The sequence below is a fragment of the Podarcis gaigeae genome, assembly GCF_964106915.1.
Source record: "Podarcis gaigeae genome assembly, chromosome: 5".
In the NCBI taxonomy this organism is placed as follows: Eukaryota; Metazoa; Chordata; class Lepidosauria; order Squamata; family Lacertidae; genus Podarcis; species Podarcis gaigeae.
The window spans coordinates 71223581-71278158 of record NC_139681.1 but is presented as its reverse complement, the minus strand read 5'-3'; the positions used below and the strand labels follow the sequence as shown (position 1 = coordinate 71278158).

At 44.7% G+C, this 54578-nt stretch overlaps 2 protein-coding genes across 5 annotated transcripts in view; both read left to right on the top strand.

The window, feature by feature from the left end:
- The first annotated feature begins 6467 nt into the window (after positions 1-6467).
- WDFY1 (WD repeat and FYVE domain containing 1) lies at positions 6468-32893 on the top strand. Of its 4 annotated transcripts, none has more exons than XM_083742134.1 (12): positions 6468-6731; positions 11277-11344; positions 12822-12895; positions 14580-14634; positions 16280-16430; positions 20125-20237; positions 22164-22290; positions 23055-23160; positions 25111-25212; positions 25652-25782; positions 27632-27740; positions 30079-32893. In XM_083742134.1, the coding sequence occupies exons 1-12, from the start codon at positions 6595-6597 to the stop codon at positions 30136-30138; spliced, it is 1233 nt and encodes a 410-aa protein (XP_083598260.1). In that variant the 5' UTR covers positions 6468-6594; the 3' UTR covers positions 30139-32893. The 4 variants fall into 4 exon arrangements, with proteins under 4 accessions (XP_083598260.1, XP_083598262.1, XP_083598261.1 ...); XM_083742136.1 differs by having other exon boundaries at positions 6490-6731; positions 11277-11348; XM_083742135.1 differs by having other exon boundaries at positions 6553-10227; positions 11198-11344.
- Positions 32894-44816: 11923 nt separating this feature from the next.
- AP1S3 (adaptor related protein complex 1 subunit sigma 3) overlaps positions 44817-54578 on the top strand; it is a 22677-nt gene continuing 12915 nt past the window's right edge. Inside the window, exon 1 of the mRNA XM_083742189.1 lies at positions 44817-44939. Coding sequence (XP_083598315.1) covers positions 44937-44939 — 3 coding nt within the window. The 5' untranslated portion in view covers positions 44817-44936. The remainder of the gene's footprint in view (positions 44940-54578) is intronic.

Sequence of the window (54578 nt, the reverse complement as noted above, 5' to 3'; positions counted from 1 at the left end):
GCTAGCAAGAACAAGCCAGAAACTGAAACCGCGGTTTGATCCTGGCTTGTTCTTGCTAATCATACTTTTAAACAAGGCACAGTTCCCAGAGGTCAGACACCATGGAGCTATGATTTTTATCTCAAATAAAAAAACCAAAAGTTTCCAATCTCACTGGGGGCTAAAGAGGAGGAAGGCAGGAGTTCAGAAGCCTGATGTTCTTTCATGTAGCAAGAAACCATTATTTCAGCTGAACTAGGCCTGTATGTAAACTCCTGTTTTATACTAGGCCTTAGCTAAAGTTTTTTTTAATATACAACCCCACCCTGAGAAGGTCATAAAATAGCGCCTGCTTTAAGCCTCTGCTCCCAAATACTAACCAAAATGGAAGAGCCTTTCAGAAATGGTTGTTTCCTGGAGGACCACAGCAGTTGAAATGAAGAGATGTCTCCTCATAGCCAACATGTGCTTGGTTATTCTAAGAGCAAATACGGTACATTGTTCCCCTGCTTTTTTCAGAAGGAATTGCAGAGGCGAACATAAATATGCCATCTAAATTTTCAAGAATTGCTTAACAATCTTCAGTTTGAACCTCCGTGACACCATAGGAGCGAAGGTTCCACTTTGTAGATATGAAACTGAGACTGAAAATGACTCGTCAAAAGTCATCTGATGCGTTCAGACAATATTTACATGGCCTATAGTCAAGTGAATATTAGAACCCATATTTCTCAGCCGAACGCTGGTGTTTTAATCACATCATTTTGTAATGTCTGGTTTTGCTTAAGACATTCATGCCTTTGTCTCTGAAACTACTAGGCCATGTGTGTTTGAGAGCTTGTTCAGCTTTTGGACAACTGAGTGGTCTAGTTTTAAAAAGAAAAATGTTCTAGCTTTGGTCAGGAAGATTAATGTAGCTGCTCCTTATTCCTATAAACTCAATTATTAAGCATACCGCTCAAGTAAGAAATGTGCAAGTGGGAAACCAATTAGTGCAAGAGGTTTTGTACACCGGTCTCCCCAAAGGAGGCACCTGCCTGATCCTGCTATTCCCCATCTTAGTATTTGGTTCGGCAGGAGTTTGCATGAGGGGTAATGTAATTTATGAGCACCAGGGCCGATTCAATTGTAGTCTCGTTTGGTGTATGTATTGTTAGTATGCAAGCTTATCTCTACTACGTAATATTTAAACCTACAAAATTGTGCTTTATTTTGAAAGTTTATTTGTTGTTGTTTTTTAGCCAGGCACAGTCTGTTGTAAGAATATTTTGAATAACTTGTTTTCAGAGATTGAATTGCAGAGGTTTGGGTTTTTTTATTAAAAAGGTTATAGCACCATCTTGTGGTCAGATCACCGATATAACATTGAATAAAACCTATCTATTTATATTAGTGTGTCTTGTTTATCTAGTTACAGATAGGTAGCCGTGTTGGTCTGCCATAGTCAAAACAAAAAAAATTCCTTCCAGTAGCACCTTAAAGACCAACTAAGTTAGTTCTTGGTATGAGCTTAGAAGGGTATAGAAGGGTCTGGAAACTTCTGTTTCAGTGTATCTGAAGAAGTGTGCATGCACACGAAAGCTCATACTAAGAACTAACTTAGTTGGTCTTTAAGGTGCTACTGGAAGGAATTTCTTTGTCTTGTTTATCTAGTTACATTACAGTGCTTCACTACAAGTAATTCTAGGAAAATCCAGAGTCTGGCAGGACCTTTTCTGGGGCCAACTAAAATGTCACAGGTATAGTAGCATTTTTAAAAAAATAGCAATAAGAGTAGGAGGCTCAGATGATCAGTGTTACTTTTTAAAAGCTGAGTTTTCTATCTAGAATTAGAAATCAAAACTGCCAAGCCGTGAAGAAAATTATAAAAAGAGGCAAAGGCTATGGTTTATTTCGAACCAAAACTCAAAATGCTACAATGATCTGCAAATGGAACAATGCATGCTACAAAACTCATGAAAATGCTATATAGTGGTACAGAACAACAACATCTAACTCCATACTGCAACCTGTTGTTATACAGTGGTACCTCGGGTTACATACACTTCAGGTTACATATGCTTCAGGTTACAGACTCCGCTAACCCAGAAATAGTGCTTCAGGTTAGGAACTTTGCTTCAGGATAAGAACAGAAATTGTGCGGTGGCGGCACGGCAGCAGCAGTAGGCCCCATTAGCTAAAGTGGTGCTTCAGGTTAAGAGCAGATTCAGGTTAAGAACAGACCTCTGGAACAAATTAAGTACTTAACTCGAGGTACCACTGTATATGGCTCATGAGTTCAGGACTTGGTCTCCTTTGGAACCCAGAAGGCTTACTGGCATTTGTAGTATATCTTTATAAATGTACAGCTTGAGAAGAGGTGGTGGAACAGCTTTAAACATTTCTAGGAGGGTTGTATGTGCACCTCAAGATGGCTCCAGAACCAATTTGACTCTCCGACACTCCTCAGTCTGGCTTTCTGAAACCAGCATTTCTTCACCCATAAGCTTGATGGCACACCCCCAGTCAAAGGAAAGGTGAAGGGGGCAGGGGAGAAAAGAAAAACATGCCCCATTTTATGAAATAGGCTTTCTTTTCCCAGAGCAGGATGTGGACATTTCCTTGTTATTCGGAAGAAAGTTGTCCCTAACGGTCCCTATAATAACCTGTCACCTTAGTTTTTCTAATAATAGAATGAGCATGGCTAGATCTCCTTGACTGGTTTGCAGTGGCAGTTCTCTTACCATGAGTATTGGCAGAGGCCCATCCCAAACCCCCAACACTATTTGGCAGGATGGGGAGCTGTGTTGTGTTGGTGCTCAAAAAGTTTATCTCTGGGAGCCTCTTTTTCAGAGTCATCAGGTATCGTCCTCACCTCCACAATCATGAGGGACAGGGACATGGTTCTTTTTTTTTTTTTAATTGTAAAAGAGGGACACCTGGTAATGTGATGCATGCCCCAAGTCCTAGGCTGTGGACACACCAGCAGTTTAAAACACAAGGTGGTTTCCATCTATGGCACATGATGTACAAACCAGAGAGGGGAGGAATGCATTTGCCGGAAGCACATTACCTGATTTGCTTCCCTGCGCTTTCAGCCCCCTGACTTCCAATGAACTGTCATCTGTGCATGTCCAATGGCTGTCTGAACTCTACTAACTGCAGCTTGTGTTTTCAAATGGTGTGGTGGAAAATGCATCAAACGAGTGTTTCCCATGAAACTACTGAATACATATGGATTGTGGTTAATGTCCTGTGTACTCTGCTTCAAACAGCGGTGGTGGAAGTACACTGGGGTCAGAGTAAAGGGAAATGGGTACACTGCCCTCTTACCAGGACAGCTCACTTTTTAGTGGTTTGCAATCGCCGGCAGCCAGTGTTGGAAAACAAGCCCCCTCCGTAGAGGCTGGCCCCTCTCACTGCTCTCGGAGCTTGTTTTCCGGTAACCTCCTCTGGCTGACATCCCGGACAGACCAGGGAGATTTTGATAGGCGACATTTCCCAGCGTGGGTAAATGCACACCCCCTCCTCCTGCTTCCCTGGCAGGGAAAGAAGATAGTCAGAAACGTCTATTTACATCCTTTTATTTCTGATGTTACAGCACTACAGAAATCATGTCCGACCACTTCAAACTTCATCTAGCAAGTAAGACAAACTTCCTGTACAAACGGAAGGTCTCAAATTACACTCTTCACAGAGCTCTGAGAAGCCTGTGAACTTCCGGGAAAGTTCTTCCCACATCTAGCCATATCTTGTGATGTAAACAATCCAGTTTGCAGCTGTGTTGCTCTCATATACTGACAGCCAGTAACACGTCCCTGCTAAAGTTGGTGCTGACCATCCAAGAACAATGGGGTGACTGCTCTGAAGCAGCTCAAGTCTGTTGTGGCAAGCACCCTCTTTAAAAACACGCAAGCTAACACGAGCATGTTGAACCCACATTGTCTCGCCAGAGTGGTGCATGTTCTAGTTATCTCCTGCTTGGGCTACTGCAATGCGCTCTACATGGGGCTACCTTTGAAGGTGACCCAGAAACTACAACTAATCCAGAATGCGGCAGCCAGACTGGTGACTGGGAGTGGCCATCAAGACCATATAAAACCAGTCCTGAAAGACCTACATTGGCTCCCAGTACGTTTCTGAGCAAAATTCAAAGGATTGGTGCTGACCTTTAAAGCCCTAAATGGCCTCTGCCTAGTATATCCGAAGGAGCGTCTCCACCCCCCATCGTTCAGCCCGGACACTGAGGCCCAGCTCCGATGGCCTTCTGGCGGTTTCCTCACTGCGAGATGTGAGGTTACAGGGAACCAGGCAGAGGACCTTTTCAGTAGTGGCACCTGCCCTGTGGAACACCTTCCCATCAGATGTCAAGGAAATAACACAACTATCCAACTTTTAGGAGACATCAGAAGACAGCCCTGTTTAGGGAAGTTTTTAATGTTTGAAGTTTTATCATGTTTTTAATATTCTGTTGGGAGCCGCACAGAGTGGCTGGGGAGACCCGGCCAGATGGGAGGGGGAATAAATTTATTATTATTATTATTATTATTATTATTATTAGGAGCTCAAGGGTGCGTAGTGTCTTGACAATTTTTCACCAAGGTAACGGCTCTCATCTGAAGAAAGCATCTCCACCCCTCTGTGGGGTCCCTGAGTTCAGAGGCAGTTGGGAAACAATGCTGGGAGTTAATTATTGCTTGTAGGTTTCACTGAGGTTTCTGGTTGCTTATGGCTGAAAGCAGGACTTGAGGAACCTTCAGTTTGTCCCAGCAAAGCTCTTCCTAGTACTCAATTGCATGGTGGGGTTTGCATCGTAACCACATGTACTTGAAAGTATGCACTATAGAATTCAATGGGGGTTAGGTTAAGGTAAAGGGACCCCTGACAGTTAAATCCAGTCATGAATGACTCTGGGATTGCGGTGCTCATCTCACAGACAGTTTTTCTGGGTCATGTGGCCAGCATGACTAAGCCGCTTCTGACGCAACGGAACACCGACAGAGCAACTCATGAAAACGCCATTTACCTTCCCGCCAGAGTGGTACCTACTTGCACTTTTGGGGGTGCTTTCAAACTGCTAGGTTGGCAGGAGCTGGGACGGAGCAACGGGAGCTCACCCCATCACGGGGATTCGAACCGCCGGAACTGCCAACCTTTTGATTGGCAAGCCCTAGGCTCAGTGGTTTAGACCACAGTGCCACCCACATTACTCCCAGGTAAATAGGATTAGGATTGCAGTCTTAGATGATACCCTTAAGGGAGACACTTTAGTCTGCAACATGCACATGGTGCAAAAGGTGGTGGTAAATGGGGTGGGGGAATGCTGTATCCTGGCGGGAGACCAACACAAATGCTCTACACTTTCTGATTCCTTGTGGGACAGAGAGGTGAGTGGCACTTTCTCAAATGCATCCTTTTCCTTACCCTACCCTTTTAATTTGGAAAAAAACAACAGCTAAGTGCCAAACCACTGTCACATGCTTTGCATGAAAAAAGGTCCCTATCAGCTACGGTTAAATAACTGCACTGGTAAGCTGCTGCAGTTCTATACAGTGGTACCTTGGGTTACATATGCTTCAGGTTACAGACTCTGCTAACCCAGAAATAGTACCTCGGGTTAAGAACTTTGCTTCAGGATGAGAACAGAAATCGTGCGGCAGCAGCAGCGGGAGGCCCCATTAGCTAAAGTGCTACCTCAGTTTCAGGTTAAGAACAGAACCCAAGGTACCAATGTACATACATACATACTAGAACTAAGCCTCATTGCATTCAATGGGATTTACCTCTGAGCAGATACTGCACAGCTAGTGATTTTCAGTTTTGCCTGTGAATGGCAGGGTTTTCTGTCCTTTACCAGCCACTGGCTTCCTGAAATCTTGACATTTGCCAGCAAATGTCAGCAGGCAGAATTTCAAACGCTGCTTTGATCCAGAAATCCAGTTACAGATAGGTAGCCGTGTTGGTCTGCCATAGTCAAAACAAAGATACTGAAGAAGTGTGCATGCACACAAAAGCTCATACCAAGAACTAACTTCGTTGGTCTTTAAGGTGCTACTGGAAGGATTTTTTTTTGTTTTGATCCAGAAAGCGAGTCATACCATATACCCCATAGAGTTATGCTCTCAGGCTAAAACCCATCGATCTTGGGAAGTCGTGCTGTGAGCTTTGGCTAACTAACTTCGAATATCAGCCGCTGATCATCTACATCTTAATCCGCAGGGGGGTTGGACTAGATGACCCTAAGGGTCCCTTTCCATCTCTACAATTCTATGAGCTTTATGTATGCTTACTATATATACCAGCTGTGGCTGCTTCTGGGCCTGCGAAGTTGCGAGATGGTATCTGAATCACACAGGGGGAAATTACGCCCGCCTGGGACAACAAGCCCTTTTGGCGGCGCCTCTACTCTATGTTTTATGGCAGTCTCACGACGGGAGGTTGGGCGCGGCTGCTGCTGCCATTACGGCGCCACCCTCTCCCGCGGGTTGGGAGGGGAGGAGTGACGTCGTCGTCCGTCGGCGCGCCTACTCCAGACATTACGGAAGATGTCTGCGCGCTGAAAAGCCTTTTTCCCGGAGTCGCCGCTACACCCGCCACTACGGGCCGCGCTCCCCTGGCCGGTCCGGGCTTTGCGAGATGGCGGCCGAGATCCACTCGCGGCCTCAGAGCAGCCGGCCCGCCCTGCTGAGCAAGATCGAGGGGCACCAGGACGCCGTCAGCGCCGCGCTCATCATCCCCAAGGAGGACGGCATCATCACCGCCAGCGAGGACAGGTGAGAGGGGGACGCCCCGGAGACCCCTTTCCCGCAGCGGGCGGCGCTCCCCCCGGGCGAGGGTCGCGGGAGGAAGGGTCCCTCCGCCGCCTCTCTCCCCCGCACCCACCCCCGGGCCCCGCAGCCTATTTCTTCCTTTGCAGAGACCCGCCTCTTTCCTCCCCCTTTATGAGGGTGAAGCGCAGCTCCTGAGCATGAATTTTCTTTTTCTTTTGAGGGGCAGCAAGAATTGGGAGTGGTTGGCTCTTATTTTGTCGCCCCCCCTTTTTTTGCTCTGAAATCTCTGGGTACAGAATTGTTATTGTGGGGCGGAGAGGAAAGGAGGAGGGACACGCCCCCTGCCCTCTTGCTTGGTTTTTTGGGGGTGGCTGGTCTGCCTCTGGTGGAAGACCACCCCAAACTGGAATAAAATCTGCAACAAAATGTAAGAGCATTTCTTTAAAGAAGGAAGAAAAAGTTTTTTAAACAGCAGGATTCTGTGCAAACGCCTACGCGAAAGAGGGTGGTGCCTTTTTCCTTTTAAAAGGGATACACACACACACAAAATAAAAATATAAATATATATCTCAACACTCATATCCACATGCAGGGCCCTGGATGACAACGCTTCTCCACTCCCTCCTTCCTCCCCAGACACAGCCAAAAATCCCCGGGGGTGGGGTGGGTGGTGGTAGCCATGTTAGCTTGCCACAGCAAACATGTGAGTTTGTGGTGGGATGGGAAGCCTTGTGAGACTTAACAGATTTGTTTCCCTGGTGGACCAGACCAGAGCTTGCTTTGTTGGATGCAGGGAGAGCTGCATTCCTGGGCAGCGGCTGCACAGGTGGGTTCGCAAATGGGCACCGGAGATGGCTAAACAACGGACACCCTCCCCCCCAAGGCTGTGAAATGCAAGGGGAAGTGTTGGGGGGGTTGTTTTATACCTTGCGCTGCAGAGAGCCCCCAGGACACATGCAAATTTGCAGGAAAGGAAAGAGCACCTCCCTTTTATCTCTCTCTCTGTTCTCCCTCTTCCCAAGATTGCCAAGACCGGGGAGTGGTTTTGGCGCTACTTACCCAGTTTAGATGTCTGATGTTGAGAGAGTGGGACATAAGAATGTAAGAGGAGCCTGCTGGATTAGGTGATCTAGTCCAGCATCCTGTTCTCACAGTGGCCAACCAGATCCCTCTGGGAAGCTTGCAGGACACCCACACAATAACACTGACCCATGGGGGAGAGGGAGTCAAATGGGATGATTGGATATTAACCTTGCTTGTCAACCAAAAGCTGTCTCCGGTCCTACATCTGTTCAGCCAGAAAATCTTCCTTTTTTGTTGCATAGAAGCCACAGCCGAACTGGATAAAAGGAGTAGTGTCAGGCTTTGAAGCTGCCTTGGGTTGTGGCAGGCTTTCATCACACACACATATGCACCCCAATTTCTCTATTTAAGTGAGGGGTGACCTCAGCAGTGACTCTGTACAGTGGGGATAAAAAGAGTCCTGCATATGCACGGAGGCACATTTTTGTTGTTGGCTACATTACACATTTCATGGGTGAGTTCTGATGTTTTCATAGAATCATAGAATTGGAAGGGACCCTGAGGATCATCTAGTCCAACCTCCTGCGGTGCAGGAATATGCAGCTGTCACCTATGGGGATCAAACCTGCAACCTTGGCATTGTCAGCACCATGCTCTAACCAACTGAGCTGCCCCAGGACTCCCATCTTCAATTGTAGGTTGTGTGATGAAGTCCTGGTGAATCCAGTCTCTAATCATACCCAAGGAGACCCCTTAACCAGTCACCCCAGGATTGTTTGGAGAGAAGCAAGTGAGAATTAGGGGGGATGCGCACCAGTTCGGATAGACTGGTGACCTTCCCCCAATGCAGATAGAGAGAGAAACAGACAGGCCAATTTGCTCATTCTATTTGTAGAACTGCCAGAAAACCTTCAGCTTAGGGTAGGAAGGGCAACTTTGAGCTCCCCTGAGACAAAGCTGAGTTCTGTGCAACTTTAATGCTTGCATAACCTTATCTGATGATGGATTCTATTTCTGAGTTATTCAGAGAACAAAATATAAAGGCTTTTCTGTCCACCCTCCCCATATTTCACATTATCCCTACATCAAAACACCCCCTGTCCTGTGTGTGCATACACATGTGTTGGGTGTGTGTGTGTGTGTTGAGAGAGAAATGGTTGAATACTGGCACACTGCCTTGAAGCAGAAATAGCCCATCCCATTTACTCGGTCTGGGGAAGCGTCTGACTGTACAGAAATACTTTCTTCCTTCTGCTCTCCCCTCACAAAACAAAGAGCGCTCATACTCCAGCACAAATACTTTTTCGCATTGGTTTGGTTGCTTTAAAAAAAAAACCATTTTTGTGTCTCCTTAGCCCCTTCAGTCCTTCTTTGCCCTACTCTGGCCTGTGAATCTGTTCCTTGAAATCTTCTCTGACCACTCTTTATATTGCACCTTTGATTTGCATGGCTGAGTTACAGAGTCAAGTGCTTTATAGCCAAAGTTTAGATTATCTACTTTGATTTTGCATCCTGCTTTGCGCTAACAACATAATTTGCACATGTTCTTCAAGTTGTGTATTGCCAGCTGCCAACCAGCAGGTAACATCGACGTTCAAATTGCCTTTGTCTTCATCGTGATGGAGCAGAATTTATAGAATTTAGTCTTTTAAGCAGATGGTGCACAAGAGAGTGCGTAGAGAAAACTGCCCCACAAAGCTTTGCTTAAGCAATCAGGATAATAATCGGTTTCATCAGACTAAAGGGTTAATTGGTGCTAGTTCCGAAAGCCCTTGGGGATTACAGCATCTGTTGCACAGGATTACATTTAAGCTAAGAGAAGAATGCATGTTTCCTCAAAGTGGATGAACAATGTGGCTCGGCAGTACCAGACGAAGCATTTTGATTCTTGGCTTGTTATTCCAAGCAGTGCTTGAAGTGTGCAGAGAGGAGGTCACTCTTGTTGTTACTCACATAGGAGGAAATTCAGCAGCACCCGGCAGTGTCATGCACCTTGGGGCCTTGGCCACGCATGCCATCCATCTCATGTCATCCGAGAACTGGGATGGGGGTAGTGGCCAGGTGTGAGTGGTCAGCTGGCAAATCCACCAATCCAGTTGCACCTCAGCCACAAACCTGTTCAGTCTCTATTCTCTGATTGTGTATATTCGTTTCCATTTTTGTTGTCAAATGCTCAGACTCTTTTTTTTTTATATGCTGTTTCGATGTATTGTGTTATTGTGCTCATTCAACAACAATACCCATACACTGCAATGCATTAAAAAATATTATGATTAGGATTTCTCAAAAAATGTTGTCATGGATGAAGCTGGGGTGGAGGGTAGAAGTCTGTTACCTTCACTGTTATCACAGGAATTGTTAAAACATAGTGTGTATTCACAAAGCACCCAAAGTACTGTTCAATTCCACTTCCTTCAATTATTTCATCCTGAAATCAGTCTCTCCATATTTCATATTTCATCCATCTTCTCTCAATGTACTTCTCACTACACACCTTTTCTCTCGAGTATTTATTTTGCAGCATTCACCCTTGCCAGTTATGAGAATGGCAAGTTTAGGGCTTTCTAACTTAACAATAATTCTTCCAAGTCAAGTACAAAAGCTTGGTGAGCTTTGTAGCCGAGTCAGGATTTGAACACGTTCCCCATAGTCATTCCCTACCCTGAAGGTCAGGGATGGGGAACTTCAGGCCTGGGGTGGATGGGATCCTGAATGTGGCTCTCCAGTCCTCTCTACCTGGCCCATGGCACTTCTCCCAGTCGTGCCCCTTCCTAAGCCACACTCTTCACCAGCCCTGCTTTGCCACCACCTTTGAATGTACTTGTCTGGCTAGAACATGCCCTTAAATTCTGATAATGCCTTTTGCTTGCCTGGGTGGAAAATGGAGAGGAATGTGTGAGTGTGAAGAAGCTAGCCCACTGTACAAAGGTACAATTCACACTTCATTGCTTTGACCACTTTGTCTCTTGCCTGCCCACCACTGGCATGTGATACCCTCTTCCAGTTGCCCAAGTGGGAATATGAAAAATGTCCCACACGCCTCCTTCCAAGTGTTGAATCATGTTAGTTTTCTTCTATATGACACACTTCAAAGGTAACAGGGTTACGATGGAGGTAACGTCCCTGTTTCTGGTCTACCCTCTAATCTGAGCCTAGGGATACATTTGAGACCACAAGTAGGCCACAGTAAAAGGACTGCATGTATTTTCGTGGCCCTAATTCTCTGTACCAGTTATACAGTATATCTTAGAACCAGCATGAAAATGAGCAAGTCATACTGAAAAGCCAAAGATTATATAAGTATTATATAGCTGTGGTGTTATGGCTCATAAAAAGTCAGCTGATAAGTCACTGATATAGTACGGCAGAGGAAGCACAAGGAAATAGCCAGGATTAAAATAAATGACTCCTTTTAATACTGGTGTGTCTGGTTTACATAAATTAAGATACATACTTGCCTGAAAGCACTTGATTTTCCACGTTTCACTGCAAAATGATTCTTTTTTTCTTTCCCTAAATTCACAGGACAATTAGAGTATGGCTGAAGAGGGACAGTGGTCAGTACTGGCCCAGCATTTATCACACAATGTCATGTAAGTAAGTACAGACACTGCTTTGTTGATATCATTCGTTGAGTGTGTCTCTTGTGCAAATCTAGGAAGAGATCTAGGAAGTTGATGTATGTTATGTCCTGCTGTTTTGGATACTACTGTTAATGTTTTGTACAGTGGAACCTTGTGTTACAGACGGGATCCGTTCTGGAGACCCGTCCGTAACACAGAAGTGACACAAGCCAAAGCGCTGCGTCTGTGCACACGCTTGGCGCGATTTAGCACTTCTGCGCATGCACGAGCGGCAAAACCCAGAAGTAACCCGTTCCGGTAGTTCCAGGTTGCTGCAGGACGCAGCATGAAAACACGTAACTTGAAGCAGATGCAACATGAGGTATGACTGTATAGTGGTTTCAGTGTGTGATGTTAAATCTTTTTCTTTTTAATTATTACTGCTACATTGCATTTTGTCATGTTGCAGACCGATCTGTGAGAAAAAGGGTAGAACAATAATAGTATTTATCACTATAGTAGTTGCATGAAAGTAGCAGTAGATGGTTGTTATTGTCAATCAGGATGAAGGCATTTTTTTTAATTCCTTGTTGCTTGATCCTTTTGTGGCTCCTGTCTGTGCTCTTTCTGACTCCTTTAAAGGCTTTTGCTGGTGCTTCCTCAGTAGGCTTGTTTTAGCAGCCTGCCTGTTGATCCACGAGATCGTCTTGTGACCCATGTAGGAACTTTACAGCTGGAGGAAACAGACAAATGCAAGAACATCATTCATGCTCTGTGAAGTTGCATGAGATTAAGTTTTCTGCTTCTGGGAAGTTCAGTTACTTATCTAGCTCTACCTATCTAGTATATTTTGCAAATTGGTTTTAACTTTGCTAATAGAATGACTAGCTTTGTTTAACCATTTTTGTTGTTGCTTAAATAAGCTTCTACTCAACCCAAAACAGAAGAGAGGGAAAGAGAAGAATGCTGCTGTTGTTTCCCCCCACCAAGCTGATAATTGAAACCAGAGCCTCATTTTAGCTGGGTCATCTTAACATTAAGTCAAACCTAACAAAGGCTTTTGCTTTTAAATATGATTGCCAACTGTAGAGGAAAAACAGCTTGGCTTTCTCTTTTGCCTCTAATAGCAGTTTCATCCATTAAAAAAATCAGCAGATACATTTCATAATATGCAGAAAAGCCCAATCACTAATGTTTTCAGATTAAACTGCTGTTTAAGCATAAGAGCATTAAGGCAGTGCTCTCTAAGAATCCTGATGGCGAGATACTAAGGCTGCAATCTTATATAAACTCTTTCCTTCTGAGGAGACATGCCTAGGGCTGTGCTTTTGAAACAGAGGGTGTTCTGTGGAAATTCTTCTGGTTTTCCTTGGAAGAAACATGGATGAATAAGAATTTCATTGCAAAACAATGCCTAATGTTGATAATGCTTCGACTGGCAAAAATACTTGATTTAGATTAATTCCTATGTAAAAATTATTTTGTAAATATGTATTTCTTTGGGCAGCTCCCTGTTCCACCATGGCTTATCATCATGACAGCAGGCGGATATTTGTGGGTCAAGATAACGGAGCCATTATGGTCAGTATCTCATTTGTATTCAATACGCTTTTTAAGTATTGAGTGCTAGAGTCCTGTCTAGTCAAGTTGCATGGGATCAATTCCAATCTGTTACCTCCAGGTACCTACCTACCTCCAGGTCATCGTACAGCCCAGACACTGAGGTTCAGCGCTGAGGGCCCTCTGGCGGTTCCCTCACTGTGAGAAGTGAAGTTACAGGGAACTAGGCAGAGGGCCTTCTCAGTAGTGGCACCCACCCTGTGGAAAACCCTCACATCAGATTTCAAGGAAATAAATATATGACTTTTAGAATACATCTGAAGGCAACTCTGTATTGGGAAATTTTTTATGTCTAATGTTTTACAATTTTTTACGTATTTTTACGTATTGTAAGCTGCCCAGAATGGCTGGATATTATTTATACCCAGCAGGGTATAAGTAATAAAGTTGTTGTTAGTTAGTGTTATATTTTTTATTATTATTATTATTATTATTATTATTATTATTATTATTATTACCCATGCTAAAAATGAGCCTTGCAGTCTTGAATGCATGCATCAGAATACTGTTCCTGCTGAGCTCTCGCCCCCCCCCCCCAAATATATTAAAAATATATACACTGGGAACAGTTGCTCATGGCCTTTCCTTTCCCAAGACTCCTAAAGGAGCAGATTATGGAGCTCCCAATTGTACGGATAGAAATTCATGCGCTGGTAGGTTTCAGACTGATTTTCATGGCCTCCAGTTGTGCTTGTTTTCAGTCCACCTAAAGCTGCGAGGGGAAGTGGTAGTGTTAAGCCATCAGGACCAAACAGTGACTGATTTAGGTGGTGCAGAGGCTGTTCAATTGGTACAGCTGCCAGACTGCTGTGAACACAGGGGTCTCTGTGTTTCCTTAAGATCCTTCCTGGTCTCCCAGGTAGAGCTGACCTACATCTTTTTGAAAAGCACCTGGAAGGCCCAGGACTTGAGATAACCAGGCTAGAGGTGAGAGAATTCTGTTCTCAAGCAGCCTTGTGTCAGAAACACCCTTCTAGCGAACACACTGAGCAGGAGAAAAGTTTCCAACTTGCTGTTCCTAAGGGGTAGGTATCCTCTGTATAGATTCTCTTTGAAAAACATGCAGTGGAGCCTTCCAATGAGCACTTTCCTCGCTTAGATTCTGAAGTTGCACAGGCCCAGAAGATTGTACCACACATGTAATTCTTAGATTGGCATTTTGCTGTGTTCCATTCACTTGGGTACAGATGCATGTTCTCTTGGCTGTTTTCCACATTTGTTGGCTATTTGAGTTATTAATATTCTGTTGGGAGCCACCCAGAGTGGCTGGGGAAACCCAGTCAGATGGGCAGGGTGTGTGTGTGTGTGTGTGTGTGTGTGTGTGTGTGTATGATTATGATTATTGACTTATTTAAAATAGAGAAAATGTAGCAGTTTGTATGGGACCATATCCCTTATTATTATTTACTGTTTTCTTAGTGCTGTACAGCACTTCTTACGTTATCCCTGAGATCATTCTTCAAAATCCTAATGCAGCTGAATGGATGGCAGTTGAAGACCACCTAAACATTCCTCCATATGAAAGCACAGCTTAAATAGATGGAAATCCCTTACAGCTTTTCTTATTGTGTCACCTGAGCCTGCCTGATCTCGAGAGAAGATTGTGCCTCTTTCTCTTAATAACAGCTTGGTTGCTTGGTTTCAGGAGTTTCATATCTCAGAAGACTTCAATAAGATGAACTTTGTCAAGACTTACCCAGGTAATGAAACAGCAAAGTGTGCATTATCTTTTCCCCCAGAGGTGGGAAATTTTAGATCAATGGCTTGTAATGTATGAGACACAACTGATTATCTACCTATGTGAGCCAAAATCATACATTCTGTAACTTAAGTATCGAAAACAAAATAGAAAATGGTAAAATATATTTTAATGATGGGTAACCATTAGGTTTCAGAAAGGTTGGATCCAGACTATGCAATAATCAGGGCAGGTTAGTTGTGACTAATTTCAGGCCCTTTGATTTTCAGTGGAACAGAAAATCATGAAAGCATGATTAACTTGGTGTGGGGGCTAAGTAGTGGTAATTACCAATTTAACTTCTGTCCATCTGTGGCTTTTCCTTCCATTTTATGGGTTCTGAGGCCACTTGAGGGATGGGCTTGACCTACCATTCTTTAAGCAACTGTTCTCTGCTGCTCTGTAGATGATTCTGAGCTCAGACACCTATCGCACAACATTTACATGGTGGGGCCATACAGTTTGGCTACAAACAATGACAAGGCTTCTGACTTCATCTGATCTTCCAGCTCCTCTCTTCAGTTCCAGCTAAATCAGTTGCAGCTTTGCCAGGGGTCATGGGGGATCAATGGATCAGGAAGAAAGTCTGCATGGGACAGTGTAGGGAAGACATCTGGGTGCACATTAGGCTCCATTCTGGGGAGCATGTGCACAGGGAAGAGATGGGGAGGGCATTTGACGGCTCCATTTGAAAGCAGCCTTTCTTGACTGCAAGGCCAACCCCATCGAAACAGACCTATCTTATGATGTGTCACTCTTTCTACAGATGCGAATGTTGGCTTTGAGAGAGACCTTGTGTTAAAATGACAACAGAAGAGTCTTTATGCCACGGCAAATGACGCTTGCCTATTCGAATATAATGCTTTTCTCTATTCAAACTAATTTCACAGTAGTTTTTCCCCAATGCTCCCTCCTTCAATCACCTGTTCTGATTCACTGTTTAATCTAATTTGCAATCACATATGTGCTTCATCTAAGCTGTTGTTTTGCCATAATGGAGACTGACCTTCATATATCCATGTGAAGGATGTGACTCACCACAAGAAGCCTTTAAATAAATGAACTGCTGGCAAATGGAGGGGGGGGGGAGAGAGAAAAAATGCACACTGTTGTTCAAACAATCATAGCAAAGTCAATGCCTTCCCAAGAAACTTAAATTTGTTTTCCAGGAAGGCCAGCCATCTTTGGAGTCTTCCATGTGTACTTCGGAACAAAGTTTGCATTCAACATTTTTGTGCCTTGACTTTTGTTTTTCTCTCCTTCCACCATAAATGCCTCAGGAGGCCCACAAATTAAATGGGAGCCTGGCTGCAAGTTATTTTCCTCCCTATCTTTTGTTGATAATACTGGCTGCATTCCTGTGGGTGCAGTCACTGGTATTATGTCTGTCAGCATTTTTTCCCCCCGCCTGAAAAAGCATGGGGTGCCACAGTAGGTTCTGGGACTGCAGACAAACCTTGCGTTCCTCTTCTCGCCCCCTTTCCCTGACAGCCATCATATAAGATGGAACAAGTCTTAAATGTATGGATTGAACGAGTCACCTGTAGAGCAATGCATCCTGCCAATTGCTGCCTGCAAAAATATTCTCTTCGCTTGTGTCTCTGCAGCTCATCAGAACAGAGTATCTGCGGTCATCTTCTGCTTGGAAGCTGAGTGGGTTATCAGCACCGGCCACGATAAATGTGTCAGCTGGATGTGTACCAGAAGTGGAAACATGCTGGGACGACATTATTTCACCTCCTGGGCTTCTTGCCTACAGTATCTTTCAAAGTAGCAGTATCATAGCAGATGTGGGAGTTTCTGAAGGTTTATTTAAAGTGTGCTCAAAGCTCAGTCACTCTACTGCACAATTTTATATTCATTTTGAATGGCCTCTGCCGAAAGAGTGTTTTAAGTGACTCTTTCTGCTGTTACATTTCATTAGTGTAAGAGCTTTTAAAGAGTCTCCTGTAGCTAACAGGTTTAGGAAGTACTAGCCACTGTTGCCGTGTGTAATATTTGTTTAGCAATTCAGCAGTTTCAGGCTAGGCGCTACATGTGCTTCAGAAATCCTCTTCAAGTGTTCTGCAAACACATGATGGGTGGGGGTGCTTGAGGACCAGCATGTAATAATAATAATAATAATAATAATAATAATAATAATAATATATTTATACCCCACCCATCTGGCTGGGCTTCCCCAGCCACTCTGGGTGACTCCCAACAAAATGTTTAAAATACAATATGCTACCCCTGCTCTGATCGTCGTCTGTTAGTTGCAGGGCGAATGCATTCCTGAGTTCATGGAGGTTCACTATGCATTTTAGAACCCTTGTTTTCTAGGAGTCTAAAAATGTGCAGGGAGCCTCCATGAGTACAGGATTGCAGAACCACTTTGCTTTCATATGTAATGCCTGAAGGAGGCTACAAGCTGCTGGCATTGCTAGGTGCTGTGTTCATTCAGTGTTAGGAGTGACAATCTGTGATCCGTAAGGTGTTCTCTTTATATCCAAAAGGTCACTTCAGTGTTGATGCTCACAGACCATAGAATGAAAAAGCAGGGTGTGCACACGTAGTCATTGGCTGGGAGGTTTTAAAAATTATTTCACACCAGTTTATTGTATTAGGTGGGTGGACAAGTAGGGAATATCTGTCAATCATTCTTCCCAGTCACCTTTCTCACCCCTCCAGCCTATTGCTGAAGACTCATGACCCTTTCTCGTGGAACAGAGCATTATAGCACACAGTTCTGCTATTTAGTATATTTTAGAACTATGTATTCATCTAGGCATAACATGTTGGGAAGGACATCAAAGATGTGCCGCGATCTTTGCTAATCCAAAAATTGGCAGCCCTCTCTAACCCTTTCCTTCTTTTCGCTGCTGGCCATTGGAAGCTGTAGCCAGGGCCCAAACTCCCTCACATTCTACGAACACTGTGAAATGTTTTTCTGTGCCTTATAACCCAATTTAGGCCTAAATAATAGCTTGTGATCCCTAACCCTTGCACTACCTCTGTGACGCTCTTAGTCACTATTCCATCTCTCCCACCTGTAAAAGACAAGAGGAGTGTGATTTGCTTTTAGGTGAAAGCGACAAAGAACCTTGTAGCACTTTAAAGACTACATATTTTTAAAAACGTTTGGCTTTTATATCAGTTTTTTTATGGCATAAGATTTCCTGGGCTGCATTCTTCCCCAGGCTGCATCTGTATCACAGTTGTTTTAAATGTGCTTTTTATTGTTTTATCACTTGTTGTTTGCCGCCCTGGGCGTTTTTGGGAAGAAGGATGGGATATAAGTTTAATAATAACACAGTTCACTTATTGTATGTCAGCTACTCCACGAAAGCTGGATGACATGATACGTTAGCCTTCAAGATGCTACAAGACTCTTAGTTCTGTTTACTGTGAGAGACTAAGACAGCTACTCCCCAGGGAGTTTCCTTTAGGTGTTGAGTTAGTCTATGAGAGAGCTGTGATTTTAGCCCAGGTCATATAGGTTCACTCTGTCCAGTAAATCATTCTGACTCTGAACTTTACTGAGAATCTAGCATGGTTTCCCCAGAAAGCATCATCTTTATCTTTTGGGGGAAAGAGAAAGTAAAGACTTCCTTTTCCTCAACAGGGTTTTTCTTCTCCTTATTGTCACAGACTGTTTGCTGGAGTCATTAATAGCAGGACAGATTATTATTTCACTACCCTTGTCAAGAGCTTCTGAAATATAGCAGCTAATGAGCCAGTTAGAGACAGTTAAGCAAACATGAAACGTTGCAGCATGAGCAGTCAAGAGTATTGTCTACTCCATAAAAGCAAACACTGACAATATTACACAAGTAATGGAATAATGCTGGTAATGAGGCTGGCCAGCAGGCTGGCTCAGTGCATACATTGCCAGTCTTCATTTGTGGCAACTACTCCCCCTCACCCAACTACCCCCTTTTCAATATGTGGTTTGTGAGCCAAGTCTTCAAAGTGTGAAGTAGCACAGAGTGCAGTATGCTGGCCTTGGTTTTGTTTTGGATCTGCCCAATTCAGAAGGAGGCAGCAGTGAAGCGCAGCTCTTCTGTTCCTGCTCAGGAGTGACTCCCGTGCCGCAGCTTGGATTTCCGTGCTTGTAGACCTTGCAGTAATTTTATACATAGAAAGAGAGATGGGAACCAGAAGGAAAGAGCTGAAATGTCTCCACTCCCATTAAATTTGGACCAGGCACAGCCAGTGCTGTTTTTCTAGGGGGGCGGGTAGTGCCAGAGCTCACTTTGAACCTCTCCCTTGTTTTCTTAGAATGGCAATGGTGCCTACCTGAGAGGTGCCGGAGCTGAGCTCCAGCTGGGGGGGGGGGGGGGGAGGCCCCGGCACGACAGTTTTGGAATCAGACTTCTTTAAGATTGCGATAAAGCTCTTAAGTCCAGGAAGAGGGACCTGGGATTCCTGCATTGCAGGAAGTTGCTCTAGCCTGCTGCATAAAGGTCTAATTGTTTGTCTGCCTGCTTTTCCCTCTGGCCTTGCCTGCCACGGGCAGGTGGCCCCCAGAAGGAATTGCAACCCTACAGGTGACACGTTTACCCACTCCCACTTTAAGCAGTCCAGCACATCCTTGCTTGTATCTTGGAATAAACGTGATGGGTTCAGGCACCACTCAAAGCCACCTAGGTAGCAAGGTCTCCCTTCTCCCTTTCCTCAGGAGAGAACTGTAAGTGATTCCTCCTCAGCCTTGTGCTGGTTAGACTCTTATTATGCCTGTTGTGGTCACACCTGCTCTCTCCTCCTCCACCACCTTGCCCCCATCACGAAATCCCTTAAGTCTTTTTACTGGCACCGTCCTGTTTTTCCGTCACCTGGGAGACGGATCTAGCACTCCTCACACCTCCATGGTGTCATGCTTGTTTTTCTTACCCAGCTAGTTCAGGTGCATCTTCGTAGTAGAGCGTTTCCCGTGTTTTAACTCATACCCCGGAATGATCAGACTTGTTACTCCTCTTAAGTTTGGGTGACAGCGACATGGCTTTTAAAATGGTCAAGAGCCTCTTTTCTTTGAACTAAAAGCAGCAACTAGTAAGATCCCTTCTCGTTTAGTGAGAGCCAGTGTGGTATAGTGGTTAAGAGCAGTAGACTCGTAATCTGGTGAACCGGGTTCGATTCCCTGCTCCTCCACATGCAGCTGCTGGGTGACCTTGGGCCAGTCACACTTCTTTGAAGTCTCTCAGCCCCACTCACTTCACAGAGTGTTTGTTGTGGGGGAGGAAGGGAAAGGAGAATGTTAGCCGCTTTGAGACTCCTTAGGGTAGTGATAAAGCGGGATATCAACTCCAAACTCCTCTTCTAGTTTAGGCATGTCTTCAACTTTGGTTTTTATAGCACTTTGGGACAAATTAGACTCCTTTTTACAACCATCCTTTCATGCTCTGCCTCTGTGCTGCTTGAGCAGTTGAGGCATGGAAGATGTGTAGCTACTCCTTGACTCGGCTGTGCTAAGATACGACTTTGAAACCCAGCATGCCTTTGTTGGAGACTATTCTGGGCAGATCACACTCCTGAAACTTGAACAGAGCACGTGCTCGGTTATCACAACTCTCAAGGGTCATGAAGGTAAATATGTATGTATGTATGTATGTATGTATTTTTCTAATTGTTTTTTCTCATGAAATGAAATTAATTATAAATATATGCAACTAGACCTTCCCTGAATTCTTAAGGTGAGTAGCACTAAGCAGAGCTATCAACTTTCAGATTTGAAAATAAGGGATCAGCAGCCTCACCTGTCCTGGGGACAGTCTACAGGATCCTGGGGACAGTCTACAGGATATCTAACAATCCGGGATAGCAGCGGGAAACGGTGCTGGAATAAGGGAATTTCCCGCAAAAAAAGGGAAGGTTGACAGTTATGGCACTAAGTGTCCTCCCAGCTAACCTATGAAGTGTTCTTCTGAACAGGAATGTGGTTGCCAGCAATTGTGCTGCTTTCTCAAATGACTGGGCATTAGGCGGTATTGAGTCTATGGCCGTGTGGGGTGTCGGAGAGGATGACCTGTCACATTTGTAAGCAGATTCAAACCAACTTCTCTTTACCTTCAAAACTTAGGGTGTAGTAAAGAGTTTTAGGCACCAGATGGCAGGCTTTCAAGGGTTGACCCTCTGGCAGCTCATAGAAAGCAAAATATATAATGTACTGTCCCTGCTGTGTGACTGGCACACATTTGCATTAAGTGAGAATGGGAGCTGGGGATTATTGCTGCTTTTGTTAGTTTTCCTGCCTTTATGTCCTGCCTTCCTTCCGTTGCGGAATCCAGGGTGGTGCGCAGATGGTTCTCAGTTGGCCTGCCACCCATGCTCTCACCGGACTCAGGCCTGCTCAGCTTCAGCAACCTTGTATGCCTTCAGATCTGACTGACACATGAGGACTCATTGAGGACTTGAACTGTATCATAGAGACCCTCAAGAACATTGTTTTCCCCCACCCAGCATAGTCCCTCTCGTTACCCCCCCCCCCAGTCTTGTCATGGCCGTGTGCTTGCTGTGACAAGTATCTCTCCCCACCCTGGTAAGCTGCTATCCATCTCCTCAGCGTGTTGCTGCGGGTGAAGAAAGTGGGTGGGAACCAACGGGTTGGAATGCAAATTTGGACTCCGGTTCCTAGTTTCAAAAGTTGAGACAACCCTCCCCAAAGGTCTATTCCTGCACCCTGCTTTGGCACTACCAGGTTCAGAGTGGCTTATTTATAGTTCGTATCTACATCCAGACACTGCCAGACCATTATCTGAAGCAGAGGTGTGTATGTGTGGTTGGTTATCTCTTACCTGTGTGCTAACAGTGATGTATGGCCCTGCCAGAGCAGATAATTAGTTGCACAGCTACATACACTGAGAAAAATGAGGACCAGCACTGATTAACTTATTCAGCTGTGCTCCAGTGAAAATTGCCCGTTTCTATGTACCTTTATAGTAGACTGTGAATGCTAGACAATAAGAATTATGTGGAAATGGTCAATACTGGGGCTCTGCTATACAAACAAGGACAGTGGGGCAAACTCAAATCACAGCTGGTTCAGATAAACAGGCCTAATAAAGATGCTGACTACTGAGAGTCAATTTCAGAGGTTGTTTGTATGAAGCAAGCTTGAAAAACTCTACTTTGTTTGAAGGCATAATTTGGTAACCGAAGCGTGATTTCTGGGAAACGTTTTGGGGTCCCGTGAAATATTTCTAGTCTCTCATCGTCTTCATTGCTTGTCATGAAGACTTTCTCACGTGGCTGGCTTATTCTGAACTTTTAAACCCGAGTTTAGGTGTGCTTGTCTGCTGTGCTGTTCAAGTCTGCTGCTTTGTGATTTATTACATGGTTTATGAAGCCAGGAATGATTGTCTAAACTAGGCAAATGTATCCCTTTGTGAAAGGGAAGATTTATACCTGCCCTTTGGAAGTGCAGTATTATATTCCAAGCCTGCCACTCCCATTTACCTGAAGTCTGAAGGATCTGCAAGCTAATGCACTTATTCCTTCTCCTCCCTAACCTAGGAAGCATTGCCTCCCTGTGGTGGGATCCGATTCAGCGGCTACTCTTCTCTGGAGCATCTGATAACAGCATAATCATGTGGGATATTGGAGGAAGGAGAGGTCGGACGCTTCTGCTTCAAGGCCATCAGTATGCTAACATTTTATTTTCCCAGCTCTTACTGCTGATGGTTCAGTACTTGGTTGTGTTAACATAGGGATGAGGAATACTGCATTGCCCTTTCTTTGAGCACCATCTGTGCATTTAAAGCAACATGAGACCACTTTAAACAGTCCTGGCTTTCTCCCAAAGAATCCTGGGAGCTGTAGTTGGTTAAGCATGCTAAGCACTGTTAGCAGACCCCCTACTCCCCTCACAGAGCTATAGTTCCCAGAGTGGTTTAACCAATCAGTCCTCCTTCCCAGGGAACTCTGGGAATTGTAGTTCTGTGACTACATACAAAACTGTTGAAAAGCACTACATACCAAAATTTTGCAGGGTTGGGGGACAGTATCTAGTATTTGAAATTAATAGATGAAATTAACAAAACGGGTAAAAATTTACTTCTCTGGTCAAATCAGCTGTCCTTTGTTTACAAATGAAGCAGTAATATAACTAGGAAGGAGAGCATGAGAATGTCTGTGGTGATAATGGGGGTTTCACTGTAACTTCTGTCATGACCAGTAGCATTGTGCACCCCCCTTCTTTCAAAAACAACAAAACTTAAGGCCATGTGACTCGTGTGGCATCAGGGAAAACTTCCTGTCAGCATGAATCTTTAAGAAGCCTAAGATGGAAACAAAATTTCAAGAGACGGAAATCGTTTCAACTGCATCCTGCAGAAACATGGCTAAGGTTCTGTATCAGTTTTAAATACTGAAATGGAGAATGCTTTTTGTTTATTTATTGTACAGTGACAAAGTTCAGGCCCTTTGCTACCTCCAGCTCACACGACAACTGGTTTCTTGTTCAGCTGATGGAGGGATCACAGTCTGGAATATGGATATTAGCCGAGAAGAGGTAGGAATTGTCACCAGGCCCAAAGGCTTTATCTCATTTCCCTTGAGCGCAGATAAGAAGCTACGGTCCCATAGCAATGATGCTCTAGTTCTGCTCAGATTTCTGTGTTCTCTTCACAGGCCTCCCGATTATAGGCAGTTAGCTAGGGAAAATTATTATTATATTTATTTATTTATTTATACATACATACATTCATGCATGCATGCATACATACCCCGCCCATCTGTCTGGGTTTCCCCGGCCACTCTGGGCGGTTCCCAACAGAATATTAAAAACATGATAAAACATCAAACATTAAAAACTTACCTAAACAGGGCTGCCTTCAGATGTCTTCTAAAAGTCAGATAGTTGCTTATTTCCTTGTTATCTGATGGGAGGGTGTTCCACAAGGCGGGCGCCACCACCGAGAAGACCCTCTGCCTGGTTCCCTGTAACCTCCCTTCTCACAGTGAGGGAACTGCCAGAAGGCCCTCAGAACTGGGCCTTAGTGTCTGGGCTGAACAATGGGGGTGGAGATGCTCCATCAGATATACTGGGCCAAGCCTGTTTAGGGCTTTTATGGTCAGCACCAATGGTCAGCACTTTGAATTGTGCTCAGAAACGTACTGGGAGCCAATGTAGGTCTTCCAGGACCGGTGTTATATGGTCTCAGCTGCCACTCCCAGTCACCAGTCTAGCTGCTGCATTCAACGTCACAGTAATATGATCGTTCGATAGGCACAAGCATTTCTGCCTGCCAGATGGAACCAATCTCCCCTCTTCTTCTGCACCCTGGTATGGAGGTTTCCCCAAGTCTTGAGCAGATTAGGGGGAGGAGAAGCCCCATTGCTCTAGCAGGAGTTTGTGCTGGCCTCCACTATCACACTGTATTAGTTGAATCCAGCCATAAGCAGATTCTACTTTTGGGCATGTTGCATTTATTTATAGTCGTTCTTACAGGCCTCCGTCACCTACTGAGGAATCTTGGTTAAAGGGATGTTGATACTTAAGGAATGGCCAGACTTGGCTTGTTTTCGGATAGTTCTTCAAAAAAGCAAACAAATAGGGGAAGGGGGGAGCTTCGTTGTTGTCACATTTTCAAGGTTTTTTCAGCAGCTACAAAGGATAAAACCTTCTTAAACTCGAGGTCAGGGTGTGGCAAGGTAGCTTTCAGACAATAAGTGCAACTTGAAATGCTCAGTTTCTATTAGTATATGGAAGACTTGCATTTAGCTGGACCTCCTGTTTCTGCCTGTAGGGAAGCAGGTGGGGGGAAATCTGGTCCTTCCATGGGTTTCTGAGCCACCCCAATATGGAGTGAGGACAGGAATAGAAGCTGATTCATATACAGAAGAGAGGTCCAGGCAACAGCTCAGTTAATTGCTTTAAGTGGCATCTATAGTGCTCAGAAATGAGGACAGGACATGTTTAACGTCAGGTTATGAGTGAAAAACGGAAGGCATGATTATTTGACTGTGGAATGCTTCAGTTTTTCCAATTATGCGGTATCTCTTCTTAATCATCCAGACACTGAAAACTGGGGAGCTTCGAAGCCTGCAGCAGGCTAATAATTCAGATGTGGCAAAGGGAGGCTTCCTCATTAGCGTGGTGGAAACGGAAAATGCCACAGCTAAGGGCAAAGTGGGGGAGGCACACAAAGATCTGGGAGACAAGGCCCCATTTCATTAATTCCTCATGGACACAGCTTGACACTAAATTGGACTAATTACATCTGGAGGGTGGCGCTTTTTACAAGGCAGGCTTGCGTTTTGGGGACTTTTCACAGCTCCTCTCAGTTGAAGACCTTAATCGCATTTCTAGCTTTGTTGCTAGCGCAAAGCAATAAATAAACAAAGGTTAATAAACAAACATCCTTAATTCCAGCGACATTTACGGGATTTGTGGGTAGCGGTTTTCTCCCCTTTTGCAACAACGTGTTTAAACGTTTTCCGTTGCCTCTTCTGCTCCCAGGCCCCTCAGTGGTTGGAAAGCGATTCCTGTCAGAAATGCGAGCAGCCTTTCTTCTGGAACATAAAGCAGATGTGGGACACAAAGACTCTGGGGCTGAGGCAGGTGAGTCAGTCCTCCTGCCTGTAAAGTATTTTGGTGCCGGCCATGTATGGCGTTGGCAGGAAGGATTAATGTTTAGTTGGATCAGGCCTAATTTCAGCACTAGGAGTGCCCCATCTCCCTTCAATCTAATTGAAACGAGAATGGATGCAATGTTTGACTTACAAAGCCCTAAATAGTCTGGACCAATGTTTTAAGGACCATTTTCTTCCATATCAACTTGCCTGTCTATCAAGCTCTTAATCTGAGGGTTTCTTTCTTGAGTTGCTCACCGTTTGGAGACTACAACTAGAGAGGGAGTCTGTGGTGAATCTCCCCTCCCCAAAACCACAGTTGGCTGCAGCTAATAATTGGAAGCGCTGTGGTAATTTGGCTTTTTTATTTTGCTTGGTATGATAATTTTCCATCTTTCTTGTTCCTCCATTTCAATTTTCTCACCCAGCATCACTGTAGGAAATGTGGCAAGGCAGTGTGTGGGAAATGCAGCACAAAACGCTCCAGCTATCCAGTGATGGGCTTTGAATTCCAGGTCCGGGTCTGTGACGCCTGTTTTGATTCAATCAAAGACGAAGAGTGAGTATGCTTAGAAAAGACTCCTTTGCTTTCAGTGATATTTTTTTTTAATTAACCAAAGGACATTGTATACAATACAAACCAAACCAAAGAAAATCCCAAAAGGGAAAGGGGGAAAAAAGTATACACTAATTATGAGCCAGATTATGTAAAGCTCTACTCAAATATTCATTGCTTTGCTTTCCTAGCTGTCAGCTGAGGCTTAAAAAAATAGAGAGCGAGAGCTTCAATATAGCGGGTGGCGCTGTGGTCTAAACCACTGAGCCTCTTAGGCTTGCCGATCAGAAGGTTGGCGGTTTGAATTCCCATGACAGGGTGAGCTCCTGTTGCTCTCTTCCAGCTCCTGCCAACCTAGCAGTTCGAAAGCACGCCAGTGAAAGTAGATACGTAAATAGGTACCACTGCGACTGGAAGGTAAACGGCATTTCCATGCACTCTGGTTTCTGTCACGGTGTTCCGTTGTGCCAGAAGCAGTTTAGTCATGCTAGCCACATGACCTGGAAAGCTGTCTGCAGACAAACACCGGCTCCCTTGGCCTGAAAGCGAGATGAGTGCTGCAACCCCACAGTCGCCTTTGATGGGACTTCACCGTCCAGGGGTCCTTTACCGTTTTAGCTATATTCCATAATTTATTCATTATCAAACCTATGTTAGATATTTTAAATGTACATATGACTTCTAACACTAATGATCTTTCATTGTAGTAGTTGTAGTTTGCTTCCAAATATTCCACAAACGTTGCAGGTTAGCAAACAAATCCTCTATGGCTAGCTAAAATGCAGCTTTCAGCTTTTAATTAGAAATTCAGTGACCCTTACAAGGCTGTTTTATCCTTTATCCTGAAGTAGGAACCTCATCAAAATAAAGAGCAAGAGAGTCCAGCACCTACCTGATTCTTCCTCTCCGTTTTCCCTTTTTCTGCATTTAGTTCTTTCCAGCTTCGGCTAGCAGTTTCAAATGCTGGAGCTGAAGACACTTTCCTCCCCAACCTCCACCATCCCAACCTTGTTTTGTAAACAGAAATCCCTACTTGCTTCTGTTTGTTAGCATTACCAAGATGGTCATCTTCCTGTCTCCCCACCCCTCTTGAATATGAGCAGTTAATCATAGTAAAACTTAAAAACATCACTGAGTGAGTCATTTATCTTATTATCACCTGCGTCACTTGCTAGAGCAGGAAAGGCCTGTTGCTATAATTATCCTGCTGTGTGGATTTATTGGAGTCTAGTTATACATTGGAACTCATTCTCCCACCCCAAAGGATCACAAAGCAAATGAGAGCTGATACCCCATCAGTTCATGCAAATTCCTATTGACCACCACTTACTGATGTTCTGGAAGTATCCTCTGTAAGATATCAGGCCAACCAAATAACCTTTTTTGACCTCACTGAGCTCATGGCACCACAGTTGCCCTCCCCTACCTGTTGAGTTGTCCAAAAATATTTGGAGGGCTACAGGTTGAGGACGGATGTGCTACAGCATTTGCACCAGTCCATGCCAAACAGCAAAGAGACTTAAACCAGTCGTTTTAAAAAAAAATAGGAAGAAGCATGTGGGTTACAATTACTGATCTTCTCATTGTACAGAGGCTTTCACAGATCAGCAGTGAAGTCAAAGGTCTGAAGGTTTTACTCTTGGATATTTAGAGCTTAATAGGACCTTAATGAACTGGCCAGTTCTCCAAATGTCATTCATATGCTGAGGCTGATCCTGAACATGACACATTAACTTTTCAGAAATCTCATTTTCCTGAAGTGTCTTTCTGTCTTGAAGCAATTTCCTGTGCCTGGTTTGAGAAACGTCTAGCAAGTGCCCTTATTTAAACTCATTTTTCTCCCCTCTTCAAGCCGCACGTCTCTGGCAACTTTTCACGAAGGAAAACATAACATTTCCCATATGTCCATGGACATCTCAAGGGGACTAATGGTGACATGTGGAAGCGATCGTGTAGTGAAGGTATGATTCTCTCCCCCTTCCCCATCTGTCTTGGCCAAGACCTGCAAGTAGCTTACACAGTTTCCAAAAGGTAGTAGATATGTCAACCAAATGTTTTGGATAGACTTAATAGTTTTATTCTTCAGAGATACAGGAAGCAGGCTGTTTTGGTCTACTAAAACTGTTGAGCCATTCTGCCTTTGATGGGTAGCACAAAGTTGTCTAGTTGCTTTTCAGGAAATACAGTTGTATCTTGGATCTCAAAACAACTTGGCTCCTGAACAAATTGGCTCCTGAATGATCAAAACCTGGAAGTGACTGTTCCAGTTTTCAAAAGTTTTTTGGATGTCCGACGGGGCTTCTGGGGCTTCCGATTGGCTGCAGGAAGCTCCTGCAGCCAATCAGAAGCCGTGCTTTGGTTTCTGAATGTTTTGGAAGTCGAATGGAACAAATTCTGTTCGACTTCCAAGGTAAGACTATACCTCTTTTAGCTCCACACCTTTGATCTGAGGTTGTTATTGCCCTGGCTGCCTTTGAACCATTTTTGTAGGATTCATTGAGGTGGAGAAAGCGCCATCATTCCCCTTTAGCTCTGTTCACATGCTTCTGTATCAAATCACTGGGTGGGATCCAACATTAGTCCTACTCAGAGTAGACCCTTTGAAGTCAGTGGAGTTAAATGGGTCAACTCTGAATAGTCAGTGTCAGATCTATCTGTTGGAACTGAAGCAGAAGCAGTAATATTTCTGGCTAGGAATCTGCAGTAAATTAAAATTGGTGACTGTGTTTAATAAATGTGGATCATGTAACATTTCTCTGTGTTTTAAGCACATAGGTATTGGCTTGTTGCACATGGCTAAATAATGAATACTTTCTCCAGTGACTTCTAACTAGAAAACCTTTGATAAGTTCACAAGCAGGGCATGATGGAAGTAGCTAGCATCCTGTTACCATACTACCTTTGTGGTTCTTAGATGTCGCCAACCACCAGACACTGGGCAACTTGTTCTCTGTTTCGGTTCATCTTTATAAGAATTTGCTTAATAATCTCACAAGCCAAATTGTTTTAGTTTTCTGAACAAGTGGACTGTTGAATCTCCAGACGTTTATTGTTTACTTCCCATTCCCCCCCCCCCCCCAAAAGTATTGGAAATACTCCAGGATTTTAAGAATTAATGGTTATGAAGCATTCCTCCCCCCCCTTTTTTATATAAAAAAGTTATGCCCACAGAAGGAAGATCTATGCCCTTGAAGGATAAAATGCCCCTTAAGTTCCCAATTTAGCTTTAGCTTTGGAAAGATTAGAATCAAAACAACCTTTTCTGTTCCATCCTTATTACTTGATAACCTGAATTCAGTGTGGAATATTTGGTGTGTCAAGTAATGGTGTGTTTGCAGCACTGAAGTGACCTCCCCAGGGTGCAAGCTCCCGAAACGGTTTGAAAAATAAGGCGTGGCTTCCTACTGGCTGCAGGAGCGTCCCACAGCCAATCGGAAGCCGCTTTGGACATTCAGCTTCCAAAAAACGTTCGCAAACTGGAGCAGTCACTTCTGGATTTGCGACATTCACGAGCCTATTTGTTCAACAGCTAAGGTGTTCAACTACTAAAGTACGACTGTAGAGTTAAATAACCAACTAGCTTTTGCAAAATATAAGTGTCATTGTTCTTACATTCTATTCATGTGTTGCCTGCTGAATTCCCTCCCCCCCCCCCAATTTTGGTCACCTTTATCTGACAGAAAGGTGGGATAAATCATTGGTCTGAAACTGCTGGGTCACCACCTGTCTTACGAAGGGTCTCAACAACAGTGCTGCCACCAATCATGTTGTTGGCATCCGTCTGTCTCGGGAGACAATGAAGGAGCGAGCTTTCAGGAGTGAAATCAAACCATTGGAGAGACTGAAACCACTGAACCTCTTGGGCTTGCCGATCAGAAGGTCGGCGGTTCGAATCCCTATCATGGGGTGACCTCCCGTTGCTCGGTCCCAGCTCCTGCCAACCTAGCAGTTTGAAAGCACATCAAAGTGCAAGTAGATAAATAGGTACCACCCTGGCCGGAAGGTAAACATAGCTGTCAACTTTTCCCTTTTCTTGCGAGGAATCCTATTTGGAATAAGGGAATTTCCCTTTAAAAAAGGGAAACTTGACAGCTATGAAGGTAAATGGTGTTTCTGTGTTCTGTTGCGCCAGAAATGGTGTTCTGTTGCGCCAGAAGTGGCTTAGTCATGCTGGCCACATGACCCGGAAAAACTGTCAATACGTGTTTGAACTGCAGGCGGCTATTGAGTTTGAACATATTGGGTCTGCTGCCATATGTCACACAGAGTCTTACTTTGCTTCTGCATCTTCTTCTTCAGATATGGGACATGACACCAGTAGTGGGCTGTGGCCTTGCGACCGGCTTCGCTTCCCGCTGACCTGGGCCTGCCGAGTTAATGTACCTGAAGCACCAAATGGATAACACTCCCTTCTGTGATTCTTGCCACCAAAATGCCGGCTGCTTGACTCTGTGAACTCTGCTTTTCCCAAGATGGACAGCCTTTTTGTGTGTCTGTGTGTGTGAGAGAGTGGAGCAGAATTCTTCTGTAATGCTTATCAGGAACAGCGGAGCCTGCCCAACTACAAGTTCACAGCCTATGGAATGAAGGCAGAAAAGGCTTTAAGTGCAAAAAAACCAACCACAACTCCTTGCCTAGAGAAACCACTCCTCATTTGATTTACTTGTAGTCTTCAATGTGTGCTTTTTCTCTGCTGAAATAATACTGTACAGTGGCAAAGGGTCAAAATGAGTGTAGTGACAACAGAGTGTGCAAATAGTTGTAACTTATTCTCCGTCCTTGTAAACCATCCCTGTAGGCTAGTTTTATCTTATGAACAGCCGCTGTGAAGGCTGCCTCACAAACATAAGAATATATACCTTTTGACGGAAAGAAGAAAGCATCTCTTCACCTCCAAGCAGCATTGCAATAAGGGGGAGAAAATGGATAAGATTTTTTTGGGTGGAGAATTTTCTATGAATTCTGTTAATTCTTTCAAAGTTGTTCAGACTGAGAATTACGTCAAGTTGTCTTGAGAATTTTTGTATCTGGCCAAAATCATGACTTCTTTTTCCTGTAACACTAAAAGCAAGTTGACGTGTCTTGTATGCCTTACATCTAAATAAGTGTTACAATAGAGGCCGCGTGAACTCAACAACCTGCGCACTTTGAGTAAACTAGTAGTTGTGTTCTTTCCGCTCCCCAGATGATGGCGCTTCCTGCATCCCCCCCCCCCTTAAAAAGTCATAATAATTGAGAAGTGTGTGTCACTTTGATCTTACTTTCTTCAGCCAGTTCTGAGCATGCTTTTAAAAACATTTCAGCAATAACTAATTTTGGGGTGGGGTGGGGTGGGGGCGCATAGATAAGAGCTCCTGCGGTTAAAAATGAATGGGATGAGTAGCAGCAGAAAGTTGTGAGATTAAGGATGCCCACAAACTTTGAGAATGAAACCGATTTGTCACGTTGCGCTTACAGCAGTATAAGGAGAAGGGAATGATCCTTCGTAACCTGAGCATCATTTCAAGTCACCTCTCTGTTCATTTGCTTCATTGGCACTGTTGAGTTTAATTTTTTGGAGTAAATGTAGCTTTGGGAAATCGGGCCGGTGCGATCGCTAGCATTAATGGTATAAAATCATTGCCTGTGTAAGATCCACGGCAAAGATTAGTTCATGCAGGCTAATAGATCTGAACTGCTCATTTTCCCTCCGATCAGGTAGCAATATCTCTTGTCTCAATGTATAGTATCTCTAGGGGTATTTTCTGGAAATGTACTAAAGGGGGGGGGGGAGAGCTATTTGGTGTTTGCCATGAAAAACTTTCATAAGGCCAGTGTTAATTGTATACTGTTTTATAAGTGTGTAAATTGCTAAAGAATCAAGTCTTTTAAGTGTTTTGTGTTAGGGAGATGCATATGAGGAGGGGCAGTATAATATTCTGAGGTGAAATGTTGTGTTTGCTGACGATCACACTAGGACTTAGATCAATGCTATTTGCTGCAGTTATGTGCAAGATTTGAGTTATTTCATTAGAATGAAAACTCAGGAAAAAAAGATGCAGGTGATCATTTTAGGGTCAAGGTGCGAGGAGGAAAAACATGATGGCAGCAATTTCGCCCGCATGCTAACATAAAGTTTGAAGAGTAGCACAATCTTTATAATAGTTTTCTCTCTTGAGTTAATGCGTTCTTAAAGCCTGGGAAGAAGATGGCCCCACTGAACCAGTAAACTTGTACTACTCATTGCCTTATTGGACTGCATGAAAAGTGGAACTGCACTTAAACCAGAGTCAGTTCACCTCAGTGCCCAGAGGAAAAGTTTTCTTTATCTGGAAATGCACATCTTGTGTTTTGAAAACTACCCGACTTGAAAGCATTTGTTATATCTCTACCCCACCACCCCTCAAAAAATTGCCTTAGAGCATATGTTCCCTTTTCCCATCTTGGAAAACTGGGATAACTGGCAGCAAGGGGGGCACCCATTGTTTCAGCATTGATAGTTGACCCTACAGAGTAAATTCTCCAACTTTTTCGGTTATTAGCTGCATAGACCACAAAATAAGAATTTCCACCTCTTGGCAACTGCACGTAGACTCTTCTGTGAGTATTTTGCCAAAGGATGCTGAATTTGCTCTGCGACTGAATAATTTTTATTTTATTCTATATTTTGGTAATTTGGAGAATTTGACATTAAGGTGTTGTCTAGATCCGTGGAGAGATTTTGTTGGGAAAACACAAGTTGGTTTGCATAATTCCAGACACGGGAGTTCTCCAAAGTCGCCAAACCCTTCCCTGAAAACTTAGATTGTGTGTTTGTATAGAAAACAGTTTTGGGGTGAGAAGGACAAACACAATGCTGTGCAATGTAACAATAACGGCCCCAGTAATTTTAAATGTGCAATTACTTTGACTTGATTTGACACGCTTACCTAGTCCCCCCCCCCCTTTAAAGCCTTTCTTTATGTGGGAGCAACAAGTACTAATGTATCTTTTGTCAGATAGCTGTGTTCTGTGAAATACTGTATCCTTTGTTATCTGAGACTCTGTTATGGCTGTTCTTCGTTCTCCCTCCTGTCTTTTGGAAGAAAAAAAACCTTTGAATATTGTACAATTAAAAAAAAAGAATATTTCCTGATAGTATTCCCCTTCGCCTCTCTGTTCTGATGACCTATCTTTTGTTTGTGGGGAGAAATATCTTGCTGTGTGTGTGCTTTACACAAAAGATTGTCCAAATGGATGAGCAGAGAGAAATTGCTTGCTTAAAACACTACAGTGGAAGGAATGGTCCAGATATGAATGAAATGGTTTGGGGGTGAGGAGAGAATTGAGAATGTTGAACATCCGAAACTTGGTGAACTATGCTTGCACAGTCTAGGAATAGAGGAGAAGAAGGGTACCTATTTGAATTGTCGTAATAGGTGATGAAATCTGGGGCGAGCCTGCTGGAAAAGAGCCTAGGAAATAATTTAACGCTGCAAATCCAAACCTACTTTGTGTTGATCCGAGAGGGGTGCTTCTCAGCTGGCCTATGTCTCTGGCTGTTGTTGTTGGTGTCATTCCCTGGTGCATAGCTCCCTCTCCCACCTGCCCAATGAAGTGCCCCTGGTGAGATCCCCAATGACAGTCAGTGGAAATGCACACATCATGCAATGGCATTAGTTCAGTCACTGTGCCAGCTGCAGCCTGGCATTGCCTCCCACCCAAGCCAATACGTCCAGCAGGGGTGTGTTCGCCCCATCACTCTGTAAAGCCCAACAAGACTTGAGGGGCATTTGGGATTGCTTCCTTTAGGAGTAGTGCCATAAAACTCAGTAGGACCTCAGCACAACCCTGCAGATATTTAATTTGAAAAAAAAAGAATAAGAATAGGTATGGCAAGCTCTGGGGTTTTTTAAATGTAAGAACTAATATACAAAGCCAACCCACCCAAGAAAAGGGTGAAGTGTAGAAAAGCTCCAGAAGCTTTAGCTGTTCAGGGAGAAATAATGCCCAATTTACCTGTCTGTTTTCCCCAGCAAGAGATTTATTTCTTCTTCCCATTGGCTGGCAGTCCTGAAAAGGTGAGAGAAATGATGAAGCTAGTCTTAAATTTGCCTGTGGTTAATTGCAGAGGCCAGACTTTCCTGTTTCTTAGAATGCTGCATTACTTCATGTTTCCAGTTTCATTGTTCCCTCTGTCTGTTGCACTTGAATCGATGCTTTATGTCCCTGCTACAGAAATTTGTTCATGTACTGTCAGAAATGCACAGTATTATTTCCCAGCAAACTCTTGCCTGAAGGACCTTCTCAAATCAAGGTTTCATACTGAAAGCAGGGACTTCTGAAGTATGTTTGAAGCATGGCAGTGCTGTGTGAGATTGATGGGAACATGAAGATGTGCGCGTATTGTGTTTTTGTGTTTTTCTAATAGTCCCGCTTTTTTAGCTATCTGCAAATTAAGTCCTCTTTTGGAATTGTGGTTTTCCAAGGTCTGTGGGCGAAATCAAACAGCCACATTCATTAGACAAAAGCAGTGCCATCAAGTAACAATTTGCATGCTATGTTCCTTTTGGCAACAAAATTTGATCCTTTGTTTCGCTTGATGTCTACATTGGTGATTGTGGCTTCTGTCCCTTCAAACAAACCATGATCTGAAACCGAGTTTTCTTCTTACCAGTTGTGGTTTGTTTGAATGGAAGAAACCATGATCCCATGAGGGATGGTGGTTTGTTTCCTTCTGCCGGCAGGAGCCGTTTACATTAACTTGCTTGCGCATGTAGCCACAAAGCCAGTAGCAACAATTTAATGTGTTCAAGTGTGAGTGTGAAATAATGGACTGACTGCATGTACGAATCGGCCCTGAACCTGGTGCTTGCATTCACTACCATACCATATATGCGGATAGGGGAATGGCATGTGCGAATTCATTGGAGAAGAGCTGTAATTCAGTGATAGAGCTCTGCTTTGCATGTAGAAGATCCAAGTTCAACCCTTGGCATCTTCAGGTAGGGCTGGGAGAGAGACCTTTGTCTGTCTGGGGGACCCTTGTCTGTCTGTGTAGACAATACTGAGCTAGATGGACCATTGGTCTCTATATAAGGCAGCTTTCTCTGTTCAGTCCTGGGAGAACACTCAGGTTCAAAGGCATAGTGTGCCTTCTAGCATCCCTCCCTCCCGATACAGCCTTTCTCAACCTGTGGGTCTCCAGATGCTGTTGAACTAATAATAATAATAATTTTTATTTATACCCTGCCCTCCCCAGCCAAGGCCGGACTCAGGGCAGCTAACAAGCAATAATAAAAACAAGTTGAATGAATACAACTTAAAAACAAGATTAAAATACAACACTAAAATATTGAAACATTAAAATATTAAAATGCAGCCTCATCACAGGAGGAGAAAGGAAAAGAAAAAAGAAAGGGAGGGAGGGAGGGAATCAAATTGGCTCCAAGCCAAAGGCCAGGCGAAACAACTCTGTCTTACAGGCCCTGCGGAAAGAAATCAGATCCTGCAGGGCCCTGGTCTCATGAGGCAGAGTGTTCCACCAGGCCGGAGCCAGAGTTGAAAAGGCCCTGGCTCTAGTTGAAGCTAATCTAACTTCCTTAGGGCCTGGGACCTCTAGGGTGTTGCTATTTATGGACCTTGAGGCTCTCCGTGGGGCATACCGGGAGAGGCGGTCCCGTAGGTACGAGGGTCCTAGGCCATGAAGGGCTTTAAAGGTAAAAAAAAGCACCTTAAATCTGATCCTGTACTCCACCGGGAGCCAGTGCAGCTTGAAAAGCACTGGGTGAATATGCTCCAGTGGTGTAGCGTGGGTTGTCAGCACCCGGGGCAAGGCAAGTAATTTGTGCCCCCTAACCCGTGGATTTGCGCCCCCTAACCCTAACCCCCAGATGTTGCACCCGGTGTGGCCGGCCCCCCTTGCACCCCCCACGCTACGCCACTGATATGCTCCCATGGCAGAGACCCCATGAGGAGCCTCGCTGCAGCATTCTGTATCCGCTGGAGTTTCTGGGACAGCTTCAAGGGCAGCCTTGGACAGTTCAAGGGCAGTTTCTGGGACAGCTTCAAGGGCAGTTTATGGGACAGCTTCAAGGGCGTAGAGCGAATTACAGTAGTCAAGCCTGGAGGTGACCATCGCATGGATCACTGTAGTTGTTGAACTACAACTCCCATCACCCCTAGCTAGTAATGCTAGTGCTCAGGGATGATGGGAGTTGTAGTCCAACAACATCTGGGGACCCACAGGTTGAGAACCGCTGCAAGGCAGAATTTTGGGAGGAGCAATTTTTCCCTCTGCAGGGGTGAGAGAAGCTTACAATGTGCAGCTTCTTCATCACAGGCAAGTGTTGAAAAGCTGAAGGAGTAGCCCCGTCCTCCACCTCCAGATTATTCTAAATCACCAGCCCTGACTGAGCGCTGTCAGCAAGCAGGGAAGAAGTTAAATGCTAGAGGACAGAGCCGAAGGAAAGGCTCCTTCCTAATGAGCAGCGTTGAAAGAGAATGCGGCTTTGTGGTGCTGTTTACAGAAATGAAGCTCATCAGCAGGCCCCCATGGAATTCCTGGAGATGCCTTGAAGGCGCCAGCTAAAAGTGAACCAGCTTGGCATGAAGATGCAACTGAAAAGTAATATTCTAGTCTGGGAATGGGGATCCTGATGGCCACACACATTCGTGGCAGTTGGGGCCCAAAGGCAAAAGCGAGTGGAGTAAACAAATGTGGGGATTGCCATAGCTGTCAACGTTTCCCTTTTCTTGCAAGGAATCCTATTCGGAATAAGGGAATTTCCCTTTAAAAAAGGGAAACGTTGACAGCTATGGGTTTTGCCTTTGTACAGTAGGCAGCACTCTCACCCATCCCTCTGCCCTGCATCCAGACAAGCAAGAAGCGTTAAAAAAGATCAAGGACCCTTTTGAGCCAGGCAAAACATTTGAAGCTAGCTAACTTAACCAATGAGTCTAGGGCTTGCCGATCAGAAGGTCGGCAGTTCGAATCCCCGCGATGGGTGAGCTCCCATTGCTCAGTCCCAGCTCCTGCCAATCTAGCAGTTCAAAAATACACCAGTGCAAGTACATAAATAGGTACCGCTCCAGCGGGAAGGTAAACGGCATTTCCGTGCGCTGCTCTGGTTTCGCCAGAAGCGGCTTAGTCATGCTGGCCACATGACCCGGAAAAACTGTTTGTAGACAAACACCGACTCCCTCGGCCAGTAAAGCGAGATGAGCACTGCAACCCCAGAGTCGTTTGCGACTGGACTTAACTGTCAGGGGTCCTTTACCTTTACCTTTTTAACTTAGCTGGAGCACTAAGTGCACCTGACATCAGCTGGCAGGGCCAGTGAGGGGTGTGGCCTAAGGAAGGGTGAGAGAGTTCCAAGGGCCAGATTAAAAGGCTCGGAGGGCCACATTTTCCTCCTGGGCCTCAGAGGTCTCCCATCCCTACTTTATACTGTTTAGCTGAAATTATGATGGATCAGAAACAAAGACTTATGACACACACAACCTGCTTTAGCCATTTCCGCATATTCCATTAACTTAATTTGCCAATCTTCTTTAGCAGGGACTTTTTCTTCTTTCCAGTGTTGGGCTAGCAATATTCAAGCAGTCATTGTTGGATACAAGTTCTTGTACACTTTAGATAAATCAGTTCCTGTAATTCCTAATGGAAAAGCTTTTGGGTTTTTTTTAACAAAGATTATTTTAAACATTTTTTTTCCAGTTCGTTATATATCATTTTCCTTTATATATATATAACTTTACATTGCCACCACATATGATAAAACGTACTTCAACTTCTTTACATTTCCAACACTTATTGGAATTGTAGTTCAACAACATCTGGAGGTTTACAAGTTCTCAATCTCTGATTTGGGGGGCGGGGTAGGAAAAGCTGTAGCTACTGAAATCTGTGTCTCTAAAACCAGCTCCACTGTTCTCCTTTGAACTTGGCCATCCTGTGAAAGCAGAACAGATATAGGGGGAAACCTAGATTAATTAGAACAGAAGAACTTGTTAAATTATTTCGGTTTTAACTGGCACCTAAGGTCTTCACCCATTTGAGATCCTGCTGTTTTCCCATAATTGTTTTACATTGGATTTTTCTTCATTAGAATTGCGTGACTTATTTGTATTTTGTAATTTTAGATGTTACGTTGAAAACTGTCCTGTGGCTCTTTTGTAATGATGGCGGGTAGTCTATATGATCTGCTGATAAATAAATTGAAAATTAGGCCAAGCAGATGAACAAAAGAATGAACGGGGGGTTTGCTAGTCACAAAGGTATTTTATATTTATTTTTTGGGAGGGAGCGTTAAAACAGATGTATTTTCTCATTTTTGCATGACACACTGACCCCCATCCCCAGACTAGAATATTAACTTCTCACTTCTGTCTTGTCTGGCATTCAATCATCTTACTTTGTCCTTACAAAGAGATATGTATCTCTGGAATTATAATTGTTCATTCTTATAGTGATATAGTATACATTTTGTGTTCTTTTTCATGTTTCCCCTTTTTAATTTTATTCTATGTCATTTATCTTAAGTGTTTACTAGAGATTTAAACTTGTTTTTATTAATTTTTGTAAACTGCCTTGGCAGAAACATGATATATTAAATGCAATTAAGCTGTTATCTGAATCAGAAGAGCTTCTTGTCCAACAATGAGGGATCTCGGGGATTTCAACTTGCCATCTCTTTACCCAGAACTCTGGCAGCAATTTGGACTGTTGTGAATGTATTTAAGAACCAAAAGCAGCACAGACCAGATGGAAGGGCGAAGCATACCAAAGCCTAAAGCGAAACCAACAAGGAATATGCTTTTTTCTTCCTTCTAGGATGCCCTAGGTCAAAGCTCATAATTTTTTGTTTTTGGAACAACATGTCCCTCTTAAAATTTAAAGAATAAAAAAACAACCCAGTGCAGGAATGCAGGGAAGGGAAAAGAGAGTAATGAGGATCTCTTCGTAGATGACTGTTTAACAGGCAGCAGCAACCATTATAAAACAATCGCACATGAATCAGATTTACTTAGGTGACTAAGCTGTGCAAAACATACCATATTTTTCGCTCTATAAGACGCACCAGACCACAAGACGCACCTAGTTTTTGGAGGAGGAAAACAAGAAAAAAAATATTCTGAATCTCAGAAGCCAGAACAGCAAGATGGATCGCTGTGCAGTGAAAGCAGCAATCCCTCTTGCTGTTCTGGCTTCTGTGATAGCTGTGCAGCCTGCATTCCCTCCATAAGACGCACACACATTTCCCCTTACTTTTTAGGAGAGAAAAAGTGAGTCTTATAGAGCAAAAAATACGGTACTTTGTAGCCGGCTCCTGTGACCTACTACTGTGGATGCAAGATCCAATAGGGCTCTGAATTTTGTAACATGGGTCATAATGTTGGGCAACTGAAGGGTGTGGTTGAGTCGCAAATTGCATTAATCTGAGCAGGACAGACAGCAGATGTTACAGTTAGGCTGAAAGGAATGAATAAGAAAAGCACAAAGGAAGAGGAAATCTGCAACCCAGTTCAACTGGAATATCTGGATTTGTGGCCATTTAATAGCTTTGGCTTTGACAGGATAAACATTGGTTTGAAACCAGGTCCTCTACCTCAGCAGGCTTGTCAACTGTGCAGTAAGTCTAAATGAAATACATTGGCTCCCAGTACGTTTCCGAGAACAATTCAAAGCGTTGGTGCTGACCTTTAAAGTCCTAAATGGCGTTGGTCCGGTATATCTGACGGAGTGTCTCCACCCACATTGTTCTACCCTGACACTAATGTCCAGTGCCAAGGGCCTTCTGGTGGTTCCCTCACTGCGAGAAGCCAAGTTACAGGGAACCAGGCAGAGGGCCTTCTCGGTAGTGGCACCCGCCCTGTGGAACACCCTCCCTCCAGATGTCAAAGAGAACAACAAGTACCAGACTTTTACAAGACATCTGAAGGCAGCTCTGTTTAGGGAAGCTTTTAAGGTTTGCTGCATTACCGTATTTTAATATTTTGTTGGAAACTGCTCAGAGTGGCTGGGGAAGCCCAGCCACATGGGTGGGGTATAATAATAATAATAATAATAATAATAATAATAATAATAATAATTTGCATAGATCAGAGGCGCTGTGCTGACCTTTTGGATCTTACCGGCAGAACAGTGGGTGACTGTAATACAGTTCTCATTACCCATCCCACCATATCTCTCTCTCTCTCTCTCTCTCTCTCTCTCTCTCTCTCTCTCTCTCACACACACACACACACACACACACTGCAACATTTTTGGAGTACCAAGTTAAACCTATTACTGGTTTTTACCTGGTACCTGTGCCAACTTTGAATCAGAGAAGACTCAGTGGGTGGTATTCAATGCTAGTCCTACTCAGAGAAGGCCCAGTGAAATTGATTGACATGAGTAACTTAGGTTCATTAATTTCAATGCATCTACTCTGAGTAGGACTTGCATACCATCCACAGAATCGTAGAATTGCAGAGCTGGAAGGGACCTTGGAGGTGCCCCCCCCCCGCCCCGGCAATGCTAGAATCTCAACAATAGCATTCATGACAGATGGCATACCTGACTTAGAAAAAGGATCTGACAACACCGTTGCCACGTATGGAATTTTGAAAATGTTAACATGTTCAGAATGTTGGCTTGCTCTGCCCATTGTAGGGAGTCTGCTGTAATAAATTTCAAAAATGAGAGGTTGTCATATGTTAAAAATGTGCCAAATGTACATGCATTTCCCCAAAGTGAAGTTATCGTCAGTTAGCAACTTTTACATCTCTCACTTTGAACATTTCCGCATCTTTAAAATTCATTACATGACAGAAAAGTTGGCAGGTACTTTATGCCTTTTGGTTAAAGGCCAAAGTTACTGAGTCCTAGTAGCCAGCAAATGTCATGTCTGTCTGTCTAGTACAGTATGCAAGCAGAGCGTCGCAAATTACTTTACACAGATTATAATATTGGGCAACCAGAAAGGAACAGGAACAGGAACGATATAAACTCAGCCATATATCTTTTAATGGCTTTGCATTATACTGCCCTGTGAAATGCCCTCCCATCAGATGTCAAAGAAATAAACAACAACAACAACAACAACAACAACAACAACAACTAATAATAATAATAATAATAATAATAATAATAATAATAATAATATTTGTACCCCGCCCATCTGGCTGGGTTTTCCCAGACACTCTGGGTGGCTTCCAACAAAGATTAAAAATACATTAAAATGTCAAACATTAAAAAATTCCCCAAACAGGGCTGCCTTCATTTGTCTTCTAAATGTCAGGTAGTTGTTTATTTCCTTGACATCTGATGGGAGGGTGTTCCACAGGGCAGGCACCACTACCGAGAGTACCCTCTGCCTGGTTCCCTGTAACTTTGTTTCTCGCAGTGTGGGAACTGCCAGAAGGCCCTCGGCGCTGGACCTCAGCGTCCAGGCAGAATGATGGGGGTGGAGATGCTCCTTCAGGTATACTGGGCTGAGGCCATTTAGGGCTTTAAAGGTCAACACCAACACTTTGAATTGTGCTTGGAAACGTACTGGGAGCAAATGTAGGTTTTTCAAGACCGGTGTTATGTGGTCTCAGCGGCAGCCCCCAGTCACCAGTCTGGTTGCTGCATTCTGGATTAGTTGTAGTTTCTGGGTCACCTTCAAAGGTAGCCCCACATAGAGTGCATTGCAGTAGTCCAAGAAGCAGGAGATAACTAGAGCATACACCACTCTGGCGAGACAGTCTGTGGACAGGTAGGGTCTCAGCCTGCGTACCAGATGGAGCTGGTAGACTGAGGTTTAGCTGATGTTTAGAAGACATCTGAAGGCAGCACTGTTTAGGGAAGTTTTTAATGACTGATGTTTTAATGTATTTTTAATCTTTTGTTGGAAGCCACCCAGAGTGTTTGGGAAAACCCAGCCAGACGGGCGGGGTATAAATAATAAATTACTACTACTACTATTACTACTACTACTACTACTACTACTACTACTACTCCTACTACTACAGGAGGTTTGCTGCTTTTATAACTATGACTCTTGAGGCATCCAAGCAAAAATTTACTTCAGACCTATGAGCATCTTTTGGCAAACTGTCACAAGATTTTTCACCAGTTGCTAAGTATTTATTGTTGTTGATGATTGATTGATTGATTGATTGATTGATTGATTGATTGATTGTCTAGACCACTCTTCATCAGAGGAACACAGGTCAGTTTACAACAAGCAAGTTCAAATGTAAGATTTGAGCCTTTGCAACATTTGGTTGCAAAGTGTGAACACAGCATTATCATACGCCAACAAAACTAAACTTGTAAGATTGCAAAGAATAATTAATTCTTATAAGACCCATAATAACACACAGGCTTTGCGACTCACCCACCCACCTCTGACTGGCGTAGCAATGAAACTGCTGGCACATATGCAAAGCTAAGCAGGGTCCAGTGTGGTTTCAAATTGGATTGGGGAACCGCATGTTGAGATTCCTGCATGGCAATTCTATGAGTCTAAGACTGTGAGACAAGGGGCTCCACTGTGCACATCTTGTCCCAAAGCCCCACAACAGCCTAAACTAGCACTGACATAAATACTCAGCAGCAAACCCAGTTGTGCCTCTGCATAACGTGCAAAGCAGCAAACTGAAAGTCCCAGGTTCGAAATAGTACATAATGAGCTAAAGAAAATGTTTAAAAATACTTTTGTTAAAAAACCAGAAGCCTTTTTACTGGGTATAGTGAATGAAGAGATACCAAGGGAAGATAAAAGACTGTTTAGGTATGGAACAACTGCAGCAAGAATTCTTTTAGCCCAAAAATGGAAACAAGAAGTACCAACAAAAGAAGAGTGGCAGATGAAGATGATGGACTTTGCAGAACTGGCGAAGCTGACAGGAAAAATCCAAAACCAGCATGATCAAGTATTCCAAAAAGACTGGAGTAAATTTATACGATATCTGAAAGATTATTGTAAGCAATTAACATTGCTAGCAGGGTTGTCTGAAGACTTGTAACAAGAAATTTTCTGTCTTTCTATATTTATTTAAATGTTGAGCCATTTTGTAATGAGTGTAATTAGAATTGGAAAATGCACAAAATGCAATGAATCATAAAGGTTAATTTTGAAAGCCATGAGGCAGGAGGGAAGGAGGTTGATAGGCTCTAAAGTGCCAAAGCAGTAAAGTGGATAAGGATGATGTGAATGTATATGTCAGGGGTTCAGGAGCAGAGACACAGGAGATGGAGCAAATGGAGAGTGAGGAGGAGGAATCCGAGGGGGGTGTAGGCAGTGACAGTGGTCAGAGAGATTCCACGAGTCTCTCCAGCGAATCGGAAGATTCACAGAAAGGAGCGCCGATGGCCAGGGCAAGGGGGGTGCCAAGGGGGAAACCCCAGAAGGAAGGGGCCAGCGGGGACTCCCTGAGCAGCAGTTGGAAATCAGGACCAGCTTCCCCACCAGAGCGCAGTGGGGGGGAGGAGTCCCAGGCATCGGGACCAGTGTTCTCACCACCAGAGAGAGGAGATGAGTCAGGATTGACCACGCCTCCATCGGAGAGTGGGGAAACGGTCAAGAGGAAAGTCACAGGCTGGGCGCGCGTGCCAAGTTCAAATGTACAGGCGAGCGGCACAGCAGGTAGCCCGGATAGGGAGCCAGGTCCTAAAGCCCGCCGGAAGGAAGGGCAAGACTCAGGGGGGTCAGCGTCAGAAGAGTCCAGGAAGGAGGAAACCCCAGGGGGCAGAAGGACCCAGAGGAGGAAGGAACAGCGCAGGAGGTGGAGCCGGGCTAGGATCTTAAACTGGTGCGGAAGGGATAGTGACTCAGAGGGGACTTCGCCGATCTAGAGTCAAGATGTAGGGCTGCACGCTCTGGGGTTTAAAATGGAAACTAAACTTCAATAAAGACTTTTGTACATTACATCAACCGGGCGTTGGTCCTCTGTGAGCTGGGACCTAGAGGCAGCTCTGACAGTATAATATTAAATGGAATACACACACACACACACACACACACACACACACACACAGCATCTTCAGGCTTGAGGGCATAGGAACTAACTAACTTCGGCCCCCACAGTAAAATATTTGCAGGGGCTGGCCCCCACAAAGTTGATGGACATTTCCATTCCCATTGTGTGTGTGTGTGTGCACTGCGTCATGCGATCGATTATGCACAGATGTTACTCGTCCAGAGATGGAAAGCAGATAAAGTCCCTATCAGAGAAGAATGGCAGATCAAGTAGATGGATTCTGCCAAAATGGCTAAAATGACCCATAGAATCAGAAATCAGGAAGACCAAATTAATAATGAATGGGGAAAATTTATAACTTATCTTAAAGACCATTGTAAACAGTTAAAATTGTTAGTAGGATTGGAATATCACTTGTAGTTTAAAGGTGAATTTTGGATACAATGGAGAGATAAAAGATCTGGATTATTATAAAAGATGCAGGAGGAAATAAGTAACAGTAGGTTCCACAAAGGGGAGGAGGGAAGTCCAAGAGATTCCTTGGAATCTAGTTTTTATGTTGTATATGTGACTGTAAAATTTCAATCTGAAAAACCAAATAAATAAATTTCTTTTTTTTAAAAAAAAGATTATGCGGGGCATAAGTATACATGCACAATATTTTTATTCAAGTTGGCACCCCTGTTGGGGAGAAGCCCCTGTCTGAAATCCTGGAGAGCCCTGTAGACAACAATGAGCTATGTGGACCAATATCCTGACTCGGAACTTATTCTTTCCATTTCTTCGTTACCGCTGCTTCTTTTCCTATAACTTTCTCCCCAAAGGAGACAATAGAACGCGCGACTGCAGTCTCCTCGGGGCCAAGACCCATCCTTTTGCTTCTTCTGTTCTCCTGCAAAGCGCTCGAGAACAGCAGCATCGCTCAGGTAGGAGGAAAACTCTATCTTTCCGCTTAGAGAGCGCCAGTCCCCAAAGTAAGGGGAGGAGAGATCCTCTCCCCGCGAAACTCCCTCCCCCTCGGTGCAAAGCGACCTCTCCAACCCGCCCCTGGGGCTGTTGCCGGAGTGACCCGAGAGGAGGAGGAGTGGGGTGGGGAGGAGTTAATAACTTTCAGTTTAGGGCATTATGGGAAAGCAGGGCGAGCGGCTGGGAGTTCACCTGTGCCTGCGGGGGGGAGGGGGGAAGACCCGCACAGGGCACGGGGCTTGGAGCCACCCGGGGTGGGGAGCGCCTCTCTGGCAGCCATGGTGAGTACCCCCGAGGGGGAGCGCGGGGTTGGTTGGGCTGACACAGCTCCGAGGCTCCGGGGAGCCGGGAGGAGGAACTACCTGCTGGCGCCAGGTGAAGCAGCCTCCGCGCAGGAGAGAGGCAGGTCGGGCAAGGCTCGCCCTTGAAAAGCGCACAGAACATCTGCTGGGCTTTTCCTGCTCCTTTTTTTGCAAGGAAACGGCGACAGGACGCAAAGTTTGCAGGAGTTGATGGGTTGGGCGGTTGCCCAGGGGGCTTTTCTCTCTTTTATAGTTATAGTTAATCGACCCCCCCCCCCTTTCCGCGTTTTTTTCCTTGCTCGGGTATTGAACGTGCGCTCTCTCCCTTTCTGACATTGCAAGAGAGGAGAGGGCAGGAGTTGGGTGGCGCATATTTTCCTCCACCTGTTGCTGGTTCAGGGTCAAGGGGGCGGGGAGATAACAGCCAAGTGCTGCAGGAACTGGGACCACCGCACCCAGTTTCTGTGTTCAAACCCAGCCACACTCCCTTCCACTCAATTCGACGGAGGGATGTTGGGAACAAACTTTACCTGGTCAACACCAGGTAAAGGTAAAGGTACCCTTGAGCATTAGGTCCAGTCGTGACTGACTCGGGGGTTGTGCGCTCATCTCACTCTATAGGCCGAGGGAGCCGGCGTTTGTCCGCAGACAGCTTCTGGGTCATGTGGCCAGTATGACAAAGCCGCTTCTGGTGAACCAGAGCAGCACACGGAAACGCTGTTTACCTTCCCGCTGGAGCGGTACCTATTTATCTACTTGCACTTTGACATGCTTTCGAACTGCTAGGTTGGCAGGAGCAGGGACGGAGCAACGGGAGCTCACCCCATTACGGGGATTTGAATCGCCGACCTTCTGATTGGCAAGTACTAGGCTCTGTGGTTTAACCCACAGTGCCACCCATGTCCCTTAAATAAATCACTTGGAGCGCTGTCAACAATAGGGGAAAGAAACCTGGTTTAAACTTGCCCCATAGAACTAAAACAATCAAGTGCCAATCAAGTTGTGCAAGGGGTATATCAGGAGAGGGCTGCCAGCTTTTAACAGCTGTGTAATAGGCAGGTTTCCATCAGGGGCAGTCCCCCCTTCAGCTTTGAATGTACAGTGGTACCTCGGGTTAAGAACTTAATTCGTTCCAGAGGTCCGTTCTTAAACTGAAACTGTTCTTAACCTGAAGTACCATTTTAGCTAATGGGGTCTCCTGCTGCCGCTGCTCTGTTCTCATCCTGAAGCAAAGTTCTTAACCTGAGGTACTATTTCTGGGTTAGTGGAGTCTGTAACCTGAAGCATCTGTAACCTGAAGCGTATGTAACCCAAGGTACCACTGTACAGGGATGGTGAAAGCTGTACCTGACAGGTTTCTGTCTATCATGCAGGTATGAAGGGCAGGGGAATGCCACACCTATGTTAGAGAAAAAGTTAGCAAAGGGTTTCTCCCCCTCTTCAGCTAAGGTTTGGGTGGGTTATTTTATTCTCTTTGTACTTTGGGACACTGGAAACTGCTATATAAAGATACAGGAATTTATTGCAATAAAACTTCCCTGGTTGGGAATGGGATTAATTGGGAAGGTCTTATTTCACTATTTGGGTTTGAGAAATCATCACAGGTCAGAAAGGAACCTTCTTCTAGCTAGAAATGCCTCACAACCTCAAAGAGTTTTCTGACAGTGGTGCCATGTGCCTTGTCTCACTGGCTCGAGACATCTACACCTGTCTGATTTGCATGCACCTTAGTGTGCTGGCTCCTCATTCACTCTGAGCTTCTGCTTGTGGTATGCTGTGGCCTGCATTTAACCCGCAGAGGGGATCCTTCAAAGTTTGGACCTCTGTGGCGATCCTCTGATTCCAGATGCAACCCTAACTCCACTTACCTGGGTCTGACTTCTGAGCAGATGTGGTTTAGCTATCCGCTAAAACTAAAATCCATTTTGTCTGCGAAGGTTGGCGGGCAGAACTGGGCCAATGCATTAATACTGCTCAAGTAAAAGAGCTAATCTGTTGAGCAACGAATGAGGTGGCCAAGAGTTTAGGGTGCCTGACGACATTCCTGAGCTGAAATCAGGTTCCTCCTGGTTCCATTCTTAATGGGTGACCCCTTGGCCTATCTACTTCACTGGTATGTGTAGTACATTTCCTTTGGAGGCTTATTGTCAGGTGGATTTTGACCCTCGATTTGCATGTGGTTTCACTTGCCTCTCTCCCTCTCCCTTTTCATATTGACTTTGCTTTGTGTAGTTCAAACAGGCCCTTCAATTAATGGTAATGTGAGTAGTTTTATCTAAAATACCAAGTCAATGGGAGGCTGGGTGGAGCCAACTTATTTGCTTTTCTAAATCAGCAGCCTGGTGATGGCTTTCCAAGAGATTTAATCCATGCACTTCTCTTCAGTCGTAGAACACCTGCTGTGCGTATAGAAGGCCCCAGGTCCCATCTCCTGGTCTGACTGGGAATGCCCCCAGTCTGAAATCATGGAATGCTAACAGCCAGCCAGAATACGGCAGCTTCCTACTTTTTCCTCTCTCACGGTTAGGGAGACAAGGCAATCACTTTCCTCTGGCTGCGAAGCTGCCTGATAGCAAGCCAGATCATTTGTTCATCTAGCTCAGTGCTTCTCAAACTTGTTGCTGAACTACAACTCCCATCATCCCTGACCACTGGTCCTGCCAGCTGGGGATGATGGGAGTTGTAGTCCAACAACAGCTGGGAATACTCTATACCAGGGCTAGGCAAACTCGACACTCCAGATGTTTGGGGACTATAATTCCCATCATCTTTGACCACTGGTCCTGCTAGCTAGGGATCATGGGAGTTGTAGTCCCAAAACATCTGAAGGGCCGAGTTTGCCTAGGCCCTTCCAGATGTTGCTGGACTCCTTATCCCTGACCATCGACTCTGCTGTTGATGGGGCTGAGTGGAGAAGTGGTCCAACAAGTTCTTGAGGGCCACAGCTTCTCCATCCCTGGTGGGTACCGATTGGCAGCAGCTCTACAAGGCCTCAAGCAGCAGTTTCTCTCTACTTGGAGATGTCAGCAATTGAACTCAGGACCTTCTGTGTGTTTCACCACTGAACAATGGGCCCTCTCTGCTGTTACATGTAGGCCTGAAGTCCCAAAGTGGTGTCTCTCCCAGTTTTTGGCTTTTGTGTGGTTTGGTTGTGGGGACACTTGGCTGTTTGGTCCTTGTGGGGTTTTGTTTGGGGGGGGCATGTATAGGTATGTTTCTTGTTGCTTTTTCAAGTGTGTGTGGGACGGTCTAAGCATCATCCATTTGTTCTTCTGTGAAATGGGTATTTTTCTGGTGTCCATGACAGTTTCTTAGGTTTCCAGCTGTGCCCCATGGCCCAAAACTACCTATTTATCTACTTGCACTTTGTCGTGCTTTCGAACTGCTAGGTGGGCAGGAGCAGGGACCGAGCAACAGGAGCTCACCCCGTCGTGGGGATTTGAACCGCTGACCTTCTGATCGGCAAGTCCTAGGCTCTGTGGTTTAACCCACAGCCCACCCATGTCCCTAGGACCTGGGAGACCAGGGTTCAAATCCCCACTTATTATGAAGCTCACTGGGTGACCTTGGGCCAGTCACAGCCTCTCAGCCTTGCTTACCTCACAGAGCTGTTGTGGGAAATAACTGCAGAAGGGTGAGCCATGTGTGCCTCCTTGAGCTCATTAGGGGTGGGGCAAGGGGGTATAAATGCAATGCAATCAATCAGTGCCATAGAGAGGGCGTGGGGCCAGTGCTTTTTTTCTGGGGGGACGCAGGGGGACACGTACCCCTAAACATTTTGTGAATCTCTGTACTTTTGTCCATTTACTGTCATTATTTTCCCCGATTTGAACTATAAAATGGTGATTTTTCTTGAGTCAAAATGAGAGTACCCCTAAACACTTTTTTAAAGAAAAAAAGCACTGCATGGGGCTTTTGTCAAAAACGGCAGCCTTTGTGTTTTGCTGTTGTAAATGTGTACTCTCCTCCGAGAAGCACATATTTCTTGAGCGACTCCATACCTAAGCTAATATTTGAACCCAGGCCTTTCAGGTCCAGTTCAAACACGTGGATTTCTCATTTCATCTGCTTATCTCTGGGCAACGTAGCACAATGCTTTCAGGAAAGTGAACTTGTAAGAAAGTTTCCTAAGACTTTGCTGATCACTGGTTGTTGCATAAAACATCAAAACAAAACATTTTCAAAAAACCCCCACCCACTTGAAACTATTGATAACTCAGATTGAAAGCTTCCAAACAACTGTGTGAAACTTTACAAACATATAGAAGAAGAAAGGTGATCATGTTGGTCTGTAGGGAAGACTCACAAAGTCTATATACCTTCAGTATACCTGAAGGAGCGTCTCCACTCCCATTATTCAACCCAGACACTGAGGTCCAGCTCTGAGGGCCTTCTGGCGGTTCCCTCACTGTGAGAAGTGAAGTTACAGGGAACCAGGCAGAGGGCCTTCTCGGCAGTGGCGCCTACCCTGTGGAACGCCCTCCCATCAGATGTCAAAGAAATAAACAACTATCTGACATTTAGAAGACATCTGAAGGGTGCCCTGTTTAGGGGAGTTTTTAATGACTGATGTTTTAATGTATTTTTAATCTTTTGTTGGAAGCCGCCCAGAGTGTCTGAGGAAACCCAGCCAGATGGGTGGGGTGTAAATAATAAATTATTATTATTATTATTATTATTATTATTATTATTATTATTACTATATTAGGGCAACCAAAATGTCACCAAAATAGTGTGAAAGCTTTCAGGTTTTGGGTGGGTTTGTGTGTTTTTTAATAGAACTCTTGATCTGGCTAGATGTTGACAGAATGCAAAGGTTAGGAGTGAGAAAAAGGTGGTTGGTTTCAGTCAAGCTATCCATGTCTGCATCTGGGTAGGTTTTAAGAAGGAGTGACAAGATGGGAGTGACAGGGAGGGGAGAATGAAGCACTTTGCCAGCCTATGCTCAGCACTTCCCAAAGTGCCAGGCATGGGGCCTCCTGCGCTGTGGTTCCCATGCGCCTGGCAGCCAGCTGGCTGACAGATGCTTGGGAATCTCTCACAAGGGATTTTGACAGGTGGGTGGGGCAATCCCTCTCAGGTGACCTCATAACAATGCCAAGTGGTTGACAGGTGCGTTGTCCTGTCCTCCTGTCAAAGTTGGCATATGAGGTAGGTCAAAGAAAACTTCCCCACCCCTGATCTAGCCTGATGAAAAGTTCTGGCGAACCCCAAAGCTTGCAGGCTATTTTGTGACATCCTAATAAAGGTCTTATTAGGATGTCACAAAATAGCCTGCAAGCTTTGGGACGCAGGTGGCGCTGTGGGTAAAAGCCTCAGCGCCTAGGGCTTGCCGATCGAAAGGTCGGCGGTTCGAATCCCCGCGGCGGGGTGCGCTCCCGTTGCTCGGTCCCAGCGCCTGCCAACCTAGCAGTTCGAAAGCACCTCCAGGTGCAAGTAGATAAATAGGGACCGCTTACTAGCGGGAAGGTAAACGGCGTTTCCGTGTGCGGCTCTGGCTCGCCAGATACAGCTTTGTCATGCTGGCCACGTGACCCGGAAGTGTCTCCGGACAGCGCTGGCCCCTGGCCTCTTAAGTGAGATGGGCGCACAACCCCAGAGTCTGTCAAGACTGGCCCGTACGGGCAGGGGTACCTTTACCTTTTAATAAAGGTCTTGTTCTAATGTGGACGCTGAAATTTTACAGACACGTAAACTTTTATTAAATAAAAATAAATAAAAATGCGCATGTTGCCTTATATAGCATTGACTCTTTTTGGAAAGGCAAGCCTCAGGGGAGACTAAAGCAATCCCAGACATTTTCTGGAGAGATGTAGCAAGAGATTTACAGTCAATCCTCCCTTTACGTAACCCTCTGGTTACGTAAACTCCGGGATGCACGCACAGCAAACCCAGAAGTATTTTACCGGGTTTTGCCATGCGTGCATGCACAGAAGTGATAGACCCTCAGGTTGCGGCAACCTTGGGATCTGACCGGACCTCCGGAATGGACCCCATCTGCAACAAGAGGTACCACTGTATTTCCACTTGAGAGTGAGAACCATTGAACTTATTGGGAACTTGGTGCCAAGGAAGCATGCAGAGGATCAGGTTGTTGGTTAAGCAATGTTTATATCTTCACGGTTATAAGAACATCAGAAGAACCTTGCAGGATCAGACCAATGACCTATCTAGTCCAGCATCCTGTTCTCACAGTGGCTGACCTGTGGGAAGCTCACAAGCACTCCCGCATTGTCCCGTGACGAGAAATTCTGATATTCAGAGGCATGCTGCCTATGACAGTGCAAACAGAATATAGTTATTGTGGCCACAGATAGCCACAGGTATCCTTATTCTTTTGTCTATAGAGCCATCCCTGCATCATGTGGGAGCAATGTACATAGTTTAATTTTCTCCAAACTGTTCATAATGTATACATGTCATTCATAGTTGCCCTTACTCTCATTTTCCCCACCCCTAAATTAATATTCCTGCCCCCCCAAAAAAACTCCAAACCTTTCCTCACAAGCAGTTCCAGCCTCATGGTCATTTTGGTTGCCCATCTCTGGTTTTCCAGTGTTTCTCAAACTTGGATCCCCAGCTGTTGTTGGACTACAACTCCCATCATACCTGACCACTGGTCTTGCCAGCTATGGATTATGGAAGTTGTAGTCCACCAACACTGTGTAGAAGTGTCTTTTTGTATCAGGCTCCATCCTCAGTGGAGGACCTTAGTCAACCAAGGAGAGTCCACCACAGTCCACCAACACTGTGTAGAAGTGTCTTTTTGTATCAGGCTCCATCCTCAGTGGAGGACCTTAGTCAACCAAGGAGAGGAGAAAGATCAGGCCTCCTCCTCGTCCTGTTTGCTCACAGCACCAGGTAGTCAGTGGTACAGAACATGGAGATTTGTCTTAATATAAATTTCATTTAGGGAAAAGCTGGAGAAAACCCTTTTGGTCTGCCTGCTTGATAATTCACAGCTTTATATTAGGTAGTTGTTTGCTCTTTTACATACCAGCTGCTTGCCCTTTGATTATTCAAATAAATTTAGATTGACAAGAAGACATGGCCCTTTAGCTCCAGGGTACATGCAATCTCCGCAGGAGAGATTACAGAACGGGAACATACCATAATAGGGGGGGGAAGGTGTATGTGTGGCAGCAGGAGAGATGGAAGGACAACTTAACCCTGTTGAATAAAACAGTTCCTGCTAGGTAGTGCGATACAGCAATGGCAGTCTGTATATAATGTAGTTGCAATGATCTGATCCTCTGTTATCAGGAACAATTTATTATCTGAATTAACTGTGTCCTTGGATCAATACGGCTCTTTTATTTTAAAACCCCTCTAATATATCAAAGCATATGTTCATTTGCCTGTTGTTCTTGATTTTGCTTTGCTAACTTCTGTCTTCCTGTCGCTGCAGACGACATACAGTCCCCCCTCGTCCCTGGGCCCTGTGTGAGGTTTTGCTGCCAGCCAAATGGCTTCTTTGCTTTTCTCAAGGGTTTTGCAGCATTTAGTATGACCTTCCCTGGAAGGGAGCCACATGCCTTGCTATATCCCAGCTGTTGATTCCCCTTGCGTGTACCCAGTTTCCACGGGAATGTTGTGCTCTTCTCCATTGCTTGTCCTTCACTCTGTCATGGAAACATGATCTAATAAAAAAATTATTCTGTTACTGAGCCTGGGCCTTTTTGAGGAGGCCCGAGTTATGCACCAGATCAGCCAGTGAAGGTGGGTTGGGTAGGAGAGGAAGGTCAGACTTTGCAGGTAGGCAAGAGCTTTTTTAAAAAGCAAATATGATATATGTGAAGCGGTGGCAGGAATCCAAAGGGTTCCAGGTGCTCACCCAAAGTTGTGTCTCTGTTGGGAAATGAAGGCACAGTGGAGGCCTTTAAGAAATATGGCTTATTTTACATACATTTACACCTAGAGCCTTTCATGGAGGGGCTGCAGAACATTACACCCCAAAATTTGCCAGGTTCCAGGAGCATTTTGCACCTGGCTATCGGCCACTTGTTAACAAGTGAAAATACCCAGGAGCTAAAATGGTGCCTGATGCCTCTGCCCTCTGGAGGTGCATGCCTGGGTATCCTTGGATCTTAACTGTTTCCACACACTAACAACACATCCTATAGAACTCTATCTGTTATATTTTATCTGCGCAATCAGAATGAATTTCAGGAACCAGTTGTTTTGAAGGATTTATTTTGTACTCACTGTGTTTCTAGCGCTGGGTTTTAAATCCATGTTCGCAATGCTGCATATGTATCTTGCACTTTGATATAAAATACTATCTGATACGGGGACGCGGGTGGTGCTGTGGGTAAAAACTCAGTGCCTAGGACTTGCCGATCGCATGGTCGGCGGTTTGAATCCCCGCGGCAGGGTGCGCTCCCGTCGTTCGGTCCCAGCGCCTGCCAAGCTAGCAGTTCGAAAGCACCTCCGGGTGGAAGTAGATAAATAGGGACCGCTTACTAGCGGGAAGGTAAACGTTGTTTCCATGTGCTGCACTGGCTTGCCAGATGCAGCTTGTCACGCTGGCCACGTGACCCGGAAGTGTCTGCGGACAGCGCTGGCTCCTGGCCTCTAGAGTGAGATGAGCGCACAACCCTAGAGTCTGTCAAGACTGGCCCGAACGGGCAGGGGTACCTTTACCCTTTACCTTACTATCTGATACGTTGCTTCTCAATCTGGCTTCATGCTGATTGGGGTCCTTATAAGCTGTTCCAAATGCATCTCTAGCTAAGGTGTTAACAGTTGTGTGTAAGGTCAGACAATCCCCACTGTCAGCACTAACGAAAACTAATCAGACACTAGCGTAGTTGCACTGATTTGAGCAGCTGGGAAGGGGAAAACTGTGAAACACACTAAAAACGCACACATCTCCACTGTGCTCTAAGGCGCTGATGTGAGCACACTCCTGTAAATCAGGGTTCTTCAAAGCTGTGAGCCTGGCAAACCTATATCTCCCTGATATAGGTATGCCAGTTTTCTTTGCTTCTTCACTCCCTTCTTGCTATTTCCTTAACCCCCTGCTTTGGTGTATGTTGTCCTGATTTAAGCTTCATTCAGACATAAAGATCAATGATGTTGTTATTATAAGAACATGCTGTGGTGAGCTTCAGACTTTCCTGTCCCCCCCCCTTTTACATACAAGGGGGAGAAGAGCTGAGACTTCCACTTGCAGTTTGGATAAAAGCACAAAAACTACAAACAAATGCAGGACAGGAAACCGTGGTTTGCGCAAACTATGGACTTGGGCTAGATTGGTAAAGAAAAGGCTTTTATATGCATTATAACACCAGATGGCACAGTGGAGTTCTGTTTTGGCCAACACAAGTTCTCATACAAAGTTTAAAATGTGTTTAACTGAAATGCTTCTTTGCTGTGTCTAAGTAGGAAAGCCTGTGTTTAAGTAGGAAACCAGGAAACCACAGTTTGCTCCTGGAGTGATATTCTGGCTTGTTAACAACTGTTGCCTGTGAAAATTGAAGTTTCCTTTGTTTGGATATAATGGAAAACTGATGCTTTCGTTCTCTTCCCCTCCCAGGAGAGGCTCACTGTAGTGCATTCTCATTACAACACATGGCTTCCAAGCCCTCTTCAGGCATTAATACAGTTTCTTAAATT

Bases quoted from the DNA above. Each gene is read 5' to 3' on its own strand.
- WDFY1 (XM_083742134.1), top strand. From the start codon at position 6,595: ATGGCGGCCGAGATCCACTCGCGGCCTCAGAGCAGCCGGCCCGCCCTG. The intron at 22,291-23,054 runs GTATGCTAACAT...TTTATTGTACAG, and splicing joins CTTCTGCTTCAAGGCCATCA to TGACAAAGTTCAGGCCCTTT. The intron at 27,741-30,078 runs GTATGATTCTCT...CTTCTTCTTCAG, and splicing joins GAAGCGATCGTGTAGTGAAG to ATATGGGACATGACACCAGT.